Source organism: Solanum verrucosum, unplaced genomic scaffold (assembly GCF_900185275.1).
Source record: "Solanum verrucosum unplaced genomic scaffold, falcon-dt-bn FXZP01000238.1, whole genome shotgun sequence".
In the NCBI taxonomy this organism is placed as follows: Eukaryota; Viridiplantae; Streptophyta; class Magnoliopsida; order Solanales; family Solanaceae; genus Solanum; species Solanum verrucosum.
This window is the reverse complement of record NW_026020630.1, coordinates 493806-564938: the sequence shown is the minus strand read 5'-3', so window position 1 is coordinate 564938 and position 71133 is coordinate 493806. Positions and strand designations below refer to the sequence as shown.

General features: G+C 33.0%; 8 protein-coding genes and 1 pseudogene across 14 annotated transcripts; 2 read left to right on the top strand and 7 right to left on the bottom strand.

Annotated features, from left to right (window-relative positions):
- The first annotated feature begins 3448 nt into the window (after nt 1-3448).
- On the top strand, nt 3449-6502 carry LOC125811571 (uncharacterized). The gene is made up of 2 exons (XM_049491083.1): nt 3449-4016; nt 6179-6502. The coding sequence occupies exons 1-2, from the start codon at nt 3483-3485 to the stop codon at nt 6335-6337; spliced, it is 693 nt and encodes a 230-aa protein (XP_049347040.1). The 5' UTR covers nt 3449-3482; the 3' UTR covers nt 6338-6502.
- Nucleotides 6503-13592: 7090 nt separating this feature from the next.
- LOC125811556 (zinc finger CCCH domain-containing protein 32-like) lies at nt 13593-17843 on the bottom strand. Its single transcript, XM_049491062.1, has 3 exons — nt 17547-17843; nt 16356-16466; nt 13593-15144 (listed from the first exon to the last, which is right to left on the bottom strand). Exons 1-3 carry the CDS (start codon nt 17616-17618, stop codon nt 13711-13713), a joined length of 1617 nt encoding a protein of 538 aa, XP_049347019.1. The 5' UTR covers nt 17619-17843; the 3' UTR covers nt 13593-13710.
- Nucleotides 17844-20855: 3012 nt separating this feature from the next.
- LOC125811578 (uncharacterized) lies at nt 20856-24784 on the bottom strand. 5 transcript variants are annotated; one of them, XM_049491096.1, is made up of 3 exons: nt 24419-24784; nt 24182-24277; nt 20856-20896 (listed from the first exon to the last, which is right to left on the bottom strand). In XM_049491096.1, the coding sequence occupies exons 1-2, from the start codon at nt 24751-24753 to the stop codon at nt 24187-24189; spliced, it is 426 nt and encodes a 141-aa protein (XP_049347053.1). In that variant the 5' UTR covers nt 24754-24784; the 3' UTR covers nt 20856-20896; nt 24182-24186. The 5 variants fall into 5 exon arrangements, with proteins under 5 accessions (XP_049347053.1, XP_049347051.1, XP_049347055.1 ...); XM_049491094.1 differs by having other exon boundaries at nt 24207-24277; XM_049491098.1 differs by lacking the exons at nt 24182-24277; nt 24419-24784 and adding exons at nt 20975-21045; nt 21454-21788 and having other exon boundaries at nt 20865-20896.
- Nucleotides 24785-28834: 4050 nt separating this feature from the next.
- On the bottom strand, nt 28835-29989 carry LOC125811576 (uncharacterized). 3 transcript variants are annotated; one of them, XM_049491092.1, is made up of 4 exons: nt 29960-29989; nt 29332-29669; nt 29117-29212; nt 28835-29038 (listed from the first exon to the last, which is right to left on the bottom strand). In XM_049491092.1, exons 2-3 carry the CDS (start codon nt 29664-29666, stop codon nt 29122-29124), a joined length of 426 nt encoding a protein of 141 aa, XP_049347049.1. In that variant the 5' UTR covers nt 29667-29669; nt 29960-29989; the 3' UTR covers nt 28835-29038; nt 29117-29121. The 3 variants fall into 3 exon arrangements, with proteins under 3 accessions (XP_049347049.1, XP_049347047.1, XP_049347048.1); XM_049491090.1 differs by having other exon boundaries at nt 29142-29212; XM_049491091.1 differs by lacking the exon at nt 29960-29989 and having other exon boundaries at nt 29332-29694.
- A 12143-nt stretch (nt 29990-42132) lies between these two features.
- Nucleotides 42133-44353, top strand: LOC125811549 (pentatricopeptide repeat-containing protein At1g08070, chloroplastic). The gene has a single exon (XM_049491054.1). The coding sequence runs from the start codon at nt 42136-42138 to the stop codon at nt 44329-44331; it is 2196 nt and encodes a 731-aa protein (XP_049347011.1). The 5' UTR covers nt 42133-42135; the 3' UTR covers nt 44332-44353.
- Nucleotides 44354-44504: 151 nt separating this feature from the next.
- Nucleotides 44505-48959, bottom strand: LOC125811557 (terpene synthase 17-like; annotated as a pseudogene).
- A 3309-nt stretch (nt 48960-52268) lies between these two features.
- Nucleotides 52269-53420, bottom strand: LOC125811581 (early nodulin-93-like). The gene is made up of 3 exons (XM_049491101.1): nt 53338-53420; nt 53174-53235; nt 52269-52424 (listed from the first exon to the last, which is right to left on the bottom strand). Exons 1-3 carry the CDS (start codon nt 53402-53404, stop codon nt 52269-52271), a joined length of 285 nt encoding a protein of 94 aa, XP_049347058.1. The 5' UTR covers nt 53405-53420.
- Nucleotides 53421-54471: 1051 nt separating this feature from the next.
- On the bottom strand, nt 54472-58912 carry LOC125811567 (ribosome biogenesis regulatory protein homolog). The gene is made up of 8 exons (XM_049491078.1): nt 58739-58912; nt 57721-57871; nt 56775-56826; nt 56556-56684; nt 56122-56239; nt 55088-55271; nt 54884-54997; nt 54472-54790 (listed from the first exon to the last, which is right to left on the bottom strand). Exons 1-8 carry the CDS (start codon nt 58828-58830, stop codon nt 54641-54643), a joined length of 990 nt encoding a protein of 329 aa, XP_049347035.1. The 5' UTR covers nt 58831-58912; the 3' UTR covers nt 54472-54640.
- A 4757-nt stretch (nt 58913-63669) lies between these two features.
- On the bottom strand, nt 63670-69821 carry LOC125811574 (uncharacterized). Its single transcript, XM_049491088.1, has 8 exons — nt 69633-69821; nt 67531-67643; nt 66868-66939; nt 65815-65850; nt 65101-65146; nt 64681-64768; nt 63960-64017; nt 63670-63832 (listed from the first exon to the last, which is right to left on the bottom strand). Exons 1-8 carry the CDS (start codon nt 69709-69711, stop codon nt 63782-63784), a joined length of 543 nt encoding a protein of 180 aa, XP_049347045.1. The 5' UTR covers nt 69712-69821; the 3' UTR covers nt 63670-63781.
- Nucleotides 69822-71133: the final 1312 nt, after the last annotated feature.

The window sequence follows — 71133 nt, the reverse complement described above, 5'->3', positions numbered from 1 at the left end:
TGATCCGACACTTAAGTCTCACATAAATATCCTTCCTAAATCCAAAAAATTCATTGTTGACTTTAATATGCAAAATTCAAATCCGAGACCCCTGGTTAAGAATGAAGGAGTACTTACCATTCTACCACAACCTTGTTGGTATCAATTCATGATTATATATAGAAAGATACATATGCTTACCTTATAAGTGAATATATATATATATTCACTTATAAGATAAAACTAGAATTAACATATTGAAACTTTAGTTTAAAAGTGGTCCTTAACTTGAGTGAAAAAAAAAATTGATTCAAGGAAAAAACAAGAGAGGATAAGTTTCAAACAGTGTGAATTTTGTCTAACCTAACATGTGAGGACTAACAACATTAATGTCTTTCTCAAAGGAGTTGACATCAAAGGGTATAATTCATGTAAAAAAAACCAATTTATCTTAAATTCACTTGTCTTCTCAACTATCCATTCTTCAATAAATGTCTTTGAAAGAGATGGAAAATAATAGAGATGATAAATTGTGGGAATAAAGTTAGTTCTACATCTTGATGACTATTTAATGTTTTTGTTTTTATTTGTTTTGCTTTCTTGAGTGCTTTGAGGAATGAGGATGAGGAGGAGGAAAGAAGTTGATATCAATGATATTTATTGAAGTTGATAGCTTTTATTCACTCCATCAACCTATTGTATTAAAAAAGTGTGGTGAGATGAATTGGATTTCTTCGATTCTAATTAGAGGTTTTAATTTTGGATTCAAATTCTAATAAAGAATATTTCTTGTTTAATGATTTTTATGTGAGTTGAATAAAGAATATTAAGAATGAAATTACCTAAAGAAAAAAGTTGATAAAGATCTTATATATAATTGTGATAGTGTAAAATCCTTTTTCGCGATAGGTAAATAAATTAAACTTAACTTGAAATGATTTAACTTAAAATAAGTAAACAATATAAAGAATTTTATTATATGAGAATATTTTAGCCTATTATAACAGACGATATGTCTTATTTATTATATGACTAATCTTAGTTTTTTTTTTTTTAAATTCTACATAAAAATGTAAATACTTTTTCACATGGTCGGTATATAAAAATTAATCTTTAATAAGAAAATTCTAAGTTTTTAGATTTCTAATTTTTTTTTAAAAAGAGATGAAAACATCACATGTTCTATTAATAGTTTTCCTCTTTGTTTGCTAATAACTCAACATGGAGCTTGGATTTTTTCCACCTATTTGCCATTCCTGCCATAGAATGCTGTCCTCTCCATTTGGTTATTAACTATATAGAGCTACATACCTATTTGTTAATTTGAAAAGAAAACAAAGATATTATTTTTTAAGTTTCTCATTCGATGTTTCAGTAGCTAGTTACGTAAGATTTTTAATTAATTTAAATTTGTGTTACGTAAAACCATTAAAAAGAGAGAGCGTTAATTTATACCAATTTTTTCAAGAAAATAATTACATTCAATAACCTTGAAAATGACTGATCTTGAACTTTTGATTCCCACTTGCTCCATAAGCAATACTTCAAGGATAAAAGGCAAAACTTGTTGATCTTAAATTTATGCTCACGAGGCAAGCAGAGTCAAAAGTTCAAGATCACCCATCTCTAAAATCTATTATTTTGTAAACTACCCAATCTTTTTATAAATTCAAAGCTAAAACTCAAATCTCTAATTAAAAATATATTTTTAAAATTCATTCCACCATGACTATCAATGGACAAACAATAAAATATAAAGAAATAGATTCAATCTTCCATTCAATCAATACAAATAAGTAAATAAAGAAAACAAAAATGAAGTACTAACATGATTTGTGATAGATGATTGAGATTCTCTTTATTCTTAATTTGAACTTTTGGATTTAAGCTGTGGAATAATAAAAATTACGTTAAAAGCGTCATCCTTATAAATAAATTTTATAATACATAAATTTAAATTTAATTAATTATAATGTGTATATCAGATCGAACCGAAAAAATAATATGGGCCATGAGTAGTACTTAAGAGTGGCGGTGGGAAGGTAGGGGTCTGTATGTGGTTAGGAGAAAAAACAAACAAATATGCCCCCTAAAGACTAATTTTATAATAGAGTCAAAAATACATCAAATCTTGTTTAAACAATACCACAATTTTATTATCCAAAATTATAGGCAATAACACATGGTTTGCTACTTTTGATTAACCCTTTACCTACTATCTAATCAAACCATATTTGACCTTAATATTTATTCTTTTTATGAGCTAGCATTCCAGATTCTAATTAGAGGCGTATTTAGAACGAATTTCATAAATAATTTGATTGTTTTGTTGTAATTATGTAAATGTATCGAAAATGGTTTTATTTAAATATTTAATAAAATTATAATTTTTTTGAATTTATTGATTCTAGAAAGAATAGATAAGCTTATAAGCATTTTCCAATTTATTTACGTGTTTGATAAACTTAATTTTTTATAAGTTAGAATCAATCATAATTCCATAAATTTATCATCCAAATTTAAAAAGCTTTTAACTTTATAAGCATTTTTAATTTGACATATTATTTTTTATTCTTGTATCTCTATTTTTAAAAAATTTTCTTTTGTAATCCTTGAAACACCCTTTCCAAGACGGAATTATTAATTCCCTCAATCATTCCATTTTGGCAATTCGCCTTATTTATTTATTTATATATCTTTATTAAATATTACTTTCTTTGTTTCATATGAGATGAACACTTTTTATTTTACACGATAATTAAGAAATTATATTATTTTGTAAGCATTTTTTATTTTACACGATAATTAAGAAATCATTAATAGATTGATTAACTTTACTATTTTGTCCTTTGTTCATAGTATTAATTAGCTTCTTGATTTATTTTTTTAGATCTTTAAAATTTGTTTAAATTTCCAAAGCCCATATTAATTGTAGGGGTGAGATGTGAAAAAATTAATTAGTTCTATCACGATTGAGTAAATGATCAAATAATATGAAATAAATATTTTTAGTAAGAGGCATATCTAATATGATACCGAGGGAGTAATAATAAGGACATTTAAGTCATTTTAACATAATAATTTTATCTTTCGATATTTGATGTTTATTGTACTATGTTTTAATCAGCTTAACGAGACGGATCCTTGAAGGAGAGCTTTAGAGCAACGGTAAATTTGTCTTCGCATGACTTATAGGTTACAAGTTCAAATTATAGAAGCAACCGCTAGTACTTGTATTAGGATAGACTGTCTATAACTCTACATTACATGCTTCGAAATACAATCCTTTCCTAAAGCTTATTAATGTGTAATACTTTGTGCACCAAACCGACCTAAGCAAAATGGTCTTCAAATCATGTATTTCCCTTTGACCCTAACCAACAAATACCCCCCCCCCCCACACACACACCTACCCCCAAACCCCCTCATTCAAGATTTATATACATGAGTTTTCTCATCCCACCAAAATACCATCCAACAAAACTCAACACACTTAAAAAAAAATGGCAACAAGAATAGTGGGAGAGAAGCAAAACAAAGGATCCATGTATGTATACAACTTAGACACCGGAAATCCAAAGCCAAAGCCGAAGCCAGAACCAGACTTATCAACCATGTTAAAGAAAGGGATATCAAAAGGATGGCCCCTTAGAAGATCGAAAACGTATCGCGAAAATCATCATCAAGGTGAGTTAAAAACAAATAACAATGTTGTCATCACAACAACAAAAGGAGAAACAACAAGAAAATCGGTTTCATCAATTGAAGGACAAGTTATTGTTAATAAGGAAATTCATGAATTATCAAGAAATCCAATTATTGAATCAAGAAAATCAGCTTCTTGTGTTATTGGAACAAGAAAATCATTGACACATGTTGAATTAAATGTGGCATCAATGGCTGTAATTCTTCAAGCTAAAGTATTGGTCACAGACATGCCAGGATTTATGCAAGTTCATGCTTTTAAATGTGCAAGAACTACTTATGATAGCTTGGAGAAATTTAGTTCCAAACATATGGCCTATAACATGAAAAAGGTACTCTCATGCTCTCCGTCTCAAATTATCTGTCGTACGTATTTATCTTTTACATACTCTTTAAGAAAAAAACTTTGACTATTCTATCATTATTTATGTATTAAGATATAGTTTGATCTCTTCATTAAATATCTACTCTATTGAGGTTTTTGTAGTGTTCAAGAACTATTACCTCTAATAAGGATCGATAAAATGGAAAAATATAATTAATTTTGTCTTGAATCTGTAAAATGACAGATAATTTAAGATAACTATTTGTAGAACCTACGACAAATAGTTTGAGATGGAATGAGTATGTGCTTGTCCCATCTTTTTTACCTTTGAATTTTGTGTATGATAGTCATTCGAAGTCAGAGTTTTCAAAAAAAAAAAGTCAAGAAATTAAAATAAATACATAAAAAAATGAAGAGAATTCAATATACAATATATATACATATATACCTCAAAAAGTTTTTTTTTATTTTATTTTACCTATTTGCATGATATAATTTTTCGATAATAAAGTATTAATCGAGACCCATGAACAATAGTAACTCCACCGCTATACATATCACCTCATTATTTTCTCCCAATTCTGAAGTGGATTTTCCTTGTGAGTTTTTACACGAATTCTTATTATAAAATTTTATGCAATTTAAGAAAGTTTAACTTGTATACGCGAATAGGTTATAATTTTTTTTTGCCCTTAGGTAATTAATACAACTTACAAAAACAATATAATTATTTATCGTAATTCTAATTTGGTAACCTATACCATGTAGTAAATTATATGTTATAATCGATTAAAAATATATATATATAATATAATTTTTTTAATATTATCAGTATATATTTCCAATACCCTAAATATGAAATTATATGAAGTCAAATGTACCTAGAAAAAACCTCAACCACATGTGATATAGCTGAAAGAAGTTTCTCATTCTGTCTGTCTCCATTTATTCATTTTACTTTATATATCCTTTTTGCATTTATTATTATTTTATCCAAATATCTATGGTATAAAAAATAGTTTTGTTTTACTATAAGAAATTATCTATACAATCTCCTAAAATATTTTCCTATAGTTATTGCCCATTTTGAGGGGAAAAGATAAAAGATAATTTTAATAAAATAACCTTTACTCATCTTTATGGCACATGTAACTGTTAGACAAATTAACACATCTTTTGCAAACCTGTCAATCAGATCTGAGACAACTGATTGAGGGCTAGCTAAACCATATTATAAAAAATAATAATTGTAAAATTACATGTTAATAATAGCAAAATGTATCTCTAATCATGTGGCTAATTGTCAATTATTATTCACTACTTAGTCATCCCATGTGAATAACAAAAGCATAATAGTTGCTACTTGTAATTATTAATTGTATATTGATCATTAACTAGCTGTCAATTACGGAGTAACAATACATGCTTAACATATATTAATATATGGAATATTAAGTAATGGAGTGCAAGGTAGGAGTAAGATCTGTGTACATACTACTCTTTCTAAACCTTATTTTTGGGATTGTACTGAATATATATTATTGTTGTTCTTAAGTGATGGAGCCGTAAATATTATGGTAAATTTATAAATATTCAAAAGCAAAGGAATTAAAAGCCTATATTTTAGTTAATTAAGATTAAATTTACTTAGTCAAATATCATAACGACTATAATAAGAATTTATCAATGACTGAGGGACGAAAAGTGCTATTACCAACTAATTTTTATATAAGAATTTTTATAACACTATCATATCGCTCAAAAATAAATACAAGTAACTATTCATATTAATAACTTGGAAAATAAGACAGGTAATTTATTGCAACAAAACAAAGTACACCGATAAAGTTAATAGATAAAAATATATTTGAACTATCACTTTTTTCACAAGTTTCATACGGTAACTATCAGTTGTTCCTTCTTCCTATCTCAAAGCTAATTAGGCCAACAATTAGTTGTTCATTCTTTCTACCTGAACTATCATCATCTACTCACGATACATTAAGAAGATAGATGGTGATAGTTCAAGTAAAAGAAGAGAACAACTAATAGTTAGAGTATGAAACTTACGAAAAAGTGATAATTCTAATGTAATATATCATGTTATATATCAATATATATAAGTTAAATCGTATTCTAATGAGATTTTTGTTTGACAAATTTCAACAGGAATTTGATAAAATATATGGGCCGGCCTGGCATTGCATAGTGGGCTCAAGTTTTGGGTCATATGTTACCCACTCCACAGGTGGATTCCTCTATTTTTCAATGGAAAAACTTTATATTTTAATCTTCAAGACAAAAGTCCAAAAGACCATTGAGTCCTAAATAAATAATTTACTTTGGTAGTAATACTTTTACTTTTTTGATTTTTATCACTTTTTTAAATTTAGAATTATCTTTATTTATTTTTAGATTTGTAAATGGAAATTCATTGAAATGAAGTGTGTATATGCCTTAATTTTTTTAAGAAAAAAATGTGCAATCATCCTATAGTATACTTCTTCTTGATCTCTCTTCTTTTTTCAGGCTATATGATTATAACGATTTAAGAGAAGTTTCTCGTAAATTCATTCTTTACGATCAATTCATTAGTGTCTTTCCAATCTCGTAACTCAATAGCTTTTGTAAAATTTCATTTTGCGAAGGAGTGATTAATTTTTGTAGAAACAAACCAAAAAAAGGCTTAGACATAACAATGACACAATACTTTCTCTAAATAATAATTGTGTAATATAATTTGTATAATAATCAAAACTATGACTCCTGTGATTATCTGATTTAATGTAAATATTGAGTACAAATAAATATTTCCGACCAACAACCTCTTAGAATTTCGTTTTCATGGAAAATGATTTTAATTTTCCCATTTTCTACTTTAAAAAGAGTCTCTTTTATTTTATTTTTATAGAAAATACATTTTGTATTTATGCTAATAATAATAATAGTTTCAATAATGTGCTCAATTATGTGAAATTGATGCGAAGAGTCATATAGTAGTTAAGCTTTGTATTTTAGGGATATATCTGCATTGGCACTTAATGGGAGAATTACTTTTTGGCTAAAGTACAAACCACTAGTGGCTAGATTTTAAACATCAGTTCATTTTCCAAATTGATATATTGTCTTTATTGTATACACTTTCTATCACTATCTATTTAATGCCAACATTCAAGTAATTCCATATCATTTTTGGCTTGTAGATCTTACTCCCCTACCCATCTAATCCTCATAAAAAGTGATATATATATATATATATATATATATATAAAGGTGTGTAAAAGGAATTTCATACAAGTTAGAGGGGTAAACTATATACTAAGCCCATAGGAAAACTATGTTGTAATAGGTAGGTTTTGTGACATGCCCAAGACAAAAGGCAGGTTGATGAGGGTGGATTACAAAAAGATTGCCAGGCTTGTACGTTGGGAGGTTTCTGAAGAAGGGATGCATATAATATCTTAGGCGAAACCTATATCTGAATGAGAGAGGAAACTAAAGATCTTTATAAGACATAAAACAGGTTTAAATGGTACATACACTTTTTGGTTTTGATGGTGTTGTAGTCCAAGGAACAAATTTGTGAGGCATATTGGACCAAAAGAAATTATGTATTTGGGTTGTGAAAAGTATATATAATATCAGAGCCAGACCTTTCTTCAGTATGATAGTGGGGTATAATATTATAAGAGAAGATGCTAAGTCTCTAAGGGGAAGGGGATGAGTATATGTGATGACTCTAACAAAGGGTCAGCCGACGAGGGTAGGTCACTAAAGTACTAGTAGGCGTCTAGGTTGGGAAACTGTTGAATTTGGGTGCACATGATATCTTAGAAAAATCCTACATAAGAATAACGAAGGAAAATGAAGAGCTTAACAAGTTAGCACAAGTTCATAGGGTACACATGTTTTTGAGTTCGATGATGATGTAATACAAGGAAATATTTGTGAGGCCTCATAGGGTAATTTGCATGAATAGTACGTGCCATGAATATAGATCATGATAATTTTATATGTCTACCCCGTGCAATTAGGTAAATTTATTCACACAATCAAGTTATTACGTATAAAGATATTTATAAATAGAGGTATATCTAAAATCTAAACTTAATGAGTTTGGATGCCATAATATCTACTAAATATTCGAGTTACTAGGTCTCAAATTTAATATCTATATACATTTGGTAGATATTTATCACATACACAAATTTGGTCTAACTCAAAATTATTAGGTTCAGTTGAATTCATAGGCATCTGCGCCACACATATGATCTCCATAATAAACAATTATTAGGAATCTTGAAAATTAATTTGAATCTCTTTTACAGTTAAATTACATCGACAATATACAAATCCTTTAATTTATGTAATCTATAATCAGTGGCGGATCTATGCAGAGGTTTGGGGGTGCCACGCCACCCCCGAATTTCGACGGAAACTCTATATATACATAGGTATATATATATAATATTTATATAAATATAAAGCGTGCCACCCACAGAACAAAACTGCCTTGTGGTGCCATGGTAGGAGGGCAACTTTAGAAGGCTGATGTTGCGGGTTTGAATCCCATTTGTACCTATTTTTTTGAGAAATTTGATGCAGACGTTTTTTAAGGAAAAAAAAAAGGCTCCAAGCATGTTTTTTTTAAGGAAAAACAGCTGGCACAATTTTTTTTTTTTTTTTATAATTGTTATTGACTTAAATTAAATTAATTACATTATTACTCCTTTGACTTTTCTTTTATTTGATTAAATACTCAATAAAAGTGTAATATCTTATTATTTGCATTTTATTGATTGATTTATGATATATATCGAAAAGACAAATAATTTAATCAAATATAAAATTAATTTAATCGATAAGTCTATTTGGCACCCACGGACTCTAAATCCTGGATCCGCCACTGTCTATAATAACAATAATAACTAACAATAATATATTTAGAATAATTTTATAAGTAGAGTAAAAAACAAACAGTGATATAAAAACCTTACCCTTAACCTTATATAGGTAAAAATATTATTTTTGATAAATCCTCGATTCAACCTTAATTAATTTTTGGTTATTAGTACACTACTAGGTGGGGTTGTTCAAACCTAGACCTCCCCCACTTCAAGATGTTTTTTACTTAAAGTGGGACAATTCTACCTAAAATAAAGACCCATACAGGTTGTAATATAGTAATATGTGGATTATAGTAGCCAACACAAGACAACAAATTAATGGATTTTAATTGGGAATTGGGTGGTTTGTATATCTATCAAGAAAATGACCTGTTTTTATATAAAATATATTAAATTTCAATAACCACTTCATCCTTTGGTTTCTCCTTTGCCTTTTAAAAATATAACATAATTTCCAATGTCAATTATATTGTAAGTACTCTCTTCGTTTTAATTTAATTATTTTACTGTATTTTTAGTCTGTTTAAAAAAAATAAATATTCTTTTTCATTTTTTGACAACTCTTTAATTTTTCAATGACATATTTAAGTTTACAAAATTAAACGTCATTTAATTTCAAAGTCAAAATAAGACAATTAAATTAAAACGGAGATAGTAGATGTTTGTTTACACCAAATAAGAACAAAGGTCTACAACAAATAATAATGCTTGTAATTGTTTTAGGTGAACAAACTTGGAATTTTTCAATTATTATCAACTTGTTAGCAAAAAGTAAAAAAAACATGAAAAGCACAACTTTCTTGAACCTTCAAGTTGTCTTTAATATTCAAGAATGGCTATCTTTGCTATCTTTGCTATATGCATAAAATAAAATAAAATAAAAACATCTTCACACAAGAAGAGAAAATAGGTTAAAGAAATTATTGCAGAAAATTAAAATGAAGGAAGTAATGAAGTAATGATCAACAAAAAATATGGCTAAGAGAGACAAAACAATTACATTTTTTTATTCCATTGTTTATATTATTACAAAAGGAAAAATAATAATTAGATTTTATGCAATTTTTTGTGTCTATAACAACTAAATAAGATTTAAATATCAAATGTAATTAGACGTGTATAACAATTAATCACTAAAAAATCTCATAACAAACGAAACTGTTATAGAAAGATTTTAACTAAATCAAAACAAGACAAAACAAAAACTAAAGGTAACAAAACTCCCATCTTAAAAAAAAAAAAAACCACGATTCATTCATATGGCTGAAAATAAAACATAGTACATATATTACCACAACAAAACACATAAATATATAACAAACATAGAGGTGATTAATTAATAATTTCACCAAAATATACACATATATTAATTAAGACTTACGTTTGACATTTTTTCTTTTTTTTTGAGATTTATCAATAGGCTTCCCAAAAATACCACAAACACCACAACCAGATACCTTAGGAGATGGAGGATCTATGGACGGTTGCATGTAGTTATCTGTAGTTCGAGACTTAATAGGTCTCGGCTCTGGCGATTTTTTTTCTTTTTTCTTCTCTTGTACACCTTCTTGATGATCAATTTTCTTGAGTTCTCCAGATAATAATTTATCATCCCATATTAAACCTGATGAACCTTGTCTTCTAAATGAAATTTCTGATCTTGGTAACATTTCTCCAATAGATGGTTGATCAGCCATATAAAAACTATAGTCTAAATATTTTTTTCTTCTTCTTCTTGATCTATATGAAATTGAGTCAAAATAGTTGTTCAATATCTTGATATATACAAAACAAGAAATAATATATATATGAAAAGATTAGTTGGACAATGATGTGATCATATATATATAAATAAATAAATTTAATCATATCTTATTTTGTATAGTGTGTTTTTTTATATTACTATTTTGCCCTTTGAAATTTGTGATATGGTTTTGAAGATTTGACACTATATATATACCATCATTAGTTACACTATAAGTATAGTTTAGTTTATTATTAGTTTGAGTTTAAGTCATATTCAATATTTAATGTAAATAATATTTTTTACATCGGCGATAATAATATCGAAATTAATTTTTTTATTAAGAAATTTTATAATATAAAAAGAAGACTTTTGTAGTAAAATACGATTAATAATCTACTATAACTAGCTACATCTAAGGATAAACAGATAATATAATTAATTTTTTTAATACTGATCATGTTATATATAACTTAAATATTTTTGGTAAAAAATAATAATTAAATTTTAGGATTTAACTTGTATGCCCTAATATTATAATAGGTAATGAATTTATTTTTATGTTATAAATTCATGTTTTATGAACAATTATCTGTAGTTATTTTTTTGGGGTGAATTTTTTGTTGAATTTGGTTCAATCATTGATATATATTAACAAGAAATAAGATATGAAAGGTTAAGTTGGACAATGACGTGATCATAATATAAATGAATTTCACATGTTTTAGTATTTGAAATTATTTGTTTGCGATTTGAAATTAGTGAAACTAATTGAATATTTGACACAAAACTATTGCGTACACTCAAAAAATTGTTCTATATATTGATAATATTGTAATTAATATTTTAGGGAAAATATAGAAAGAGAAATTATTAATGAAGGTTATAAATTTGACCAAGAGGAAAGGATTTATACGATCAGCATACCTTCTTCTATTATTTATAAGTTTCAAAGATTTAACTTATATATACACACTAAAATGGATATAATTTTTAAGTAGTATATTATTATTGAGAATTTTTAATGGTTTAATTAGTTATCTAAACTTTTACTTTATTGATAGAAGTCTGATTCTTCGTCTTTGTAATTTTCCTATTTACCTCCATATCCCTCCATATATTAAAAAAAATTGTATTTTACCATATTGTACGTAGTAGGTATGTTATTAATTCATTTTTATGGACAATTATTTGTAATTAAGAATAATATGATAGTGTAAAATTTATTCATGCATAACATCTCCAAATCAATTATCAAACGATCATTTGAAGGTGAGTTATGTATGTATTAAATCATGCATAACTAATATTATAAGTGTTTGTTTTGCAATTTAAAAATCTACATAACTAATACATGTGTAGGTTACGAGGGAATCTATGTATTATTTTATGCAGGATTAGAAGGTGAAATACATGAATAGCTAAAATCTGCACAAAATAATACATAAATTTTTCGTCATAACATTATCCCTACATTACTAATATCTACATAACTCTAATCGGTTATACGTACCAAAAATATAGTTGGTAACCAAAACTAATTCCTGCATCATTTTCTATAATACTACCTTCTACCAAATGATGCCTAAATTGTTAAAACATACACTTGCAGAGTCAAAGTTTGGATTTGGTAATACATCATTATAATTGGATAATTTGATTTTGACTTGTGATTAAATTCAAATATCTCGAATTTAAGCCTCTAAAAATAATAAAATAGGTAATGCAATGCATAAATTCAAATTTAATCATGTTCAATCCGCATACCGAATACACAAATGAAAACCCCCAACCCCAAAAAGGACAATATGTTGGATATGAAGGTAGTAAACCAATTTTGAAGAAATAAAAGTTAATTGAGGATAGTCTAAAATTAGAGTATAAAAGTAGCAGCCATCTTTGAATACAAAATTAGCATTCATGAAAACAATTATTAAGTAATAAATACAATGATTATTTATCCTGAATTTTTCAGATTGATTGATTTTATTATTTTGATTGATTTTATTATTTTGGGAAGTTTTTAATATTACGTAACTATGCCAATTCTTCAAAATAATATAATGTATATTAACCTATAAATCTTAAATACTATCTTCTTAACATATTATTTGTTGAAGTATATATTTTTTAAATTTAACTATTAATGAGTTTGACTTATTCAACCAAATTAATAGGAATAGACCTAACAGATTCTGAGATTCATGATGGATAAACATTTATTATTATTATTTGATTGAAAGAAGAAAAAAGAGAGGTAACACTATGTCTATGTCTAAATATTAATTCGAATTGACATGAATCTCAATGATGACGATGATCAAGAATTGACAATTGATAACACAAGTAAATATAGAAACACACAAAATATATGTAGTTGGGGTCTAAAAAGGGTAGTGTGTAACAAAACATTATATCCGTCTAATCCCGCAAGTGGGGACGAGGGTAGTGTGTAAGCAAACCTTACACCCCTACCTTGATAATACAAGTAAATATAGAAACACACATAATACATGCAATGGGGGTCTAGAGAGGGTAGTGTGTACACACAACAACATATCCGTCTAATCCCACAAGTGGAGTCTGAAGAGGTAGTGTGTACACAGACCTTATGCCCCTACCTTGATAACGCGAGTAAATATAGAAACACACATAATATATGCAATGGGCTCTGAGGAGAGTAGTGTATACACACAACAACATAACAATCCGATCCCACAAGTGAGGTCTAGATAGTGTAGTGTGCATGCAGACCTTATGCCCCTATCTTGGGAGGTAGAGAGGTTGTTTCCGATAGACCCTCGGCTCAAGGAGCAGTGTCTATCTGCTGAAAGAGATTAATCAGAGCATTTTCATAGCAAGAAGGCTATTTTCCAATGTACCTGTAATATTCAATTGCACAATTTCTTCTACAACTAATCCATGACTTAAGCTGTTTTAAAAAGTTGTAAAGTTTCAAAAGCTAAACCAGAAAATTGTACAAAACTTTGCACCAAGCTACAGTAAAAGTTTTTCCAAAACTAAGTTTTTATCAAAACCTTTAAAGTCTACTAATTGCTCACTACTGAGCTCAGCCTTCTTTTGTCTTTGAGGATTTCACTGAGAGGTTTTGGACCTGAAAAGTCTTCTTTCTCACTTCCTCCAGATGGACCAGTTCCCTCAAGAGAATTTGCATCTTCGCTTCCTCTCCTCTTTTCTTCTCTAATCTGAGCTAGAGTCTTGGGTGCACTAAACGTCTCTGGAACGTCAGTCAGTCTCTTCCTAGAATCCATCCTCCTCCTAGGGGGTTCATTTGCAAAAGGTCGCGACTGGCCCCGTCTCCTGTCCTTGAAATGCTGCTGTCTGTAACTGCTTCCTTGAGACTGTCTCAACCTTTTCAGCCGATTGGCACCCTCCAGAAGAGTGCGGTTCAAAAACGCGGGGGAGAAAGAAACATTGCTTTCCACTTTTGAAGCCCTTCTTTGAGGCATCCACCGGGAACCCTGTGGACGATGCCTATCCCTGCTGCCTTGCTCATGGACATTCGACCTAGACAGGTCAAACCTTCTAGACAAGTGATCTGGAGAATCATTTTCACTGGCTCGTCGCTTCTTCAGAAGGTCCCGGAGGTCAACATTGTCTCTGCCGCGAAAAGCCAGTTCTCTAGGCAACTCTCTTTTACGAGATACCCTCTCTCTTCCATGAGCAGGGATAAGAAATTCTCCGACGCGTTCATTCATTTCATGATTCTCAAAGTTATAATAAGAAGCGTTTTGTTCTACGTCAGAAACAATTCCTATATCTGGATATGCAGGATCATACTCGAGGTGGTTCTCAAAATCATACCCAGCGAACCGTTCATCAAGCTCCCTGTCTTCCATATCATGGTGCATCAGATAATTATGTTCATCTTCGTGACCCAAACCTACTAATCTATCATCAACAAGAACATCAAAACCGGGAGATGATTCCAACCACTCCTCTCTCTCCACGCTGTCCTCCACTTCTTCATCTGAGCTCTGGTTGGGGGACAAATAGGATCCTCCTTGGTTAAGGCCTTCAGCATGAACTAACGAAACTAACCCGACTGCAGCAGCTTCTACAGAAGGAGATCCTGACGTCTCATGAGAAGCACTCTGCTCACCAACATTATTAATCATCAAATGAACATCCACTTCTGAGTTGATATATTCATGTGCTGCTTCCTTGGGCCCCATTTCTGAAGAATTGGGATGTTTTTCGACTGCTGAAAGATCAGTTTCACTTCCTGCAAATGTCTTCTTCATCTCAGCTGTTGGTTCATCAGGGACTTCAGAAGCTACTTTTGAGGATGTCCATGCAGTTGCACCATCATCAGGTCCATGCAGATATGCGCATCTTTCACCTTTATTGCAATAGCCGCTGAAATAGAAGTAACAAGGCATATTTGTCTTGTTAACAGGCACAGCAGATTTGTTGGGTTGAGGAGCCAATTCAGATGACGTCTCAGCATGGCTCTCTAATGGCTGAGAAAATGGACAGAGAAAAATTAGCACGTCCAAAGAATTTAAAATAACAAGTTCAAGAAGCAATTTAAGTCAAATCAGAAAAAAGGAAATGAAAGGTCAGACGAATATTTGCTTTAAACCATGTAATTTCTTGTTTGCTAGGTCCTTAAGTAACCCATTACATCGTCACAAAAACCTTCAGACCGTGGAAGATCTAACAACCAGTTTCCAAGTACTTTTCATTGTTTTCTTGGAGTATTGTAAATCCACCTCCCAAACCACCCGGCCCAACACTGACCTTTATCCATTTTGATCCCTTGGTGACTTGAATCCCTAACCTCATGGTTGGAGGTGGGTGGTCATTCAACTAAGCTATCCCTCCTCATTAACCAGTCACAAGGTACTTAACACATTTATACCCCCCCAAAAGCCTCTTTTCTGTTTGACGAGAAGAATTAATATGAGCATTTATTAGAGAATAATACAAGAGATGTTGAACACATACACCTTCAGAAATTGCACAGATTGTTAGTCAAATCAGTGATTTGCGCATTTCGAGGAGTCTGAGGTTTCAGATATCCGCACTGCTCCTAAAGAATGTTGCACTGTACAGTTTTCAGGAAAAGAATTTGGAACTTGTGATCTAGGCTTGTTAAAACTTAAAACTTCCCTGAGAAATGGTTACCATGGATTTGGCTGACACAAACAAGTCTTGAGTAGCCAGTGAATTTTAGTGGAGATCTATATTTTTGGACTCCTACTGATAAGAAAAGTGTTTAACAAGAAGATATCTCGCTTTCTTGGCAGACAAAGGCCTTGAGGAGCCAGTAATTATTAGTGGAGATCTATATTTCTTGACTCACGAAGTAGGAAAAGTGCTTCTTTGATAGGATGATATCTCGTTTTCTTGGAAAGAGGAGATAGAGACTAACACAATATCTACCCGTTGAAGAAGCACTTTCTACTTTTTAGGTCGTGGTGGTTCTACTAATCTAGAGCTTAGGCAGACTGTAGCCAAGTTGTAATCATCCTACCTTATAGACTAACACCAATATTCTAAATTCCGATATATGAAACAGTTTAAACATGTCTGAACTCGAACTATTTTAAGTTGAGAGAAATATTCAAGCCAAAACAAAAGCATATTTCATTTTGTTGCATTTTTGCAGTAATAATATGTCAAAATCAGCACAACTATCGTTTTCAAACAATGAAAGGTTTGTACTTACCGGATGTCGAAAAGCACATGTTGGGTTAAGACAGCTTCCAGCCACCCAGTACCAGCAATCCCTGGGATTGAGCCTTGCCATCTCACTATGTCGATATTCACATTCCATTCCCTGGAACAAAAATCCATATCACAAAACCAGATTCTTAGATACAATACTTGAAATAATGAGACAAGACACACACAAACACAATTATACATGTCAGGAAAACCCGGAGTCAGGCACAATGACAATCACAAATGCACAGCTAACAAAAACACCTAAGATAACCAAAACAGGTATGGCATAATTAAAACAATAATATAAATGTTCATTGCATTGAGACCTACTACTCCGATTGTTGTTATTCCATCACCTCTAAACCATAATTGATTAGACTTGAACTGAAAAACTAAAACTATAATTATAGAAACAATTAAACACAATAATAACTTAAAACAAAGAAACAGCACCAACACAGCAAACTAAATGAAGACGATTAACTGAATTCACAACTTCAGCAAACCACAACAGGATCATCGACTCACTTTATTAAAAAACTTAACATAACAACCCAAATCCTCAAATCCGTTGAATTCCCTTGCATAATCTCACCATTTAACCATTCCATCATAAAACAAAATCGAACAAATCAATGCACCCTAATCCTGAAAAAAAACACATCTAACACGATACACACACATTCTAATTCAATTTCATACGACTTGTTTACTTGACACAAAGTTTAACATACTAATTTAACATATACATTACATCAGCATTAACATATATTTAGTAGAATGACACAAAAAACATATTTTTTCTTTAAAAAAAAGTTTGGGGGTAGGGTAAGGGGAAAACGGGAAAGAGATTACCAGGTGAGGAATCAAACCCTCACCAACAAACTAATAATTCAGGTAGCCAATCAACTGAACTACTAACATTCCCGATGTAACACATAATCAACAAGCTAAAAAAACACCCATATAAAAATTAGCACAAAATGCATTCATCCACCATTTTTTTTCCACCAATTCTTCAACAGTTACATAAACCAAAAACAAATTGAAACCCAATTAGAAATGCAGCTAATCAATGAGTTAACCAAACGCCCATGTAGAAATTCACACAAAAAATGCATTTCATCCACCATTTTTCACCAAAAAAATCGAAAATTCCGACGAAATGCAGATGAAAAAAGGATAGCTATACCTTCTTACAAGTGAGGGGAGATGCTAAAAAATACACACAATCAGTAAACCGCTTCTGAAATTCTTCCTCCATTGTTTTCTCCCACAAAAAAAAAACAGACGAACAAAAAAAGAAAATTTTCAAAATTCTGAATGCATTGAGGTTCTATAACTCGATCAAATTCCAAACCCTCAACAATGAATGTGTACCTATATATATATATACATATACCTATAGATACACATATACATACAACAACTGTATAGGGTGGGGTGGGGTGGGGGTGGTAGGGTATGAAGGTGATGATGATGCTCAAAATTTTTATAGAAGCTAACGCTTTCTGGGTTTTTTTGTTTTTTTGTTTTATAAGTTGCATTGTTTGCAATATAGGTCCTTGTATTTTTGGACATGTTGCATTACTCTCCCTTAGTTTTTATTTGTATTTTAACCTATTTTGAAAAACTACTGATTACTACTGGTTCGATTAGTTCTAGTTTGTATAGAAGTAAATATTAGGTTAGAAATAAAAAAAAATTATGTTAAAGGACTTGTAAGTAAATAAGCTTAATTAAGTTTGACGGTATATTTTAGATTAGATTTTTAAATTTTTTCTTTAAATGTATGTTTGACTATAAAATTTTAGATTAGATTGTAAAATTTTATTCTTAAATGCATTATTGACTAAATTTTTTGAATTTAATTTATTTTTTACTAAAATTTTAAATAATTATCTTTAAATGTATGTTTGACTATAGATTTTGGATCAATTTTTTTAATTTTGTCTTTTAAAAAGATATTCAAGTTACTCGTTTTTAGGTTTTTGAACTTTAGTAAATCTTAGTAGGTCAGTTGGTTGGCTACTAGAATTTTTATTTTGTTGGTGAGGGTTCGATTCCCCGACTTGTAATCTTTTACCCCATTTTTTTGAAAAAAAAGTTGCACAATTTTAAGTTTCAAAAATCACAATTTCAAAAACTCAAGTTTTCTACTTCTAAATTCAACTTCAAACTCTATGACAAATGAAAGATTATTCGACAACCAATCAACTGATTAATTATATATACTATAATTGCAAATTATGTGCGATAAATTTTGTGATTTTTTGGTTATGATTTGTGCTTTTTTGTCATGTTTCCGTTTTTCCCCTTTTAAAAAATTTAATTATTGATAAATTAATTGATACAATTAATCCATATTCATATTAACTTGATTCAGTGCACGATCATTTAAACTAGGAATTTTTCTAAAAGTTTGAATCACTTATTATTTTTTGGGGTGGGTGGTTATGATCAAAAGCTACATATATAGAAGTGATTACCTTCAATTTATTCAATTTTTTTTTACTAAATATAAGATTTTGTTATATATCATAATCAAAAAATTTAGAATCGATATAATAAACACATAGTCAATATTCATTTTGATTTAATTTAAAAAGATAGTAAGATGTTCTCATACGTGAATGTGGGTGTAACACCATTATATTTAGCCTAATGTAAATTTTCATACATATTTTTGTACAAATTTGGTACAAAAAAAACTGATCCAAAAAAGCTAATGAGCTTAAAAAGGTAAAATAATTATAATAATATATTATTATTTAAAAGTTTCACATGAACAAAAATATTCATGTGACAATAGGTAAACACCAATTAAACACATTAATTGAGAGGATCTCGAGATATTATGTCAAGAAAAACATTATTCGACACTTTAACAATATAAAAGCTATATTATTCGAATTCTTAAAAATTAAATACCTATACAGGCATATTAAATCTTTCAGCATATAGGTGTAACAATATTTTCAAAACGTCCATGCAACATATATCATAAAAGAACAAAAAAAGATGCCCCCAAAAATTGTTTACTCAAATAATTCTATTTAATACAAATTAAATATTCTTTTATGCTTGTGACTTATGAAGGATACCTTTTGTTATAGTATCATGAATATTATTTAATAATCTTATTCTATTCTACAACTTTTTAGATAAGAATAATATATAAAACCATTCAATAAATCCATTATACTCTTGAAGTGCTTCTTTAATTTTATTAAGTTTTTTACTACATTTTTTCTTACCATTTAATTTTTTTTCTTGATTGGAGAAAAAATAAACCAAATTTAAGGAATAGAATCCTTATAATTAGACAGGTTTACTAATAAGAACTTTTCCAAACAATTGATTATTGCTACATGGAAATGTATTAGTAGACTATGTTGGGGTACTATCGAGGGTTGTGGTGGTATGGATATGTTCTCTTCAACCTTAATGATCTCGGATTTGAGGTAATTTGGGTATGGAAAACATCTTAGGGAGCATTTTCACCTTTAATGAGTCTTACGTGACTCACGCCGTCACGCGAATCTGGATTTGTCAAGATTGGAATGGAGATATCAGACATCGGTTGGAACAAAAAAAAAACTATTATATTGAAGCCAAACATGAATCTAGGATTTGAATTTGATGAATTAGATAATATTGAAACTATTGTATATATTGATCAAATTTGAATATTTGTTGATATTTTCATGTGTGTATTTATGGTTGGTCTAAAAACATTCGTGCATAACGTCGTTTTTTTTCTTATAATTTTAAGGGGAAACGGGGAGGTGATTACAATGTGGGAAATCGAACCCTCACCAATAAGACGTGAGTTCAGGTAACCAACCAACTGAGCTACTAAGATCCCTCCTAACGTGGTTATATGTGCTCATAAAAGCAAAGCATCAAGTTCTTATCTATGTTATAATTGAGAGTTGATGCTTAAAAGGAGCTAATTTTGTTCCCTTAGAATGAAACTATTCATAAAGATTCTATGAATCTAATATCTAATCCTTAGTGTTGTTTCTCCTATTTTTTACTTCTTGTTATGTAGCCGCGCTTGTATCGTCGGATCCTATAAAAATATACTCCCTTGATATCAGTTTGTTTGTCTTGTTTTGACTTGACACGAAGTTTAAGAAAGTTAACAAGACAGAGAATCTTGTTGTCTTAAACTAAAAATATATCAAATGTATCAAAACCAGACTTTTTTTTTAAACGGACTACAAAGGACAAACAGATTGAAACTGAGGGAGTACTGCTTTTGGAGGATCCCATCGATACTTTTGAAGAGTCCGTGAGCAACATAGCTTTTGCTTTCTTTATAGGCCTAAACAACATTGATTGATTGTCAAGATTACATAATAATGGACAGTCAGAAAGAAAACAAAATCTGAAGGAATTTCATTCATTAGAACACATTATGTAACAGTGCCACAGTTACAATGTAGTTAGGAATTAAGGTCTCTGAAGGTAAATCTTCAATAAAAACTTAATGTCGCCGCGTCCCTCAATATAACTCACTTTCTCTCAAGTCACCTCCTGAAAAAACAGAACAGGATGTTAGTAAATGAAAAATGGTGTTGGAAAGTGAAACGTCGATTAAGGCAGATGTCTCACCAGAATCCTTAGGTGTCTTGCACTTATAACATTCAGCTCTACTGGCATAGTTGTGCATACCACAGCCTATTCTGTAGATCAAGAAGGAAGTTTTGTCAGTTAAATATGCTCGTAGTAAATATCGAGGACTTCTAGTACTTTTTATTTTTGGTATTCACTTTTGGTTTATATAACATAGGACTGCGATGTGAAGGGGAGCCTTGGTGCAACAGTAACATTATCCGTAATGTGACTAGGACGTCTCGAGTTCAATCTGAGGAAGGTGAGGCTGCATACATAAGACTCTATAGACTATATGGCTTGGCCATTTTCTGGATCCTGCGGATCGTGGGAGCTTAATGCAGGGGTCTATACCTTATAATATTGGATTAAGATGAACTTAAGTGGAGCGATATGGAAAATGAGGATTCATATAGCCGATCAAATTTGTTGTCGTAGAGTAAGTCACTTGCATGGAAAATGAAAAGTGTGAAACTAACTTGGTGCAAATCCAATCACCACTCTTCCAACCAGGAAGAACACTTGAATCATATCCATAACCTGCTGGTGCCATCATTCCTGTGCCAATACCATAATAATCACTTTTTACGGAACCACATCGATAGCAACTTGTTCTGCTTGCATAGTTGTGAGAACTACAGTTCATACCACTACAATACCAATCTCCAGCAAGAACATCTGTTTTGTTTAGTCCATACATTGCAACGTCAGCTGACGTTGCATATTTAGGACAGCTACATCGTTGGCATCCATCCCGTTTCTTGAAATTTACGTGCTGGCATGCAGCACACATCCAATCTCCTTCCCTGTTCATCTTCTGTCCTTGAAACCTGAATTCAGCAAACATGAAAACATCAAATCTTAAAGGCTTAAGTTTTTTGAAAAACTTTCATGAAAGACAGAAGCTTTTTTATGTAGAAGCCGGAAGAATATGAAATTTGATTCTTACCAAAGATAATGAAATGAACTACACAAGGAAAAACACATTATGAATGCCTCACCTTAAGAAAAGTTACAGATTAGACAAACTGAGCTTCTCGACTAGACGTAAAAACTTGAAGATCAAGAAATGGTTTGCTGAAGCTGATAAATTTTGATGAATGATTTGGAGAGGTTTATATAGTAACAGGATCTCATTATTGGGGCCAAAAAAAGATCCTTTTTTTTTATCTGTTTTGAATTATAGACAGTTTCCTTAAATGGGATCCACAACCACATGATGATGTTTATAAATATTGAAGAATTTTTTTGGATAAAACCTTGAAGAGTTTGACAAATGCATATGATGCTAACATCTCTTTTTTCCTAAATATTCTTCAATAATTTGAAAAAAATAGGGAATAGAATCCTAAAACAGACTTAAAAATTTGATTTTTTAACAGAAAAATTGACTTTTTATTGACAAAGATATTGGTTAAGAATAGGTTCTGGTTGTTTGGACACTAGGAGATATGCCATGGAATTGAAACAACTTCACATGAACTAAGACACTTGTCTACCATTAAAAATGGAATATAATTAATTTTGCATGGAATGTGAACCTTTTCCAAAATAATGGATTATTCCTACATGGAAATGTAAGAGTAGACTTTTTTGGAGCCACGGGCGGATTCAAGATTTAGACTTGATAAGTTTTATCTTTAAGGTACTTATCGCTGAACACATTGCATTTTTGTAGTTATTGGTTTGAAATATAATGTTTGTTGGCGTTCTTCGTGGTTTTTCACATGTATATTTTTGTTAGTGTGGTGGTGGTGGATCTGAAATTTAGATGTTGTAGGTTCTAAATTTAGATAGTGAGTTCTGAAATGTATATCTAACTCTAGACGTACTTGTCTTACGTGTCCACAAATGCACACATATATATAGACTTGATACGAAAGCACCAGCAGGTTCTATTGCAAATGCTAATCTGTGGTTGAATTTGTACTCATTGCTCCACTCACCCCAAACCCCTCATCTCTTGTTTGTGGTTGAATTTGTACTCATTGCTCCACTCACCCCAAACCCCTCATCTCTTGTTTGTGGTTGAATTCGCGACTGTTCTTTTCACGGCCCTTCCCCCACAATCCCTAAGATGGATAATGTTATAGAAATAATGTAACAAGAATCAATTCCATATTCTTATTCAGTAACTCAATAACTCTAATAGAAACAACCTCTCGAATTTTTCCTTATCTGAATGAGTCTTGCATTAAAATACGATTTTATATTGAGCTCTAAATATAAGTATGTAGATGGTCCTGCTGGTTAATGTACATGATCCTGTTCATGTTCTCTCCAATGAAGCCAAGCTTACTGCTAACTTATCGGTCAAAATCCAAGCTTTATTAGTGTGATTTAGAATAGTTCTTGGCTCATTCTTGTCTCTTCAGTTGCAAGGAGCTTACGAACACTCAACTGGGGTTCCCACTAGTTAGTTGCATTCAAATTATTGTTATTATCTGTTGTTTCTTGTACTTCCGTTACTTTTTCTAGACTACTTTGGCTTGTTTTTCCTTGAGCCGAGGGTCTATCAGAAACAACGTAACTTCTGTAAGAGGGTCTATCTAGATACATGCTACCCTTCCAAGAACCCGACTTTGTAGTTGCATTGAAATTATATGCACTTAGCTCAACAATGATGAAATGACTAACTCGAAAATGTTTCCGATTAGTTTGGTAATGGAAATGAGTTTGAGACTTGAAGGAAAGAATGAAAAGAGAAAAAGTGCAATTGGCTCACTAATAAAAGTAAAGCATCTGGTTCTTATCTGTGTGTAATAATTGAGAGTTGATGCTTAAAGGAACTAATTTTGTTCCTTTAGAGAGAAACCACTCAAATATTCTATGAATCTAATATCTGATCCTTATATAATTTCAACTTCCTTTTTTCTTGCTGTAAATTAAATGATACATAATGTTTGGTGGACTGTTAAGTTTCGATAATATGATTCGTTGGAGCACCCGACTAAAAGAAGACGTTGAAAGACAGAAAGAATGGAAAATCTGAAGGGATTTCATTCATTAGAACACTTGCACAGTTACAATGCAGTTAGAAATTAAACCCTTCTTTGAGAAACTAATCTAAAGAAACAAACTTCATATTGCCGCGGCCCTCAATATAACTCACTTTCTCTCAGATCACCTCCTGAGAAACAGAGAAATGAACAGGATGTTAGTGAATGAAAAATGATGTTGGAAAGTAAAACGTCGACTATGCAGTACCAGAATCATATGGCAGATGGCTCACCAAAATCTCTAGGTGTCTTGCATTTATAACATTCAGCTCTACTGGAATAGTTGTGCATACCACATCCTAATCTGTCGATCAAGAAGAAACAAGTAACGTAAAGATTGGACTTAAATGGAAGGACATGAATAATGAGGATTCATAAAGTCGATCCCTACTTGTTTGGAAATGAGGCGTAATATTTTTTTTTATTGAAGTTAAAGAGAACTAACCTGCTGCAAATCCAATCACCACTTTTCCAACCAGGAATAGAACTTGCATCATATCCATAACCTGCTGGTGCCATCATTCCTACCCCAATACCATAATAATCACTTTTTAAGGAAGCGCATCGATAACAGCTTGTTCTGCTTGCATAGTTGTGAGAACCACAATTCATGGCACTGCAATACCAATCTCCAGCAAGAACATCTGTTTTGCTTAGTCCATACATAGCAACATCAGCCGGTGTTGCGTATTTAGGACAGCTGCATCGTTTACATGCATCTCGTTTCTTGAAATTTAGGTGCTGGCATGCAGAACACATCCAATCTCCTTCCCTACTCATGATCTTTTTTCTTGAAATCTGAACTAGTAAACATGAAAAGATTATGAGAAAAAAATCTTCATACAAGAAGCAAAATAGGAGATAGTAAGAGTTTTGTTCCAATCTGAGATAAAGAAATGAACTTCACCTAAATCAAATGAAGAATAGAGCTTCTTGACTAAACGTAAACGTGTAGCTCAAGAAATGATTTGCTGGAGTTGATAGATTTTGATGAATGGTTTGGGAGGTTTATATAGTTGGAAGATCTCACTATTGGGGCCCCAAAGTTTCCTATTTGATCTTTAGACAGTTTCCTTAAATGGGATCCACAAGATAGAACAAAAAAATACTTGGATAAACCTTCCTTCTTGAGTGTACAGATATATGTTTTTCAAAAGTTGTCAACTGTTAAATTCATGCATTTGATGCTAACATCTCACTTTTCCTAAATATTCTTCAATAATTTGAACTTTCTTTCGCGATTGAAAAAAATATAGAAAATTTAGGGAATAGAATCTTAATTAGACAGACTAAAACAGTGATTTTTTAAACGGAAATTAACTTTTATTGACAGAGATATTTGAAAGAAAGACATGGTTAACATGAATTGGTTCTGGCTGTCTGGAGCACAGGAGATATGCCATGGAATTGAAACTGCTTCACATGAGCTGAGACACTTGTCTAAGATTTCCGAAATAATGGATTATTCCTGCATGGAGATCTAGCAGTAGCCACAGGCGGATTCAGGATTTAAACTTGATAAGTAATTTATCTTTAAGGTTCCTATCGCTGAATCCGATGCATTTTTGGAACTGTTGGTTTGAAGTATAATATTTGTTGACATGTTAGTGCTTTTTCACTTGTATATATATGGTTCGTCGTCTTGAAAATGATTAATGTATGATACATTTGCCTCTGGTTGGGGTTACTTAATTCAACCACCTTGGGATGGAAATCAAGTGTGCGTCTTTCTCCTCAAAATCAATATGGATTCAGAACGAGTATTGTTTAGTATATGCATACATTTATTTTCATTCTTTTTATATAATTCTAGCAAAACATAGTTACATAGATCTGCCTCGTCTTCTTGTAATGAGGTTTGTACTCCCAAATGTGAATGTATTTCCATGGATATACACATCCTCATAGAGGAACTTTAAAATGCATATTTTGGAGCAATATCTGGAGTTTTTCCTTATCTGAATGAGTCTTGCATTAAAATATGATTTCTTATTGAGCTTCAAATATAAGATTACTCGTGTTGAGTGTGACCGTCTTATCTAAAAGCTTAAACTATTAGAGAGAGCAAACTTTTAATTACTTAATTATGTCTTCAACACCCCCTCACATGCGAACTTGATTCCTTTTCATGGACTAAACACGTGAGAATTCTTTTTGATAATGGTCCTTTTGTTTGCACTTTGATGTTGCCAAGCATAATGCTAGATCGATTATCGGCCTAAAGCCAAGCCTTAGAAGTTCTTGGCTCATTTTTTCTCTCTAAAGTTGCGTTGAAAATGTTGCAGATTAGCATGGAAATGGAAATGAGTTCTGAGACTAGAAGAAAAGAAAAGAAGAGAAAAGGTGGAATTTGAGTTAACGTCATTGGCTCACTTATAAAAGTAAAGTATCAGGTTCTTATCTCTGTAATAATTGAGAGTTGATGCTTAAAGGAACTAATTTAGTTCTGTGAATCTAATAGCTGATCCTTCTGTACATAAGTGAAACATAACCCTTCACATTTATTAAAGCTACATAATACTCACTCCGTTTCAATTTGCTTGTATGGTTTTTGACTTGACACATAGATTAAGAAAGTACAGAAGACTTTTGAATCTTGTGGTGTTTAACTAAATTATGTAGAATGTATCGAAATGTACTTTAATCTTGCGGTATTAAACATTGTCATGCGGAAAGTAAGAATTAAAGAGTTGCCAAAAGAAGAAAGATATTATCATTGGAAACGGAGAGTGTATTATCATTGGACCATCCAACAAAAACAGTTTTTGAAACTTGAAAGAAAGGAAGAATGCAAAATTTCATGTGAACTAACATGCTGCAAATCTGAAAGTGAACATGAAAAGATTATGTGAACAAACTTTCTATATGCATTATATGAACAGTTATGTCATTCTAGAAAGAAATTCCGCGGCCATTAAACTTGCATCAAAGACAGCAGCTTTTTTTGTGTAGAAGCTGGAAAAAGAGGAAGTTTAGTTCCAATCTAAGATAGGGAAATGAACTACACAAGGAAAGGACATGACCGACGCCTCACCTAAAAAAAATGAAGGAATTGAGGTACTGAGTTTCTCGGATAAACGTAAAATTTGAAGCTCAAGAAATGGTTTGCTGGTGCTGATAATTTTGATGAATGGTTTAGGGATGTTTATATAGTTGTTAGATCTCACTATTAAAGCCGAAAAGTTTCCTTTTTGATCTGTTGTGAGCTTTTGACAGGATCCACAAGATATATAGCACAGTTTCAAAAGTTGTCAACTGTTAGATTTATGGTTTGACAAATGCATATGATGCTAACATCTCTCTTTTCCTAAATATTCTTCAATAATTTGAACTTTCTTTCTCGATTGGAAAAAAATCGAGAAAACTTAAGAGGGAATAGAATCCTAAAACATTGATCTTTAAACAAGAAAATGACTTCTTCTTTTTTTATTGAGAGAGATATTTGAAATGAAGAGCCACTAGTTTATACAAGCAAAGATAAAAGACATGATTTAATATGAATTGGTTCTGGCTGTCTGGACCACAAGAGATATGTCAAGGAATTGAAATTACTTCACATGAACTAAGACACTTGTCTCGATAAAAAAAAGGTATATAAAATCTAGACGTTGGTGGATGAAGAATGTGTAGTCTTTCTACCCCTGCGGCCTGCAATGCAATGAACTTCAGCTCTCAGCAGTGGTGGATCCAAATTTTTTTTAGTTATGAGTGCTCAACTATTTCTAGTTTGAGTGGTCGATCTAAAATTTAGATGTTGTAGGTTCTAAACTGAGATAGAGAGTTTTGAGATGTATATGTAACTCTAGATGTACTTGTTTTATGCGCGAGCTCTCTCTCTCTCTCTCACACACACACACACATTCACACTTGTTCGTGGTTGAATGCGCCATTTCTCTTTTTGGATTTCACCACCACCCTTCACCAAATTCCTAAGATAGTGTTTTAGAAATTGAAGTGTAACAAGAATCTATTCCATACTCCTAATTTACTATTAAGTCTACTCAATAACTCATATATGAGCAATCTTTGAAGCTTTTTCTTTCGAAATGAGCCTTGCATCTTAGTACAATTTCTTATTGAGCTTCAAATATACGGATACGATTACTCCCATGCGTGACCATTTCATCAAAAAACTTAAACTACAGGAGAAACACACTTCTTATTACTTACTTATGTCTTCAACACACCTTCTCATGTGCAAGTTCGATTGTTTTTCATGGTATCACATGGAATTTTTCCTTAATGATGGGTGACGGTGAGACTGGAACTCACAATCAATGTATGCTCTGATACCATATTGATGAAATGTGTGACCATCTTATCTAAAAACTTAAACTGTTAAGAATTTAATAACTTAATTATATCTTCAACAACTCCACCCTAAAAGAATGTACATAGGCTCTTTTATTCGAACTTTGATGTAGCCAATCGTACTGCTAGCTTATCGCCAAAAGCCAAGCTTTGACCACAAACTGCTCTTCACTTCTAGATGCCTTGTTATTGTGATTTAGAAGTTCTTGGCTCATTGTTGTCACTTAAGTTGCATTGAACTTAAGAACCCTCAAATGTGGTTTCGACTAATTAGTTGCGTTGAAATTATATGTACTTAGCTCAACAATGATAGAATGTCTATCTTGAAAATGCTTCACATTAGCATCGAAATGGAAACTTGAGGGAGGAAAGGAAAGAGAAAAGGTGAAATTGGCTCAATTATAAAAGCAAAGCATCTGGTTCTTATCTGTGATAATTGAGAGTTGATGCTTAACAAAGATTCTTTGAATCTAATATCTGATCCTTATGTATTTCTCTTATTTTTTCTTGCTGTGATCCTTAAAATGAAAGACGGAAAGAACGCAAAATCTGAAGGAACGTCTTCATTATAACACTTGCACAGTTACAATGCAGCTAGAAATTAAACCCTTCTTCAAGAAACTAATCTAAAGAAAGAAGAAAAGAAAAAAACTAAAAGCAAGAGTGAAGAAGGGTTGTTTGAAGGCTAAATCTTCAATAGTAACTTAGTGTCGCCACGTCCCTCAATATAATTCACTTTCTCTCATGTCACCTCCTGAGAAAACAGAGAAATGAACAAAATGTTAGTAAATGATAAATGGTGTCGGAATGCAAAATGTCGATGATGCAGTACCAGAATCAGAAGGAAGATGGCTCACCGAAATCCCTAGGTGTCTTGCACTTATAACATTCTGCTCTACTGGCGTAATTGTGCGTACCACATCCTAATCTGTTGATCAAGAATGAAGTTGTGTCAGTTATAGACTTGATATTGGACCGGGACATAAACAGTAAGGATTCATATAGCCCCGACCCTACTTGTTTAAAGTAAAAATGAACGTAACTAACCTGCTGCAAATCCAATCACCACTCTTCCAACCAGGAAGAGCACTTGAATCATATCCATAACCTGTCGTTGCCATCATTCCTGCTCCGATGCCATAATAATCACTTTTTAAGGCACCACATCGATAGCAACTTGTTCTGCTTGCGTAGTTATGAGAACTACAGTTCATACCACTGCAAAACCAGTCTCCAGCCAAGACTTCAGTTTTGTTTAGTCCATACATGGCAACATCAGCCGGTGTTGCGTATTTTGGACAGCTGCATCGTTGACATGCATCCCGTTTCTTGAAATTTAGGTGTTGGCATGCAGCACACATCCAATCTCCATCTCTGCTCATTTTCTCTCTTGAAATCTGAATTCGTAAACATGAAAACAAAATTTTACATATGGGAAGTAAAATACGTACGCCATCTATTTCATTCTAGGAAGAAATTCCAAGCCAAGAACTGCATTACTTACACTAGGACATTTATTTCATTCTAGGAAGAAATTACGCAAAACGTTAATTTTGTATTGAAGGCGTAAAGTTTCAAGATCTTGCATTCAAAGTTGAATTATATTTTTTGCATTTACTTTCAGAGATGATAAAATGAACTACACAAGTGAAAATAAACATAATGAATGCCTCACCTAAAAGAAGTGAAGGAATTGAAGAAATGACTTACTGGAGTTGGTAAGTTTGATGAATGGTTTGAGAAGGTTTATATAGTTGGAAAAACTCACTATTGGGGCCCCAAAGGTTTTCTTTTTTGATCTGTTGTAAGCGTAAGACAGTTTCCTTAAATGGGATCCACAAGATATCGCACATTTTCCAAAAAGGAATTGGATAACCTCTTACTTTTCTTACTTCTCGAGTTCGAGTATAGAGGTATGGCTCAAAATACATATTTTTAGTTATTGTTTGTTTTATATTTATTATTTATATTTATTTATTTTTAGTATGAATTTTATGAATTGTGCTTAATAGTGTATTTTATTTGTAGGATTATATTGATGAAATAATAAAAAAGTTTGAAGCTAAAAAAGAATTATAGATGAAAGATTAAAGAAAGAAATGAAGCAGACAACTTAATGTATTAAATTGAATATGATAATATTTAATATATATGAATTGTAGTTGAGGAAAGAATTGAAGCTGAAGGAACCAAGTTACCACGTGGCAGCCAGCTAAAGGAAAATTAATTCGCTCTAAACTGAAGGCGGCGGACATTGTTGGCGCAATATGATTGTTTAGTGATTTTATTCTAACATGATTTGTTTATTATATTACTATTTTGATGCTTGATCACTATTGAAATAAATATATTATCCGAATTGAATTCAGGAGAGGAATAAGAGGATAGAACGTGGAATATAAGGAGCATGATTTTCTCTTAATAATTAAGGTTAGTTTGTATCTAGGATAGGGATATACCTAGAAACTATGCTTGGTCACTATACAGGAAGAAATCGTAATGCTCGATATTTGATCCAACGTATTCCCGCTCAACGATGTAGTTAGGTTGTCATTTATTGTAGGCGATTAGAGGTCGGGAGACCATGATCATACATTTAACCCTGTGAATCAATAACTAGATAATCAAATAAGTTGATGAAATTGATGCTAAACATGATTGTTAATTACTTTTTAGTTATTTTATCTTTATTTTTAGTTTAGTTAATATATTCATCTTTTGAAATCCTTCCCTTAAATAAATAATTAGAATTAATATAATTTAGTAATAATAATTAATTGACTAGTCCTTTGAGTTTGATAATCTGGTTCTTTTAAGAGCCACTATATTACTTGTGCGATAAGTTCTCAACTGTCAAATTCATGCATGTGAAGCATTATTTTGTTGAAAAAACATAATAGATTCCCCTCCTTACCCGTCCCCGGTCCATTATTCTTCTAGTAAAGTGTTTCTGAAAATATTATTCTTTGTTCTGTATCCATTTCTAGTAGGTGTTATGAGGGGAAGATGTTATATGAAAAGTGGGGTTATTTCAACGCATGCTCTTGCTAAGATCGATGGGCCCTCAAAATGATATGGATTAAACACACTTACACAATACATAAACATGTGTAATTAATCCACATTACAGATGGAAGCAATTGTCTGAAATGAAGGCTTATGTCGTTCAGGTGGAAAATGGTCCAGGTTCCAAAGGGTAAACACTGTAACAATTACTACCAGGGAATCAATTCCCTCATAATGCATATGTTGAGTTCTATTCTTCTTTTGTGTTATATTCTTCTTAATAATTCAAAAGTGAACTTCTTTTCATCTCCTGTTCATGTCATGTCCGCGTCTACGTGTCTAGTTTGTGACATAATTAGAACTCATAATCACATTTAGCCCTTTATTTCTACTTGTAAAGCATAATATGCTTGCCATCAGTAGATTGCTAAGAATATAAAAAGCATTTTTATCGGCGTACACAGATGATACATGAATTCAGAACAAAACATGAGAGTTAAATTATTCCTATGATACAATTTATCGGCCCAAACAGGTGAAACATGAATTAGGAACAAAACATAAGAGTTACATTATTCCTGACAGTATTGAATGTATCAACTTGGAAGAGAAATACCACCTTCATGACAGGTACCTGAGGCAATGTATTAAAGTGATCATCATATGGCGTTTATCTTCGTTTTTCAGTAGTAAACAAATCATCAATATTCTCTGAAGATTCTGAAAGTGATGCATTGTACGAGACTCAAATTATATGAATTTGATGCCCTGTAGTTGCAGATGAGAATTGAAAAGGTTAACCATCTTTGACCATAAACAATATAGTGTAAGGTTATTTTATAACTTTTGACTTGGTTCTGATGCCTTAACAATATAGCGTACGTAGTCTTACCATGCATTTCTGCAAGAGGTTGTTTTCATAGCTCGAACCCGTAACACTTTCAGCTAAGATTCTAACATGGCGACCGTTCCAATAAGTTGTTAATTGGTAATAATTTTCAAGCAATGAAAAGAAGTGAGCAAAAATAGACAATCTGCTGTCCTTGATGACTGATCATGAGTGTCACCGAAAAAAAATACTCCCTCCATTTCAATTAGTTAATTTGTCTTACTTTCCTTTTTAATCAGTTTAAAAAAGAATGACTATTTCCTTTTTTGGAAACTCTTTAATTCTAGCGTTCCATGTGACATGCTTAAGACCACAAGATTAAAGAATATATTGGTACATTATGAATATCTTTAATTTAACTTTCTTAAACTTCGTGTCAAGTCAAAACCAGACAAACAAGTTGAAACACAGGAAGTAACAACAAAAAAAGGCCTTTTATGCAAACACAATGAATTAAGATCTTTTGACAAATTATCCAGGCCACAAACGCTGACATGACATCCACAATTGATTCCACCTAACCAGAGATGCTCGCGTGTAGACATAGGATTTGATAAGGAGGAATCCTAATCACTATTTTTAACCAGACAACATGAATATTCTGGATAAGAAAACCTCAGACAAAGCTTCATCCTTTATTCTTTATATGTGACCATTCTGTAAAGGGGACCAATCCTCCTCAATAATACTTACCAGATGTTGGGTATATAGCAAGAGTTAATGGGAAATAAAGGGAAGATGAAAAGAGCCGAACTTGAAAAGTCCTCTTATGCTTTAGTAAAAAGTCATTTTTCCCTCATCGGTGGAAAAATAGAAGAATTTAAATAGAGAAATACTTCTATTAATTGTTAAAAGGGTTGGAAAGAGGGACCCCCCTCGCGCCGCCCTCGTCACTTGGCTCGGCTTTGGCTTCAGCTTTGGAAATGATCGAGAGATTATTTTTGGACAAAGTTTTGTTTTAATTATTTATTTAATTGATTAAATAAAATTACGCGTGACCCGTTTTATTTAAATTACTTTCCCATTTTTCCGCCGTTGGAAATGACTGTTCTGAAAGGTTGCAACTTTCAGGAACAACCATGACCGTTTGAAAGGTTGCAAATTTTCTGAAATGGTCGTGTGGTTTCTGAAAGGTTGCAACCTTTCGGAACCAGTTACTCTTGGCTATAAATACCAATTATTCTTCAGACTTTTTACTTACGAAAATTTCTGATTTCTTCTTCTTCTTCTACACAAATATTTTTCATGTACTTTACTACCGTTGAGTGACTCGCTGACACCAGTGTTTTGGGTATCAATACACTGGTGATTGAGATCATTCTATCCTAGGAGGACATATTCCAAATCAAACCTCGGATACTAGAGGGGAATAATTTCCTTAAGGGGACACTGTGCATTCAGTGGGCTTGATTTTTTTTCGTTCTGTTTTTTCCAAATTCTGGTATATTTTACATATTTTAGTTTTTTGTGAATTAATTAATGTTCTTCTGTTTTTTCATTGGTTCATTAAACTTTGATAACTTCGTATTTCTGCAAAGTTTGGTTTAACCAGTGGTACTGTTTTAGACACAGATTTGGTAACAATCTTAAGGAAATTATATATTTATTTTTAATATATGTTTCTGGTGAAGACAAAAATCTTTGTGGTTTTAGACTACTATTAAGTTTGCAATTTAAGTTATTGCTTACTAAGTCTGTAACGATTTTTGTTTATCAGAAATGGCAAACAACAATGCTACAGTGGCTGTTGCTGCACCAACCCGAACTGTTGTACCACCAGCAGAGAAACCGGGAAAATTCTCTGGTGTGAATATCAAAGGATGGCAGCAACGGGGTATTTTCCTGGCTTACCACTCTTGGTCTGCAGAAATTTAGTGAAGAAACTCCGGTGCCTGCTGCTGAAATGCAGACAGAGAAAAAATCATGATTATTGAAGCATGGAAACAGGCAGACTTCCCATGTAAGGGCTACATTCTGAGTGCTTTAGAGGATGACTTATATAATGTCTATAGTGCAATGACAACTTCGAAAGAATTGTGGGATGCACTTGAGAAGAAATATAAGACAGAAGATGCATACTTGAAAAAGTTTATGGTCACAAAGTTTTTAGACTAAAAATGTCAGATAGTAAAACTGTTGGATCACAAGTGCAGGAACTTCAACTTATTTTCCATGATATGATTGCTGATGATATGGTAGTAAATGAAGCTTTTCAAGTGGCTGCAATGATCAAAAAGTTACCTCCTTCGTGGAACGACTTCAAGAATTATTTAAAGCACAAACGTAAGAAAATGAAGCTTGAAGATCTTGTGATTCGGCACAAGATTGAGAAAGATAACAAAATCGCCGAAAAGAAGTCTCGTAAGAGTTCGACAATAATTGGAGTTAATATTGTTGAAGAAGCTCCTACAAAAGACAAGAAGAGAAGGAAGTTCAACGGACATAAGTCAGAACAGGCCAAGAAGAAATTCAAGAACAACTGTTACAACAGTGGTAAGGCTGGTCATAAGTCTTCTGACTGTCGTGCTCCAAGAAAGGACAAAGACAAAGACAAAAGCAAAAGTCAAGCAAACATCGTGGAAGAGATGGAAGATATGTGCAATGATCTCGGAGTGCAACTTAGTTGGAAATCCCAAGGAGTGGTTTCTCGACTCAGGTGCCACTAGACATATTTGCTCTGCGAACGAAGCCTTTGCAATGTACACTCCTGTTGAGTTCGATGAAGATTTGTTCATAGGGAACACAACAACAAAAAAGATTGCAGGAACTGGGAAAGTATTGTTGAAAATGACATCCGGTTAGGTGTTGACTTTGAACAACATTCTGCACGTTCCTACTATTAGGAAGAATTTAGTTTCTGTTGCACTGCACGTTAAGAATGGGTTTAAGTGTGTCCTAGTTAGTGACAAAACTGTAATAAGTAAGAATGAGATGTTCTTAGGAAAGGGCTACCTCACTGAGGGCCTCTTCAAACTGAATGTATTGGTTATTGACAATATTAATAAGAATTATGTTTCTGTTTACTTATTGGAGTCAAATGATTTATGGCATTCCCGTTTGGAACATGTAAATTACAAAGCCTTGCGAAAATTGATTACGTTAGAAGTATTGCCTGATTTCAAATGAGTAAATCGGAATGCGAAATTTGTGTGGAAAGTAAGTTTGTTAAACATTCTTACAAGTTTGTTGACAGGAATTCAAATCCTTTAGGCTTAGTTCACACAAATATATGCGATATGAAGTCGACACCATCTCGTTGTGGGAAAAGTATTTTATAACTTTTATTGACGATTGCACTGAATTTTGTTATGTATATTTGCTTAATAGTAAAGATGAAACAATTGATGCATTTAAGCAATACAAAAATGAAGTGGAGAATCAATTGAATCTAAAGATAAAAATGATTCGGAGTGATAAGGGTGGAGAATACGAATCTCTTTTTGCAGAGATATGTTTGGAATATGGTATTATTCATCAAACTATTGCACCCTATACACCACAGCCAAATGATTTGGCGGAACGAAAGAATAGAACATTAAAGGAAATGGTGAATGCCTTGATAATCAGTTCTGGTTCACCGCAAAACCTGTGGGGGGAAGCCATCCTTAAGGCTAACAAGATACTCAATAGGGTACCCCGAAGCAAAACACAATCGATTCCATATGAGTTATGGAAAGGAAGGAAACCCAACTTGAAATATTTCAAAGTGTAGGGGTGTCTAGCCAAGGTAGAGGTTCCTTTACCCAAGAGGGTGAAAATTGGACCCAAAACAGTGGATTGTGTATTTATTGGATATGTTGTGAACAGTAATGACTGTCAGTTTTTGGTTCACAAATATGATAATTCTAAAATTTATGTGAATACGGTAATTGAGTCAGATAATGCTGAGTTCTTTGAACACATTTATCCGTATAAATTTGAATGTGAGTCGACAAGGGAAAGACCGAAACGACCACGGGAAGAATCAACGGAAAATACACAACCTAATGAGGAGGCTAGGCGTAGTGATCGCCAACGGAAATCCACTTCTTTCGGACCAGAATTTGTGGCATTTTTACTTGAAAATGAGCCTCAAACATTTAAAGCAGCTATGTCTTCGTCTGTGTCAATTTATTGGAAAGAAGCAGTCAATAGTGAGATCGAATTAATTTTAAGTAACCATACTTGGGAATTGGCTGATCTTCCTCCAGAAAATAAACCTTTAGGATCAAAGTGGATCTTTAAAAGGAAAATAAAAGTTGATAAGACTATTGACAAATATAAGGCTAGACTTGTAGTCAAAGGATACATACAAAAAAAGGTCTGGACTACTTTGATACATACTCTCCAGTAACAAGGATAACATCAATTAGGATGTTAATAGCACTAGAGGCAGTGCATGATCTTAAATCCACCATATGGATGTAAAGACAACCTTCTTAAATGGAGAGTTGGAGGAAGAAATTTACATGGAATAACCTGAAGGGTTTGTGGTTCCTGGTAAATAAGAGAAAGTGTGCAGACTTGTGAAGTCGCTTTATGGGCTCAAGCAAGTGCCCAAACAATGGCATGCTAAATTTGACCAAACAATATTGGCAAATGGATTCAAGATTAACGAATGTGATATGTGTGTTTACATTAAAAACGTTTCGAATCATGAAGTCATTGTTTGTCTGTATGTTGATGACATGTTAATAATAAGTAAAAATATTGACAATATAAATGCTACTAAGCGTATGTTGACCAACAAGTTCGATATGAAGGACTTAGGAGTTGCTGATTTGATCTTAGGGATCAGTATTCTCAAAACTCCTCAAGGACTAGCATTATCTCAATCTCATTATATTGAAAGCGTATTGGATAAATTCAAGTACTTGAATTTGAATGTTGTCAAAACTCTAATTGATTTAAGCTTTATATTTCAAAAGAATGTAGGTGAAAGTGACTCTCAATTGGAATATGCTAGAGTGTTGGAAAGTTTGATGTATATTATGAATTGTACACGACCAGATATAACATGTGCTATTAGTAAACTGAGTCTATTCACTAGTAATTCGAATCAAACTCACTGGATGACAATGAAACATGTGTTGGGGTATCTGAAACATACACAACACTATGCTTTGCATTATAATAAATATCATATCGTGATTGAATGATATAGTGATGCAAATTGGATCACCGGGTCAAATGAAGTAAAATCCACAAGTGGTTATGTGTTTATACTTGGTGGAGGAGCAGTCTCTTGGAAATCGTCCAAATAAACATGTATCGCTCGCTCCACAATGGAATCTGAATTTATTGTTTTAGATAAGGTTGGTGACGAAGCTGAATGGCTCTAGAATTTCTTAGAGGATATTCTATTCTGGCCCAAACCTATGGGACCTATTTGCATATTGTGATAGTCAAGCAGCAATAGGTAGGGCAGTGAGCGTTATGTACAACGGGAAGTCCCGTCATATACGACGGAGACATAACACCGTAAGACAACTGCTCTCTAGTGGAATTATCATAATTGACTATGTGAAGTCAAGCAATAATGTGTCAGATCCATTAACGAAAGGCCTAGTGAGAGAGGCAGTTGAAATATCATCTAAGGGAATGGGTTTATAGCTTAGGACAAGTCAGCATGGCGGTAACTCTATCGAGCAGACTGGAGATCACAAGAGCTAGATTCAAGGAGAAAAACAAAGTTGTGGCTGACGGTTCGACATTGTCAATCAACTCAATCCATTCTCATGATGAAGACAATGTTCAGGAACAAGGTTAAGACTTTAAGTCTTGTTAATGAGTTAATAAAGCTTAAAGTTTTTAATGATTTGCTAAGTTTGGCAGATTTGACCAAATAGTGTATCTACGAGATGACACGGTTAGAAATCACCTATGTGAGTGTGAAGTGTAAGCCGCTTCAAAGAGAATTTTATGTCAAAACCTATTCTCTATACACTCATGAAACCAGGAGGTGTTTCTGTCTGAAACGAACACAACCGTAAGAACCATAAATGGTAAAGGGTTAATTGTGTGACATATTGTTGTCTAGGTATACACCAAAGCTCGATGGTTCAAAGATATCGCATCTACCGATTGACCGAGTATATTCCGACATATGTTCACTACGGAAAGTCCAAGGGGAAACCTACTTATCCAGATGCAATTGATCCTTGCTTGTAAAGTACACACTCGTCCGTGCATTCCTTATGTTATAACCTTTCCCCATTCATGTGGAGGATTGTTGGGTATATAGCAAGAGTTAATGGGAAATGGAGGGAAGATGAAAAGAGAGGAACTTGAAAAGTCCTCTTATGCTTTAGTAAAAAGGCATTTCTTCCTCATCGGTAGTGGAAAGAAAAATAGAAGAGTTTAAATAGAGAAACACTTCTATTAATTGTTAAAAGAGTTGGAAAGAGGAACCCCCTCACGCCGTCGTCGTCGCTCGGCTTCGGCTTTGAAAAATGATCGAGAGATTATTTTTTGACAAAGTTTTGTTTTAATTATTTATTTAATTAATTAAAATTAAATGACCAAAACGTTTCAATTAATTAGTTTTTTGTGAATTAATTTACGTTTTTCTGTTTTTTCATTGGTTCATTAAACTTTGATAACTTTGTGTTTCTGCAAAGTTTGGTTTAACCAGTGGTACTGTTTTAGACACGGATTGGGTAACACCAGAATCTACATCCTTAACGGCAAATGATAAGAATAGCCGTTGTTTTTGAATGCTGCATATTCCTATTGTGCTGTCAGAAGGTAAGTTTAAGCTAATAGTGATTAATTAAACATATATTCTTCCTATCGAGTAATAATGATAGTGACGATAAAATCAAGAAGAATGATTATAGATGCCCTGTCCCTCTCTGGATGCTTTCATTATAGCCAAAAGTATGCATAGAATGGTTTTAGCTGAGGTTCTCCACTACTTTTAGCATGATCTCTATATGAGTTGACACTCTTAAATCTCATCAGAATAAAGATCCCAAAGATCGATTAGTAGTGCTAAAAAAAGAATCACACAAAGCCAAAAAATATCATTTTTGATATTTTTGATAATCATATAGGAATGAGTTCACTTGGATATTTTTGTGTCGAGTCGCTGGACCAAAACAGCATTTCGAAAAAGTTAACTCACTGAGCAACTTTAAAGCAATGCAGCATCAAGTAGCCACATCTGCAAGAAAATTAAAGTTAAGTCAGGTAGAGACGGATACAAGATTTAGCTAGGACGGTTTAAACCTTTAGATGCTTACTGCTGAACCCATTACACTTTTGAAATTACGAGTTCAGAATTTAATATTTGTTGAAATAATAGTGATACTTGATATATATTACATATATAAAAGCTTTGTGTCGGAAACTAAAGACTTGACACATAAACATAACACTCAAACTTGGCCTCAACTAACAAGTAAACGCTCAGAAACTTTGAGACTGCACATCTTAACACCTCAATTTGATCTCAACTGGTGACAAAACACTCCAACTCGTCCCCACTGTGTATCGTGGACACCCGATGTTGACATGGCACGTAAAATTTGGTGGTGTCTAGATGATCATTTTGTAAGTTAGTGTTTTCAACTGACGCGGTTGAGATGAGTTAAGGTGTCTAAATGTGCATACTCGAAGTTTGAGTGTTTACTTGCCAGATAAGGTCACGTTTGAGTATCTGTTTATGTATTAGTACTTCATCCGCCTCTGGTGCCACGGGCATTTGTCTTTTGACTTCTCACATATGCTCCACAATTATGGTTATAAGTGGCAAGCAACTCCCATCATCTAAAGAGGCAGATGCAACCTTTGGACAAAGGGCTTATCTGAACCTTATATTTTCAACAAAGAGCCCAAATATATATGTGAAAATCACTACAACCAATAACTTTGAAACTATAATGAGTTTGGTGCTAAGAACCTTAAAGGTTAAATCCGTTACGTTTAAATTTTGAATCCGCCTCTAATCTTCTATGTTCGTTCAGCTTATGTTTCTACCACAACACGATAAGAGTAATCCTTTTGCAAAGGCTTTTATGGACTATGGATCCTTTGGCTCAACAAATTAGGACCGGAAAACTTCATTTGATGATTCATAAGCAAGGATCTATAGAATACATAAACAAAAGAATAGTCAAAAACAACCTGAACTATCATTTTTTTCACGAGTTTCACACCCTTACTATCATTCATTCCCTTACCCTATCTGAACTATCATCATCTATGTATTAAAACATACCTCAACTATCGGTTGTTCCCTTAAACTACCTAAACTATCACCTCGTTCAGGTAGGAAAAGGGAACAACTAATTGTTGAGGTGTGAAACTCACGAAAAAACGATAGTTTATTTTGCAACACCTCTGTGACTGACAAATACTTTATTTTGGCCCAAATAATTCTTGTAGCAAAAGCCAAACCATATTGTCCCACAAGAAAAAAAGTTACCTCACCCTGTTGGATATATAGTTCCAATGCTAGTTATACCTCCACTTCCCATACAGAACCTGGAAAAATATAACAAATGTTTAGTCAAATACTTTGTAATAGAACAAACATTGTGTAGCAGGACTACTTTTGAGCCAAATTGCAAAAGGCTGCAGCTTGACAAAACAAGAATATATTCTTAAAGTCACCTACATCTATATTCTTTCTGAGCTTACTGAATAAACTCCCATAATGTTCATGCATAGGTTATATACTTAAGAAAAAAAATCCATTTTTTCATCCGATTCGTCTTTACACCTGAGCACTTTTTATGCTTATCTCAATTTCGATTGTTCTTTCGTGAGCATTAAGATACCTTCGTGACAAAAAAGGATTGTTGATTTCCTTAAGATATATCTCCTCATCATCCCTTGGTTAGATCTTAGTTACCAAAGGACGTATAACAGCTGAAATGAATGCCAAACTGACTCCCTAAGCTGTCAAGCTGACGATTCATTGATTTTGAAACACCTCCACTTAGTGGGGCAGGACAGTGAAGGGAGAAAATCATTATCCGCACCCTATATTTACACCAAACTAATGAAAACATTGACATGTATTTGCACCAAAGGACGTATATATATCAGCTGAAATGGAAGCTAAACTGACTCCCTACGCTGTCAAGCTGACGATTCATTGATCTTGAAACACCTCCACTTAGTGGGGCAGGACAGTGAAAGGAATTTGCACCGGGAAAGATACAACCCAGAAGAACCACACCCCAAAATCTATCATTGAAGTGGTAGAGCCCAAGACTTTATAAGCCCCACATCAACTCGCCAATTTAACCAATGTGAGACTCAAGTCTCAAACCTTATAGTAGGCTATGCGACATCCAAGGCACGACCCCACATCAACACCCCAATTTAACCAATGTGAGACTCAAGTCTCATACCCTGTAGTAGGATATGCGTCATCCAAGGCACGACCCCACATCAGCTTCCCAATCTAACCAATGTGAGACTCAAGTCTCAAACCTTATAGTAGCTATGCGCCATCAAAGGCACGACCTCACATCAGCTCCCCAATCTAACCAATGTGAGACTCAAGTCTCAAACCTTGTAATAGGATATCCGCCATCCAAGGCCGACCCCACATCAACTCCCCAATTTAACCAATGTGAGACTCAAGTCTCATACCTTACAGTAGGATGTGTACCATCCAAGACACAAACCCCACATCAGCTCCCACAATTTAACCAATATGAAACTCAAGTCTCATACCTTGTAGTAGGATGTGCGCCATCCAAGGCACGAACCCCACATCAGCTCCCCAATTTAACCAATATGAAACTCAAGTCTCATACCTTACACTAGGATGTGTGCCATCCCAGGCACGACCCCACATCAACTCCTCAATTTAACGGATGTGGGGACTCAAGTCCCATTTGCAAATAGCATCACAACATTTATGATTTTTTGGGGCCAAATTTCAAGATTGGACCTTTATCCCCATATTCCAAAATGATATCAAGTTATCTTGTACACTATCAAATTACAACACAAAAACAATGACACTCTCTTTACCTATCACTATCCTCCACTTTCTCCCAAGCTCAGATCCCCCTTACAAACTCCTCCAAACTCATCCATCTTTTTCCTTCTTATCCAAATGCAAAAACATGGAAGATCTCAAGAAAGTTCATTCCCATTTCATTAAATTTGGTTTACACAATACCCAATTTGCACTAAGCAAATTACTTGAATTTTGTGCCACTAATCTATATGGTGATTTCTCATATGCTTTATCAATCTTTAATACTACTGATGAACCTAATCACGTTATGTATAACATGATAATTAGAGGATATTCATTGAGTTCATCTCCAAGTTTCGCCATTGATTTCTATGAAAAAATGCTTTTTTCGGGTAATCGACCGAATTCGTATACATTTCCGTTTCTTTTAAAATCTTGTGCGAAAATAATGGATACCCAGATGGGGAAAATGATTCATGGACATGTTTTTAAGCTTGGGTTGATGACTGATGTTTATGTACATGCTTCACTTATCAATATGTATGCTCAAAATGGTGAAATGGATGATGCAAGATTGGTGTTTGATAAAAGTTCTAAGAGAGATGCTGTGTCGTTCACCGCGTTGATTAATGGGTATGCGTTGAAGGGACGTGTCGGTGATGCTCGGGAACTGTTTGATGAAATGCCTGTGAGAGATGTTGTTTCGTGGAATGCGATGATTTCGGGGTATGCTCAGGTGGGTCGGTTTGAGGAGGCGTTAGTGTTGTTTGAGGAGATGAGAAATGTGAATGTGGAACCTTCAGTGAGCACGTTGTTGAGTGTTCTATCTGCGTGTGCTCGTGTAGGTGAACTTAAATTGGGGAATTGGGTGAGATCATGGATTGAAGATCATGGACTTGGTTTGAATATTCGTCTTGTTAATGCACTTATTGATATGTACGCAAAATGTGGCGATGTGAAGACGGCAAGGATGTTATTCGAGGGTCTAGAGGAGAAAGATCTCGTGTCGTGGAATGTTATGATTGGGGGTTATACACATTCTGGCTATTATAAAGATGCATTGGCTGTTTTTCATCGAATGCAGCAAGAAGTTATAGATCCTAATGATGTTACGTTGTTGAGCATCCTTCCAGCTTGTGCACATTTAGGTGCTCTAGATCTTGGCAAGTGGATACATGTCTATATTGACAAGCATTATCAACACTTACAAAACACTTCTCTATGGACTAGTCTGATAAATATGTATGCAAAATGTGGAGCCATCGCAGCAGCAAAACAAGTCTTTCAGGGAATGAGAACGAAAACTTTAGCTTCGTATAATGTGATGATCTCAGGGCTAGCAATGCATGGTGATGCATATGAAGCTCTGGAGCTGTTCCGTAAAATGACAGAGGAAAGTATGAAGCCAGATGATATAACATTTGTTAGTGTTTTATCAGCGTGTAATCACGCTGGTTTAGTGGATCTTGGTCGAGAATATTTTAATACCATGATCCAAACCTACAAGTACACACCAAAGTTGCAGCATTATGGATGTATGATTGACCTTCTAGGACGAGCAGGAAAATTCGATGAATCAATGACCATGATCGAGAGCATGGAGATTAAACCCGATGGTGCAATATGGGGTTCCTTGCTAGGTTCTTGTAGAATCCACAAGAATCTTGAGTTGGGTGAATATGCTGCCAAGAACTTATTTGAACTAGAGCCCGAGAATCCTGGTGCTTATGTACTCTTATCCAACATCTATGCCGGTGCTGGAAATTGGGACAAAGTAGCATCGATAAGAACTTTTTTAAATGATCAAGGAATGAAGAAAGTTCCTGGTTGTACCTCCATTGAGATTGATAGAGTAGTCCATGAGTTTCTTGTTAGTGATAGAACACATCCGCAAAGCAACGAGATTTATAAAATGTTGGATGAAGTCGATAGGCTATTGGAAATGGCTGGCCATGTTCCAGATACATCAGAGGTACATTATGAAATGGATGAGGAGTGGAAGGAAGAAAAACTAAATCAACATAGCGAGAAGTTGGCGATTGCCTTTGGATTGATCAGCACAAAGCCAGGGACAACTCTCAGGATTGTTAAGAACCTTAGAGTGTGTGGGAATTGTCATGAAGCCACGAAGATGATATCGAAGATATTTAACAGGGAGATCATTGCAAGAGATAGGAATCGATTTCACCATTTCAAAAACGGTTCTTGCTCGTGCTTGGACTATTGGTGAACTGATAAAGATCAAGCAGAGTGGATGGCTCCAGAATGCTCCCATGGTACTATCAGTAGTTATAGACATAAATTTTGCAAATACTTCTTCTGTAAAGATATTGCACTGTTTGAGAAAAGCGAGTTAATCTCTGACACGCTCACTCAACTAACAACTATTATCTCAGAAAGTCGTCACTCAACTTTGAGTATTGTTTTATTTTATTAATAATATACAAGGTAATTACAATCCCATAGTTTTATTGAACAAAAACACCAGCCCCGAACAAACGATTCTTCTTTTTCTTGTTGTCATCGGTCTATATAATAGGATCAATTACCATGGCAAAGATGACATCTTTCAAGTTATTTTTGGAAAAAGTATAAGCATCTTCATCTTTATACATGAACTCAACAACTCTTGTAAGATTAATTATAGGCATGAGCAAAACTCTTGGTACAATAGCCACATCCACTTTGAAATATTCTTCATTCAAATCATTCCAATAATTTTGTATTATGTTTCTTATTTGTGTGTGTGCTTCTTCCTTCGTAACACCATATTCTTTCATATAACATTCAATACTTGAAGCTGCATCTCCTCTTTTTTGTTCTTCCTAACATGAATTTTTTTTTAAAAATTAATCAAATGATTGCACACAATCAGTCAAACTATGTGTCAAGTCAAACAACATCATATAAATTGAGACATAAGGAGTGTATATATATATATATATATATATATATATATATATATATTATACCTCATGTGATGAAAGATCATTGAGTAATCTCATAATGAGAGAAGAAGCAACAAGTATTGGAGGTTGAGTTGCTATCCAATCAAATGCATCTTTAATTAGTTGCCACCTTTCCCATTGCTAACCAAGAAGTAGTTGCTAGTAATAGGTGGAATTCCATTCTTCATATATTGCTCCATTTTTGGTATTTTCTTCTCATGATACCATTTTGCCTCTTGAAAGTAAGCCCTCAACACCTTTTTCATCTAAAAATAAATAATAGCAAAAAATTAAAAATCGACGAACAAATTATTTTTTTTAGAAATATTAAAAAATGTAATTACTTAGAATTGAACTCAAGTATTTTTTGAGACTTGAAATAATTCTATCACTCGACCACACATTTGTCAACTCTTTCTCAATTTCATCATAAGTATCTAGAAGATCACGGTAAAGAATCTTCATATATGATGGTAATTGTTCTGAAGCATCAATATTCCACCTACATATATATAAAATAGCAATTATAATTAAAAATGTTGTAAGCTATATATATATATATATATATATATATAAACAAACATAATTATTACCTTTCAATTGCCCTTGTGAATAGTGTAAGTTCATTTAGTGTCCCATATATATCATATGTGTCATCAATAATACAAATGATGTATAAAATTTGTGTTAATACTTTCCTTGCAACGCTATACTGAGGCTCAAAATAGACACCTAAACTCCAGAAGTAAGTCTCTACCAATCTGTCTCTTATATAAGGTAATGCATTCACAAGTTCCAATTCTTTCCACCACCTACAATTGGACAATATTTGCTTTAAATTGATATATCATATTTTATATTATAAGTGCGAAGCTCCAAGATGTAAAGTTGAATTACCATTTTATCCCTATACTAAATAAAAATGTTATATTCATATTCTTTGATTATTTTATTTTAAAAAAATATTGAGCAGTAAACTTTTTTTACTATTAATGACTTGAGAATATTTGAACAGTTATGAAAATTAAATAATCTAAACGTTAAAGAAAATGGAGAGACAAACATTAGTTAATGAGAGCAATTAGGTAGAGATTTCAGTTGCACATTAACCAAAATATAGTAGCATTACCTCTACATTGCTAGAATCTTAAAAGTTGTAGATTTCAATACATTGAATCCCATAGTTAATATATGTTATTTTCAATGATAAATACGTGAAAAGAAGCTAAAGAGACTAATTAATCATTTGAAGTGAAAGTATAATATAAAGCCAAGAATAATTTTCATTTCCCTCAAGTCCCCCTCTCCATTTTTATGGGCTCTAAAGAAGAGTATATCATTTCTCTGAGCAGTTTTTTCTCAATCAATGTCAAAGTTAAAGGCTATTAAAATACGCTATGAACGTTGTTGGATTCGTCAAAGAAATTTCTTAGTGCAGAGGAGCATTAGTTTTTTTCAGTTGAAGAATATACTCATGGCACTTATTATTTTATTTACTTGCTAGAGCTTAATATGTGCAGCACAACATTGATTTTGCGGTAAAAGATCTCTATATATTCCTGGTTTTACACATATTTCATTAACGTAGCACATAATGTTTCACTTTCTCATTTAAACATTGTAATTGTACTTTAGTTAGTTATTTTACTTTATAAGATTATGTGGGTAGATTGATATACCTTTCATTTACTTTTTATCGGAAAGGAGATATCTCGTAGAAGTTTGATTAATTAGTAATGTTGGTAATTGTTGATATTCCTATCAAATGAATGATGATTGGCGGAGCCTCTTTATAAAAAAAATTTCAAGTAAACACCATAAATTAAAGGAAAACTAGAGTATTAAATGATCTACCTTCAAGATATATATTTTATAAAGATAAATCATCTTCCTAATTAGAGTTGACTGAATTTAAAAATTAAGTTACAAAGAATGATAGGCTTTGTACATCAAGATTTCTATTTTAATTTTTTGTTAAAGTAGATATCTATAATTTTATGATTGCTAAATGCTTATTTGTTTACCACATAAATTGCTCTATGCAGTACAAAACATCTTCAAAGAAGAGCAAGAAAATAAATAAATAATGGTATTTGCAAATAGTTTTTTAGATTTTGGATCTTAGAATCAAAACACCATATAGGATACTTATCAATTTTAAGAACATGTAATTTGTATTTTCTATTTTATAACACATAATATAACTTTAAAATATTGTTTATATATTGTCTTCACAAAAATATTTTTATTTATATGGCCATACGCGCGTCGCGCGTACCTAGAAACTAGTAAAATAATAAACAACAATAATATACCTAGCTTAGTTCACACAATGAGGTCTAGAGAGGGTAGAGTGTACATAGACACCTTACCTCTACCTTAGAAGGTGAGATAGAGAGGTTGTGATCACAAAAACAGTCTAGAATGGAAGTATAAGATACAATAGATAGTAACAGAAATAGTAGTACTACAACAAAATAATATTACAAACGGACTACACGAAATAATAGATAGTAACAGAAAAAATTAATGATAATTGCGCGTAACCAACTACATGCCTAGTGATATCAGATAGCTCCTTTTTATGCAATATTTGCAAGATGTTGAAGTCTAATTTGGCAACGTTTAGTAAGACTTGATTGTGATTTTGATTTTGTTGGTAAAATGATATGTATTTCTTTGTTTCTACCCTCACAATGCCATCTTTAATTGGAAACTTGAGTGCATTAGTGATTTGTTGTGCAAGTTGGGAGTTGCTCAATTTAGGCAAACTTAGTTTCAATTGAGTAATGGTAAAATTTAGTGCTTCATCAAGAATTTATTCTCCATGTACCCTGAATTGTGCTACCTCATATAAGCTCAACATTCCTTGCACATCCTTAACCAATTCTTCCTTGAAATTTCCTTGGTCATTAGTGAACTTCTTAAATGCATCTGCTTCAAATTATATTATATATATATATATATTATGAGCAAGGAAAAAAGGTACTAATTATAAGTGGATTTTTTTTCCTGGTGTTTGGTTAGTAAGAAGAAAATATCTATTATCCTACAAGCATTTAGGTATAATATGAGAACATACTATGATACCGGACGTGAATCCGATCCTCACCTTTTAGCAAGGATGCATACTTTGAGTGTGGGTCAAGATTAGGTCTTAGGTCGAGGTAGGAATCAGGTTCTGGGTTTGATCATGGGTCAAGATAAGGGGTTAGGAGTTAGGTCCTGGGTTGGGGTCGTGGGTCAGGAGTCATGCATGGACCCAAATCCTGACTCCTGACTCCTGACCCCGACCTTAACCCAAGAGTCAGAGTCCAATCTTGAGTTGAGATAGGGTGGCATGTCACGAGTCCAAGTTGAATCTTGGGCCTCAAGGGGGGGTCGGATGGTGAGGTTGAAAGAAAAAAAATGATTTTTTTTCTAAATTTGAATGATACTTACCACATGAGACACAATAACCTTGTTGCCTAAGTAATCGAAAGCATAGAGCAATAGCATGAAGATCACCAATCCAATATTCTTCATAATGAGTGTACATGTAACTCAATGATTCATCAATCTCACTTTCAAAATGATAAGCTAAGCCAAGACATTGAATTGTGTTGATGGGTTCAAGTTTTTCCAAAGAATTTGAAGGAGTCATCACTAGCATATTTCTCACTTCTTTTAGGACTTCATGTTTCTTCTCTTCCTCATTGGCTCCCTATTTGAGAATTAATATATATGTTAATCATGATCATATGAATTTATTTAGTATATTGATGGTATACAAAATATTTATTTATTTACTTACGGGGAGATCAACATAGGCAAGAAAATGGTCTCCCCAAACATTAGGATGATGATTGCCAGAGCGACGTGTAGTTATAACCTCATGATCCACCGCAACGGTTTGTGTGCACAACAACATTTTTCACAAAGAGTTATAAAAGTTGTTTGGTAAAGGAAATATATGAACCAAAATTTGAACAAACATGAGTTGGGTCAAAAACTTTGTATAGAGAAAAGTATAATGCATATTAAATTGACAATATTGTGGAGAAAAGTATAACCAAACAGTAGTATAATGCATATTAAAAATTAAAATAATAAAATAGGGCAGACCTCATAATGATGTCAAATTAAAGTTTTTTCCAACTTACAAATTAATACACTGAAAACATGATGACTCCATTCCTATTTATAATTTTAAAAAAAGATTTAGAACATGTGGAGATATTGATGATGATTTAGAGGTTTTACAAATTGATAATATTGTGGGCTCAAGCCTTTGTGAAATACTTTCTCCGTCTATTTTTAATTTTTTATTATATATTAAGAATAATGTCTATTTTTACTTGTTCGGTTAGGAAAATTAAGACATAATTCATCAGTTAATTTCTAACTTATCTTTATTATTAACTATAGTCATTTTTTAAAGCGTTAAATTTATTACATTTTAAGAAATTATCATTTTATTTATTGCTCCTTAAAAAATATGCCAAGTCAACTTTTACTACACACTACTCTTTTAATTATTTTTATTTGTCTAGATTATATTATATATATCCTTGAAAAATAATGATTTATATGAAATTTTATCATAATATTCATGTTAATTAAAATTTAGTTTTAAGTCTGAAAAAATAATATAAAAGATAAGTAATGAATAAAAGGGGATAACATATTTTTCTAAAATCTTGATATGTGCGCTAAAAGTGAAAATACTAAAAAGATATTTGTTAATAAATTTATTTTAAGAAAATCGATGAAAATGCTTTAATTAGTAGTTCGATTAACCTTTTTTTTTTTACTAATTTTAAATCGAATCATTTTGAAATTCTCATCTTTTGTATTCTTGACGTGTTGCATCGGATGATTATAGCAATTTAATAAATATATGACACATATTTTTATTAATATGGTTATTATTAAATCATAATTAATTAATATATATTATCACCTTAATTATCATTAAACTGTGATAAGTTAGTAGGGTTTGATGTAAACACCTCATATGAATAATTGAAAACTATAATACAACTAACGTAAATAAGTTAAATTAATTTTACTAATAACATAAAAATAGAGGAAATAATATTTATGCTCCGAAGGAGCGTCAAATTCTGACAACCCAAGTCCATGACACATATTGCTTGTTTTGGTCCAACAAGGCTCATCGATTTGTCCAATAGGGCCAATTATTATTAAGTTTAAAAGTACGTGTACGGTGTGAACTTATGTTATGTTTCATAAAGCTCATAATTTCTCTCTCTATTCGATGAGGAATTCATTAAATTTGTGTTATGTTTTATACAACTCTTCAATTTCTCTCTTTATTCGATGAGGAATTCATTGTACCGCTTTTTAATTAGAAGTTTGTCAACCTAAAAATTTGTCAGTTTTCTTCGTGACCCGCCCTCCGTCATAAACATCACATTTAAACTTTATTTTGTTTAGCCATTAGTCCATTCCTAATTGCGACTTTAGCTACTTGTCGTGCCAACAAGTAAAAGCTTTTGGACCGTCAGTTCTAATTTTAATTTTTATGGTGTCTGATTAAGCACTTTTAGCCTATAATTGCTTCAAAAATACATGTTTGATCCTTTTACTTATGAATAATCACATATTTTAGAATGATTATTTGTTAAAGTTACCATTTTTTTTTAATATTAAGCTGGTACTATTACTTCATATTTAAGGTTAGTTAATATACACAATTCTAAATAAAATATATTTCCTACATAATGGGACTATAAGCATACATTTTAATTAATTAAAAATTAAATGTATTAAGCATATATTATAAAAACTAAAATTAATAATTATCTATAACTAACGGAGCTTGTATGGTCCACCGGTATATTATTCAACCAATTTAATTTAATAAAAAGGTCCCCTAATACAATATATTCAACCCATTTAATTTAATAAAAGGTCCCCTTACACAATATAACTCATTTAATTTACGTAGTTCAGATCTCTTATTCAATTTATTTGATTAGGGAAAACTACATAATTACACGACTTAACATAACATATCTCTAAATTACGAAAACCATCTTTTTCTTTCTCTCTCTTAGCATCCCGATACATCTCTCACCTCTATCATATACATTGCAACTTTGTTTGTGTACAAGGTATCTGATACAAATGTTATTATTGATACATAACCCTGATTATTTCAAACCTAAATTAGTGTGAATCTGGTTTATAGTTATGTATCATTTATTATGTATCGAGCGAAGGACCAATGTATCCGCGAGTTCTAAAATATTTGGGATTATTATAATTTGGAAAAGTTTTGAAATAGCTGTAATTATCACTCAAATTGTTGGGGTTTCTATACTTTATACTTCTGGTTATGAACAAGGATAGTTCAGACAGTGATTTGGACAGAGGCTGGCCAAGTTGTTGGGCCTGAGGCTAAATCACAAAGAGGCCCAAGAAGCAGATAGTCTAACAATAGATTTGCTTGAGATTCAGATTAAGCGAGAAGCCACGTGACAATGGGATAAAAGGATTGTAGTTTGCATCTTTACACTTTGTTTGGATGGTTGTTACCTGTTGTATCATATTATTAGTTTAAATACAATGTTTTAATTGTTACTTAGATTTTATTGTTTAAATCTATCATTAGGTAATAACCAAACGACTCATTTTGTGCAACAATCGAATTTGTGTGATCGCGTCGTTATCTTAATATGTTCTTCTCATTGTCTTTACTTATTATTTAATATAATTCTATTTTATCCTTTACCCTACTTTTTCACAGTAGCTCCACCTCATACCCTAATTTTCTTGCAGGTTTATCATCAAATTATGTATGTGTGATATTATGTAACAACAAAGAACGATACAATCTATATTCAAATATTGTATTCACTAAGACAATACAGTATGATACAATACAACACAATAGTTGATACAATTATGAAACAATACGTAACAACCATCCAAACAAATTAAAGTGTTAGGAATCATGCATATTGTGGAGTAAAGAATCTGATTTTTCTCATTTTCATTCTCCAAGTGAGTGTTTGGCCATCTGAAAAAAAAAATGTTTTTAAAGTGAAAAATGATAAATGTTAATAATAAATAGATAGAGTTACCTTCTTTTTTTTTATTATTTGGTACACTATTCTCTCTGATAATACTTAAATAGGAATTACAGTAATGTTGATATTAGATATATTCTAAAATACTTAAAAGAGTTTATTAATTTAATTGTGAGCCTTAATTAGGCCTGTTTGAAGGAGTTTTGCCTTGCTGTTTTGAGAATAGTTTTGTCAGCTACAACAAAATATGCCATTCCAGCAGCTGTTGAGACAATAAGAGCTTTAGCAGTTGGATTCAGATAGGTTCTTGCCCATGGTAACATCTTCCCAATAGCAAACTGTATATTTCATAAACATTTGAGACATTATATGTTCGGTACGACGAAAAATATTCGCAAAATAATAACTCATTTTCTAGTGTTTGGTAAACATTTTCCAACCACAATAACAACATATATATCCTAATATATTGATGGGGTTTCGGGAGGGTATTAGTGCATACGCAATCTTCTTTCTATCTTGTGAAACTGTTTTCGAAAGACAGATTTTTATCTCAACTGAAGCATACCAAAAACAAAATTGAGAGGAAATATAGTAGTAAAAATGTAATATTAAAATAAAGGAGATTAGAGGGAACAGTAGCAACAACAGATAATATCACTAGTAAAAAAATTACTATTTTCCCATTGATATATTGGTTGAATTAGTGAGAAAAAAAAATTTAATTGTTATTCTCAATATTTCAACAAGAATCTATTTTCCTAGTGAACTAGTTCAACGGAAATAGAATTAAAAAATAATCATATTCTATAACACAAAAAATTCAATGATGCACGGTGGAAAAAATCTTTATTTCTAGTAGTCTATGTCATGGTAACCAAATAAAAGAAACATATAATAATAAAATTGAAAAATAAGATAACAAAATAGTAATAACAATAATACTAACAAGAGAAATTGAACAATACTCGACTATCTACTACCCTAATCCTCGACCAATATTAAAGTACCATTTTCTACTAAAAGTAAAAACACCAACGCTCGATTACCTACTACACTTAAAATGTATATATAGTGTAAATCTTACTGTTGGAATGGCAGTAGCAACAGATGCAACAACTGCTGCTTTTGCTCCTGCAACTACTCCTTCTGCATTTACAATCATTTTTTAAAAAAATAATAAATAAATCATCAAATAATAAAAAAATCAATTTTTTTTTGTTGAGGTACAAGCAATAAAGGGGAAAGTACCATGAGAGCAACGCTTAGCCATAGCTAGTTTTTGATCCATTGAAGCCAAACTCACATTCTTGGCCATTTTAATTTTGTATAAAAAAAATTATACGAATAATAATAATAATGCTTCTTAATTAATCAAGAAATTGATGATTTTGTGAGTGAAGTAAGAATGAATGTTTATTTATAGGCATTTTGGACAAAAATGTTTGATGGTTTTGTCTAATTTCCAATGTCCCAAGTCACATGTTTTTAGAATAAAGTTATTTTATATTATTATATTGTGACTTTTAGAATAAAGTTCTTTATATTATTATATTTTAAGTTTTGGTAGTATTATAAATTAGTGTAATTGTAGATTATCTAAGTTCTTGCTGTGGTCGGTTCATTAGATTTTTATTTGTCGGTACATGAATCTATGGTTTTAAAAAAAGCTCAATACGTTACCGATTCTTAAATTTGTTAGAATATTTTATTTAAATGCTCAAACTTTTAATAAAGCTAAGTATTCCCAACTAAACACTTACGATTCAAAATTTGAATTTTTTCATATATGTTCTCATTCTACTGTAAAGTAGTTAAATTAATCGCGTAAAATAAGTTATTTTCTTTAGTTATATGTATTTGCCTCAATAGTCGTAAAGTAAAAGCTCAAATGCTTTTTTACTTGATATTGATATGTATAATTAAATGATTGGACATATATTATGTGATTAATCTAACTATATAATAGATAAATGAAAACGCACATAGTGATTAACATAAAGAATTAAATAGTTTAAATCCTCATAATATAAATGACTTTCATCGTATCAAATTCACGAATAGGTGAAAGTTTGGACTTTGGAGAGTGCAGTATGTGCAAGTGGTTAAGGGAGTCTAGGATAAAAAGCACTTCCAAAAGCCGAAAGCCAAAAGCCCAAAACAATGGGTAAGGACAGTCTTTTTAAGCACTGTGGGATCAGATAATGTTTGGTAAAAAAGAAAATACTTCTTCCGTCTTAATTTATATGACATTATTTGATTTGATATAATTTAATAATATTAAGGAGTAAGTAATTTCTGTTCACAGTGTAGCAAACTAAGATTTAATTTAGAAACTATATGAAAGCCTTGCTAGTTATCCTTTCATTAAATCTTTCTGGGACAAAATCAATTAAAGGGTATTTTACTTTACTCCATACATGAAAAATACTATTTTGTCTCCTTTTTCAAGAATCTCTTTCACAGTTCCATTGCAACACAAAATTAAACAAACAAAACATAAATGAAGAGGGGTTGACTACCATGTATACTACTACAATTTGGAATATGAAATTCACTTAGATTTTCCTTTATTTGAAGGCCCTTTTGTTGATGTTTTCTTGTAAGGTGACTTCCTTGCCTTCAATTTGTTATCGGTTGACGATGACTTCCCTCCTTGGCTTCTTCCTTTCTTATCTTTTTTCACATTGTACATGTTTACAGCCTACAGTATAAGGTGAAAAATTTGCACTAATTAGCACGTAGAAATCTCGGAGGATGAAATGATAAGAGATGTGTACATATGCATATGTTATACCTTTTGCACATTGAGTATCTCATGGGAGTTCTTGGCCATGAATTTGTTTAGGACCTTTTCGGTTTGTTGTCTCTCTAAGGATCCCATTCCTGATCCTTCTGCAACTGGTAGGAACTGGTTGTAGATAGGAGTGAAGTGGACTTAGACATGTACAATCAGGTCAGAACTAAGCAAAGTTATGTATGTAGTTTTTGTAGTACATACCTTTCGATACTTCTTGTCATGTTTTGGGGGCTTTTCACCAGGCAACTTCTTGTCAAATTTTCCGCCACTAGCTGTTGCATTTGCTGCCATTCCAGCGACATTTCCGAGTTCATCCTTGCTAATTTTCCTTGATGCAGCTTGTGATCCTGTTATAGGCAGTGCTGTGGCAGCAAGCTGAATGTGACTGCAAAGCAAGAAATGGAGTGTGAGGCACATGTTTTTCACTGACATGGCCAACTAATGTATGCTAATACACCATAGTGAGGAATTTTAAGAAGTCGAGGGCAAGAAGCAGAAAGAGGGCATTGCCAAATCAGCCACAAAGAGAACTCACAAACAAAAAAACTTGCCTTGTTTTGATTCGTTCACTAATGTTGTGAATTCTCTTTGGATCAACTCACAAAACAAACACTAAGATTTGCTGGAATCGATTGGAAAAGATTAGGTGACTAGACATACTTTTGGGGTAAATTAAAGAAGCTTTCAACAGGATCTACGTTTTTCTCCACCATTGACTACGCATTCTTGTTTAAGAGATAATAATTTCATGCAGAGGCTTAAAGCTCTGTAACTTATAACTTATAAGTCATGAAAAATCCTCTCCTTCTAGAGTGATGATAAACTTAGTCACTGTTGCATCCAATATAATTTGAGAAAACATTAAACAAATAGCAAAACGACAAATATGTTAAGGATTTGTAAGCACTTGGAATAAGTACAAGGAGGTTCTCTCTTTGGGGGAGTAAAAATTTTAACCACCGCGCTTATCAAGACAAATGACATCGGACATAACAGAATAAGAAAAAGGTAGATGCGAACTTCAAGCGGAATTTAGCAACTGATACAAACAAGGCATGATGGTTTTCCTGAATGAAATCTGCTAACCAATTCAACAGCTAGTCTAAACTGGATTTTTTTTAAAATGGATTTGATACATGAGCAAAAAAACTAATAAATCCCTCATAGATGGCAGGAATTATTAAAGAATAAAAACGTTTTGGCAGAAAAACATGAGAAGTTTAGAAGAACAAGACCTTGGCAAGGCACCAGCTTTTGCTGCTTCCTTCAAGTTACTATATCGGTTTTTCTCTTGTTTTTCTACTCTTTTCTTCTTTTCTTCTTGTCTCTTAGCAAAAGGATCTTGGCCAGGCTCTGAAAAAACAAACAGGGAGAAGACATTCAGAACAATAACAAAATGCTAATGCAGATATGTTCTTCCCTTCATTGACAAAGTTAAGTTGCTTTCCTATAGTTATCATCATGAGGACTTGATTGATATAAGAGAGTATAATCAAAATCACTATCCATTGAGAACTAAAATACTGAACTTCGACTTCAAGACATACATTTATTTTAGGATCTTATGACCCTTTGAATCCTATCATTCAAAATCCTTTCAGTTCAGAGCTTGAGACATATAAGAAAAATTGAGTATTGCAGAAATCGAGAATGAAAATTCTCTATTTACCATCAGTTGCCTTGGCATCAATGATTGGCACATCTTTGTCATCATTTACACGATCGTAGCCATGTCTGCGCTTCCATGAACCAGTTTGGTCATCAAACACCACCTTGTCTTTCTTACGTTTTTGTATACCTGAAAGACAATTTTTCCAAAAATTAAGAACACAATGAAGGTCATTTGAATCAAGAATTATCTATTCTAAAACCCACAAACTAATGGTACCTTTCTTCTTGGCAAACACTTCCCATTTTGTTGGAGGTTTAGGCCTTGGAAGCTGAAACAATCAAATCATAATTAGCACTAAAAGGAGCTGACAGATTTAACAGACAAGGCCACTGTAAAGATCTCTTTTACACTATGCATATCTAGAAGATAGGGGGCGGGAGGCATCATAAGCATCCTATATAACAAAACTTCAATAACAGGATCGGTGAAAGAAATTCCTTAAAGTATGAAATCAACAAACTTAGGATCAGAAAATATAATAAATGTTACTACATCGACCATAGTACTATAACTTCAGGAAGAAACAAATAAACTAGTTAAGTCATCAGGAGAATCGGCAAACTAATTTCTTGCCACATAATTTCTCACATCTATTTCAATCACAACCACATAACTTCTCAAATTATGAAGGTAAAAATCTTCGTAAGCACTTTGCCCCTGTGCTCACATTAGTAAATTGCATTATCATAGATTATGCTGCATATCAGATTCAATTCACATTTGAAGCTAGAGTCACATAAATTCCCAAAAGATATAATGAGATTCTACTATTCTTTATCAGAAACAGAAAACCTATTCAGGCAAAGGAGTTAACAAACAAAGATCTCATTGGAAAATCTGATCCTTTCGATGTATTATATGTACGCCCTCTATGAGACAGAATGAAGAAGAGCAAAACAATTGTAAGTTATTCATCTGTTTCCATGGAGAAGTTTCTTTAATTCATTTGATCAAGTTAAGATTAAAGTAACTTTCTTTCTTTCAGAACAACAACATGAACCCAATTTGGAATGCGCCACAATAGAAAACAAATCAGTTGTTTCAAATACCATGAATGTAGGAAAAATGAGTTTGTTGTTGCAAATACATGTTCTACCACTACTCTTGGAATTGATAAGAAAAACACACAATTCTTGCGCAAAAAATAGAAATGAGGTCTTACAGGCTTCTCTCTAGGCAATCTCGTAGTTGGTTGAGGCAACTGGACTAGAGGACCATCAGGGCTTTCTGTTGAAGGTAAGTTGAAGAGAGCATCTGCAATAGCTTGCACTAACTTGGTCCCCTCCTGTAGACACTCCTTCACCAACGCCTCCCTACATATTTAGAACAAGAATATATGCTGAATAAAGGAAATCCGTTGAGTGTTCTTATCATTGTAACTTAGTCAAAACATCAAATTGAGCTAACATTGTTAATTGTGAGCTAGTTCCCTATCCCCATGAGTTAAACTATAAAGACAACTTTTTCTTGAATCAAGTAACATAACTAAAAATAGCAACAGAACTTACGCAAAAGTTGTCCAAATACCGGAAGAGAATACTGCAAATACTTCCCAAGTTTCCACCTTTTTTCCAGTAACAAAAAAATCATAGACAACACAATACATGTTAAAGAAGGGTACTTTTCAAGAATGTAGCTAACCAGTTCAATCCAACTAGCTAGGTATCACTTAAACAGACACTTTACTTCCATCTACCATATCCTCAGCCCAGGGATATTTTATTCTTTTGACAATTTCCTACAATTTCAGGTCTACCCCTTCACCCCAAGATAACTCTGTTACCTCATAAATCAAAAACAACAACATAATTAGAGCAAAAATCACCCAAATAGTTGAAGACAATACTCTAAAATCCTTCCAAGGTTCCATCTTTTCGAGTTAGCAAAAAACAAGCACAGTAATTTCCAAGAACACAGCTAGGTATCACTTAACACATACACTTCACTTTAATCTATTATATTCTTAGCTAAATCTGCACTAATTCCCATAAGACTTTTCAATCTTTTTGACAATTCCCTGCGGTTTTAAGCTACCCCTTTACCCCAATAGACATTAACAACACAGTCTGATAAAAAATCATCCAAAATAGGAAGAGAATACACTAAAGATTCCACCTTTTTGAGCAGAAATCAACACAACAGTACATGTTAAAGAAGGGTACTTTTCAAGAAACTCAAACCTGGAAGAAGGTGTAGATGCAAAGCTGTGATGTGGGTATGAAGCCATAAGATTACCCACATCCAATTCATATGATTCTTGAGCCATCTCCATTTTTTTCGTCTGGTTTGTTTACTGCAGAAAACCTTACGGAGAGTGGCGAGAAGGGTTTAAGGATTTGGGGGCTGGGTTTTTATGTATAAAATGCAAATAGGTCAAACCTAATAGCCCCTTTGTACTACTCCCTCCGTTCAATTTACGTGACACTATTTTAATTTTAAAAATTTCAGTTTTGGTAAGAATTGATGTCTTAGATTGGAGCTCTAGTTATGGATAGTAAACGTATGAATCCGGAACAGCTAGGGTCTACGAAAAAAAATTCGATGAAATAAATTAGTATGATTTAAATACATAGTTATAGTATTATATAAAAGAAATTTACATTCTCTAATTAAAGAATTGTTATATAAAACTTAAATAAATTCAATAGAAGTATGTATAATTTTTATATATCGAATTAGTTAAACAAAATAATTTTCTATTGTTGGTATTTCAGAATTTGGATTATAAAATATAATACTAAAATTACATACTTATGTACACAATTTGCATATAAGAAAAATATCACTCTATTTGTCTCGGATAATGTGACATTGTTTGAATTTCGGTACCCTTTATTTAGAGTCCAATAGATCAATTAAGTTGTCTAAATCTGTTCCTTATCTGTTGCTCTGTAGCTACCTTCCTCGCTTCGTCTTTGGCTTTAAGAGTTGTGAATCAAATAATATAATTTTAAAAGTGAATTCAGATAGAAAAACATTATTTTATTTTATTTTAAATGTATTTGAAACTATTGAAAGATCGTACAAGTCAATAATAATAGGCAATTCAAAATATTTATAAAAAAGTTACGATAAAAAAATAAATTATATTGATTATTAGTTTAATTAATATTTTATTTGTAATTCGACTAAATATAATTAGATTAGGGGTCCAAACAAGTCCATCTAACATTAATGCATATGAATGAATGTATTATTAGAATAAAACATGTTCTCCTTTTAGTTTTAAGAAAACAAAGTAGAGTAGCAATTATATATCTTGAAACTACTAGTTAATACTTATTGAAATTTACTACACGGTCTAAATGTCTTTAATAAGTATTTTTTGTTGATCACGTCTTATAAAGATCATTTAATCAAATAGCAAATAAGACTAATTCGAAGAGGCTCATATACAGAACAACACGAAATAATACTCGAGACGGCATGCCCTTCCTTCGACCTATGATAACATATGAAACAAAAAAGAATCCACATGAATTCAAACTAAGTGAATTGGAGTGGTCAATACGACAGCTCCTCCCTAAATCAAAGGTCTCAGTTTCGGGCCTTAGATATGGAAAAATCTTTGATAGAAAGCGCTTACCATTAACGGGCCTTATGTGACGCAAATCTAAATTAGTCATGCACCAATACAGATATCGAACACCCGGGAAACCAAAAAATAGAAATGTTAATATGAAAGTTATATAAACCTCAATAAAAAGCCAAAGCTCAAAATACTAGCATTCTTTACACAAAAACAAAGCATCTTTCCACTAAGAACAAGCAACAAACTTTAACTACAAACATAGAACTGTTCAAAATTAACAAAACTGAGAAAGGTTATACTTCCAGGAAGTCATCAATCTGAACTGGAACCCGAGCTTGAACATCGATGAGGTCATCACCAACGTGTTTTTGGAGAACGGAGACAAGAAAAACTGGATGAATCTTGCTTTCAGTTGGTAGTTCAAGCTTATACGCCACTGACTCGATTTTTTCAAGAACTCTGAAGGGTCCATAGTACCTGGATGAGAGTTTATACACGCTCCGCGTAGCTACTGAAGTCTTGCAATAAGCTTGTAACTTGAGGTATACCAAATCACCAGTAACAAATTCCCTTTCTCTATGCTTAGAATCATAAATAGTCTTCATCCGATTCAGTGCTGCTGCAATATTCTCCCTTGCATCCTTAACAACATGATCTCGAGCTAGCAACAGTTGTTCCACTGACTCTAGTTTCGCTGTGCCTGAGACGTATGGAGTTAAAAAAGGTGGTTTCTTTCCATAAACAGCTTCAAACGGAGTCATTTTGGTTGTGAAATGAAGACTCATATTATAGCAGAATTCTGCCCAAGACAACCAGTTTGACCAACCTTTCGGATGAGAACCAGAGAAGTATCTTAAATACATCTCTAATGTTTTATTCACCACCTCAGTTTGGCCATCAGTTTGAGTGTGGTATCTCGAACTAAAGTTAAACTCAGTTCCATTAAGACGAAAAAGCTCATTCTGGAATGCATTTGCAAAGATTGGATCACTGTCACATACAATGGACCTTGGCATCCCGTGTAGGCGACAAATTTGATCAAACAGAACCTGTGCAATATCTTCAGCAGAACAAGGATGTGACAGAGCAACAAAGTGAGCATACTTAGATAAGCAATCCACAACAACCAGAATAGTTGTTTTTCCCTTCGAACTTGGAAGTTCATCAATGAAATACATCGATATGTCCTCCCAAATTCGATTAGGAATAGGAAGATGCTGAAGAACAACAGCTGGAGAAAGATTCTTGACTATATGTTTTTGACAAACATCACACTCACGAATAAATCGTTGAACCTCTTTCCTCAACCCCTTGAAATAAAAGTTTGCCTGAATACGATGAAGTGTCTTATGAAAACCTTCATGCTTGCACCCATGGAATTGTTCAATGATCACCTTCAACGAGGGAGATTCCTCGTCAAGATAAATTCTCCCTTTGAAATACAACAATCCATCTCGAAAACTCCAGGAACCAATAGTTTCACCATGTTGTACTACGCGAACCAAATTTTGGATTTTGGGGCTAGTCAAATGTTCTTCCTGGATTCTTTCTAGCCACCCTGGAACTAATAAAGAAAAGGCCTTCAAACTACTGTCAACATCAGAATTCCTTAGGGAAAGCGCGTCAGCCATATCCACTATACTTTCTTTCCCTTTCTTGCGTTCGATAACAAAGTCAAATCCCATGAGCATTCGCGTAAGAGAATCAGATATCTTTTCATAATGTTGAATGAATTTCCTGTAATAACCACAAACTCCCTCAAAGCTTTAGGAGCTGTTGGTTTTGGCCAATTCGCGATAGCTTTAATTTTTTCCGGATCCACTGTAACACCATTTTTGATACAACATGACCAAGGTAATTGGCCGCCCTCAGGGAAAAAAGACTGTTTTGGGGGGTTGACGAACAACTTATGAGTTCGTACAAGTGAAAAGACAGATTTCAAATGATTTAAATGATCCTCATGACACTTACTATAAACTAAAACTTCATCACAGAAACCAAAACGAATTTTCGGAGATGATCTTTGAGTACCTCATTGATAAGAGACTCAAAGGCAGATGAAGCATTTGTAACGTCACATAACATCACCAAGAACTCATAATGTCCATAACGTGTCCTAAAACCTGCTTCGTCAGCATCAGTAGGATGAACTCTCGTCTGGTGATCGGTTGGGAGTAGATACAACTTAGAGAAAACTTGTGCCCCATGCAACTCGTCTAGTAGTTCGTCAATAACAGAAACAGGGAATTTGTCCTTGATTGTCACTTGATTTAAGGCGCGATAATCAACACAGATCCTCATTTCCAAATGTGGCCCGTTCTTAGACCCTATGAAAACAGAAAATAACTACTAAAGCTACTTGAAACTTCAACAAGCCAAAAATCAAAATATATTTTTTGTTGAATTTGATATATCCATTAAAGAAGATAGCAGTCTTACCTATACAAAAATAGACGTAACTTCAAAATTTGAAGAAAAACGTTGCACACTAAAAGCAACAAACTCGATCTACGAACAAAAAAGGCAATCCAGTGCACTATGCGCGAATCAGGGTAGGAGCCGGACCACAAGGATCTCTGTTTCCACAGCTAAAACAAGAGATGAATCTAGGATTTCTAGAATATGGTGCAACACACAACCTTAGCCTGCATTTCTGCAAGCCGCTGTTTCCACAACTCGAACCAAAGGCAAATCTAGCATTTCTAGAACATGAGTGCACTACTAATAAAAAAAATTTAAAAAGAATTAAGCGAACCAAGTGTATCATTTAGTCTTCTTATAGTCAACAAATAATATTATACTAATTTTAGAAAATTTATGCATAAAATATTAGTTTTACGGAGAGATCATGGGTTCACGCTTCCGTTATTTTGGCTTGTTGGTCACATGAAGGTCTATCTATCCCTTTCAAACTTGCTCTGCAAACAACTATTCTGATTGAAAATGTAAATAGGTAAAACTTTAGAGCCCCTTGCGATATATTTTTCCATCTTTTTTTTTTGTTTTTTATTTTACCTTCATGGGATGGTTAGTTCATTTATTTTTACTTTTAATCTTTTGTCGATAATAGTTTTGGTAGCTCTTTTACGTTTATGATTGAAAAATATATTAACCAAATTATACAAACAAAAAGTTGCCCTTACAAATCCCATTTTGACTTTGCCATCTATGGTGTAACAATAATACGTTAATATTTCTAATGAGTTTTTGTCACAACAAATAATACGTGCAATATATATGATTTTTGAAATAAAAACCAAAGACGTTATGAAGTGTGTCATTTTATTTTTTAAATTCTACTATATTATTTAACAATCCCAGACGAGGAACTACATTTTCATTTTTTGTTCATTTCAATTTTCTGTCCGGTTGGTGCATAGGTTCAAAATTCCGGAGAGTATGAGTCCGTCCCCTCTACCCTCCTCCCAACCTAAGTAACAAGCTCTGCTCGGGGCAGAAACTTGCAGCAGGGTTCGAAACCCCAACTTGTACGGTATCCACACATCACATGCCACGTCGAAATCACACACACACAAAAGGAAAGGAGGGGGGGGGGGGGGGGGGAGGGGAGTCTGATCATGTCTAGAAAGAGGATTCTATTAGTCCAAAAATGAGTCAAGATTCTTGAAAATGGCAGATACATAGTTTCTCTCTAAATTTGTGCCAGTGATATGAAGGAAGCCATTGTCCACTAATCTTTTGATGTGATGACCAACAATCCCAATGCACCTATCAATATATACTGCAATAAGAAGAAAGGAAAAAAAGAGTCTTAACATTCGAATTTCATTGCACCTAGATAGTTAACCTTATAAAACACTTTACTGCATAATGTAAAAGCAGAATTAGAAGTTTGATAGACAACAAACCTTGATAATAGGTTTTTCAGTCATGATTATCGTTACCCAACCAACATAAGGCAAGAACCTGAAATTAACAAGCAAGTAGTTCAGCATACAAGGAACAAATAGGTTACACACAAAGGGGGGCTGAATACAACAACATATTCTGTATATTCTCACAAGTGGGGTCTGGGGAGGGTGGGGTGTACGTAGTCCTTACCCCTACCTTTGTGAGGTAGAGAGGTTGTTTCCGATAGACACTCGCCTCAAGACAACATTTTCCAGAACAGGTTTGAAAGTTATGATGGAAATATTGAAGAAAGAAAAGTACTGACAATAAAAGTAGTACTACAAAAAGAATGAAAAAAGGAGAGATAGAGGAGTGACAACTTCAATTCTTTCTCAAGTGTCAACAGGTTCATGGAACTCCCCTAGCATGGAAATAGTGGCATAAAAAATGATAACTTCTGTTACATGGAGAGTTTTCCAACAGAAAACGATTAACAATATGAATTCCGCAAATTTATAATGGATTAGTTGTTGGAGTTTGCAATATTGCATAGAGTAGAACCGAAAGGAAGTGGTGCATATTCAAATAAGATAAAGCATAGAAGGGAATGAGCACCAAGTCCGCCAACAAACGCAACACCACTGGAAGACCTAACAATTGCTGATAGGTCTCTTCACCAGAGGACCTCAAGAAATGAGAAACCAAATATCTAAAGAGCAGATCTAACTGTCAACTCACCCAACAGCTCTCCCCATGATGTGATGACGTTGCAGCCAGAGTTGACCTTGAGCATATAGAAGTCTGTCATCACCAAAGTTGTTGTCTCCTAAAGATATGAATCATAAACAAGAAAGAAAATTAATAGTCATCATTGAGGACTAAGAACCATAAACCTTGCTTAACAATAATTAGGGGACAAGCAAGTAACAGAAGGCTTTTTCAGTTGATAAGTACCAACAAACAGAGCAGAGAGATTATTGTCTGAAGTAAACTTTTTCATTAGATGGAAAACTATGAAATGATTGATGTTCACCTTATGAATTGTAATATATTTATGATAAGCCGATTTTCAATGCAGAGAGAGAGAGAGAGAGAGAGAGAGGAAGGGATCTATACAACACATCCTTGACTTCTACCTAATATGCATCATAAAATTACCTTTTGTAAGGACGTTAACTTCTCCAGTGTCTTTGCGCTCGTGAACCTACAAGGGTAAACATAAAGAAATAATGGTGGTTTAGTTTACCCAAGAAGAAGAAAAAGTGGGCAGACAGCAAATGTAGGATGCAACCAAAATTAGTTAAGTACAGGAAACACGTGCCTTCTTATCATATCATTATTCAACAATATTTTAATTCATGTTCTCTTTTCATTCAGAGGGTTGGTAGTTGGGTTGGGTTTGGAAGTAAATACAACAAAGTTGTATTACAAATTGAATTATCACGTGCAGATAATGATACAGGAAGTTGCTGATAATATTAGTGAAATGTATTGTCTATTCTCGGTTAGACTCATCAGCAGTATATGACTCCAGAATTAACTTTTTACATATGTACTTCTCTCAATTATCAAGGAAGAGAGAAATGGCAAATCATCAGTCAGGCTCCAAACCGAGCCTACTCTGATTGGTTGCATACCCTAAATCTAGTTAAGGAAAGAGGGTCATTCTATCACCTTAGTCACTTCAGAATGTGCTTTCATTTATCAGTCCCTTAAATCCTTCTTTTCCTCGACAAATATTGATAATTAATTGCCCATTCCTTGTTTTACTACCAGTGCACAGAAACATTAGATGCAGGCAACCAAGTTATTATAATCAAGCACAACCAGATGAAAGCAAATTTGGTATAGAGAGAAAACTTCCCAGCATACCTTTATTACTCGATGAACAATTGGAATTTCACGTCCCTGTGCAACAAAAAAAATGCCATCAGCATTAGTAAATTTCGAAGTCAATATAAATGACAGTATAAATTTCAGCTAGATGATTTTGACAGATTGAAGTCCAATCAATAAAATAGATACTACTAGTATTTATGAGCAAAACTAAATGGGGTCTATTCAATGAAACATTTTATTTCCTTGTGTCAATCTTGGACTATTAGACCAAGTCCTTTTTTTTGGTTGGGGGTGGGGGGAGATTGAGGCCATTTGTTTCAAGAGCTTATATCACACTTAGGATTCTATAATCTTCTCAAATGATGGTTGCCAAATTTTTTTTATTATCTATTGATTTAGGTCTATAGACTATCACATCCTATTTGATGATTTCTTCCTAGCATCAGATGACTAATTTTCCATCCATCCCATTCCTCGACAAAGATTTCAATATTGATTTCATTAACTTATTCCATAGTGCATGCTAGCAAATCTAAAATGAAATAAGTAGAAGTCTCTCGTCACTCGTCAGTTAGGCTTTTAGATGAGGTGGTTCACTCAATATAACATGATATCATAGTAAAACTGAGCTCCTGCATTGAAGTCTCACCCCCAGAAAAAAACATGTTCACGCACTTAACTCAAGAGAAAAGATTCTACATGTAAAGGTGAAGCATACCTAAATGAATATATATATTTACCCACCTCTAATAAACCTTTATACAAGTTGGGTTACACAATTCAGCATACTGTACATCAAGACCAATTCTATCAATTGTATTCCTTCTAGAGCTCTGTACCCACCCCCCACCCCTGCCAAAACAAATTGATTATTAGCAAAATGATATGTGCCTAATCCTGTTGCTGTGGACGAAATAGAATTGTGGAAAGGTGCCAAGCTGTTTCTATGGAAACATAAATAACTTCCAAGTAACTCCCAAGTAATTGGCATTGGCAAAGCTGAGAATACAAAGAAATATTCTCAAAAGCTAAAGTAACTCGAGCAGAAAACAGGTAAAACAGAAGATGCTGGTAAAAACTACTTACGTCAACATTAAACACAACAATTTCTCCCGCACGAATAGGATCCTTACTCATATGCAAGAAAAGAATGTCACCCTGCAAGAAAGTAGACGATGCTTTCAGTAATACAAAGTCGAAAGAGCAACTAACACTCCACTTAAAGAAGTATTTCTACTTCTCACTATAGTGAAAACGAAAAGAAAAGGAATTCAGGAGAGTTCTCAGTTTTCTCCTTGATAGTAAGAAAGACACCAGGATCATACTGTCACTGACACATGAAAGGCGTCCTTTGCACAACATCAGATATAGCCATATAGGAAGGCTCATTATTTATTTCAAATAATAACAAGTTGCTACTGAAACCCTGAAGTCTATTCAGCAATAAGCCAAACACAAGAAGATATATCTAGCATAAATTATGCACATTTAGATGATATACAAGATAGTTAAACCACAAACTTTTTTAATCTTATTTTGACTCCCTTTCTTTAGTTTCATATCCTAATATCCTCTAATATTTAACCTCTGGTAAAGAATCTTTAGCAAAGGATAAAGAAACAGAGTAGCATGGAGCAAAAGAAGTAGAAACAAGTCCAGCTACAGCTTGCTGTTATCCGTTTGTTTAGATGCCCTCTCCCATCCCCAACTCCTCCTTTTTTTCCTTGTGAACAAGTTTCTTTAGCTCACCCTTTTAAAGCCAGGTTCCATACTTCCGGAAAGCACAACCACCACAGGTGACTCGCTGCCAGTTACACACATCAACGCTTTCCATATTATAAGTGCTGATGTAACAATCATCCCTGAAAGTGATTATGTGAAGAAGGGTCAGAATAAAGAATATTAACTTATACAAAGTAAAGAACAAAATCCATGAACTTTCAGTTTCATACTTCTTCACATAACAAAAGAATTGAATATAGATTTCACATTTCATAATGAACTTTTTTTTTGCGAGCGAGGGGTAGAGAAAGATTTCAGAAAAAATCTGCATGCAAGGCTGTTCAGTGTTTGTTTGAAAAAATTGTATAACTCAGTTCGAATATCAATTCTTTCAAGAAGTGTGGGGTTGAACTGATTTGCCAAAAAAAGAAGAAGCGCTCTAACGAATTTGAAACTATGGTTTTCAAATTGTTCAAGGACTCTGATACTCTATTCTTCAAACAAAAATTAAGAAGTCAATTCTGAGTTGAAAGATTTGAAAAATTGAGTCTGAAATTATTTCCCAAAGTAGTCAACTTTCATTTGGCAAAAAAGTAGCTAAAACTAACACTTCTTGAAAAGTTTGTAAACTAAATTTCAAGTTCAATTCTTCAAATCAATGCCAACTAGATATTCCCTCTATCCCAAACTAGAAGTCCAACTATTTTCTAGCTCGTATAATCCAGAACAAAGCCCAAGCTAGACACTAAATCATTGAGAAGAGGATAGGCATTCACTTCAGCTCGCATCTGCATTAGTTCCATACTTGCACTGTTGCACATTTAATTATTTGAGAAGATGATTTTCTAAGCTAATCACTTTTTTCTATGGGCAATGTTAAGTTTCATTGTATCCTTACACGGAGATATAATTCAACCATGTCATTCACAATTAAGTTATTTCTTGCTTTTTAATGCCAAAAAAACGACTAATATGCATAAAACAATTCTCTCTTTTTGCTAACATTGACTAGAACAGATATCTTGATTTGGGGATAAATCTTTCAGCTTTATAACATAAAATATGTGAACCTATAGGTAATAAGTTAATAAGACAACACAGCTATTTCATGCTCTATAATTCACCTCGAGGCAATGAGTACAAAGTTGGATACTTCATTTCATATTATTTCAATAATTATATAAGAAGAATAAGGTATAGGATTTATTGTACCCTAGTTCTGAGCAAACTTTACAACCCAAACAAGCAATAGTTCAAGACACACTTAGCAACCACATAAATGCCACCTAACAATGAGCCACTTCATCTTAACTTCCATGTGATGTCTCAGACAAGCTTAAAGACCAATTGGACTTGGTCATTGGCCTTGAACAGAGCTCAACAATCTTAAGAAAACATCTAAATTTTGTTTCTTTGGTACTAAAAGCAAACACTATAAATTTAAAATACACCATGAAACAATCCGCCTTTGATGTTTGCATCTAGGTAAGCTGCCTACAACACACCCTTTAGGGGTGCGACCCTTCCCCGAACCCTGCGTAAATGCAACACACTAGGCTGTGCCTTTTTACCAGGAAACAATCAAGACCAAAAAAAATACTTATCCTCACAAAAAACAACCTAGTTTAAACTCAACCAAACACCTAAAGAGAATTTTTTTTTGAAAAAACCTCAGCTTCCCTAGTCTAAAATCCCAACTAATTCATCAAAAAATCCAAATCCCGGGAAAATGAAGGCTTTCCAGAAGTTAACAATCAGCAAAAAAGCAGTCAATTCATTCTGAATACTGAATCCATCAAAACGGGTCAACCCAAATGGGTCCATCAATTGATAGGTCCAAAACCCGAAAAAATCATCAAAAACCCCAAATCCATGAAAAAATGAAGGTTTTCCAGAATCTATCACTTAACATCCAGCAAAAAGCCAGTCAATTCATTCTGTCTACTGAATCCATCAAAACGGGTCAACCCAAATGGGTCACAATAGATACAGCAGCACAAGTGATTGATCAATTGATAAGTCCAAAAACACACAGAACTGAATCAAAAAAATAATAATCAAACAATCCATATATATACACAAGCTCAATGAATTGAATTGAAACAAAAGGACAAAAGATGAACACGAACCAAGACTGATTGCTTGAGTTACGAGTTGTCTGAACTGAATTGACTTTATCGAATCGATTTGCTCTCCGATCCATCCCATTTTTGCGTCTCTCTGTTTTCTTCTCTGTTTCTCCTTTTGGTCTGAAATCAAGAAATCTTGGGGGCACAAAAGTGAAAGGGCTTTTCGACCTATATGGTGAAACTTTTGGGCCGAGTTTTGAATTTTAGTAAGTAATGGGGCTTTTTTGAAATCTTTATTTGGACGTGCATTTTATTTTATTTATTTAATTAAAAATATATATATTAAGTGGAAAACTTATTTTTTTTAAATAATCGAAAGATTATTCCAAGATACGATCGAATAAAAGGAAAAAAGAATGGTGTATTGGATTCGAAATAAATTTAGATTGAAATGATGAAACGTTATAGTAAGTGCTTTTTAATTTAATGAGTCTTATGTAATGCGAATCTAAATTACTCAAGTTAAGTGGAAAACGAAAATAAATACATTATTAGCCAAATGCATAAACGACCCATAAAATTTACTCCAATTTTCATTTCGACCCCTCAATTTTGGTTATTACCTAGTGACTAGTGTGACATCATTTGCTTCATATGTGTCAAATCAGACCAATAAAATAAAACCATGTTAGCAAAGAAGAAAATATGAAAAAGACACCTCACAAAATAATCCCTACCCCACACCCACTTTTCTCCTCCTCATAGAAACACCACTGTCAGTCGTAGAGACGGAATCAGAATTTTAATTCTTTTATTGGATTTGAATCTTATAAACTACGACTTTAAGTGGTAATAACTTTTTTCTTGTCCATGTCAATTTGTGCGCATCAAAATTAAAAGTATACCTTTAAGTGATAATATTTTTTTTGTCTAGGATAGCATGCGCACATCTTAGATTAAACTTACGATTTTAAGTGATAATACCTTTTTTTTATTCGGTCCAACTTGCGCTCACCTAAATTAAATACCATGCACCGAGCACTAACAACAGATATAAGGTAGCTTTGTCCGAGGAGACTAGAACATGAGAAGTCATAGTGTTCAACTCACTTTGTTGATCACTAGATTACATGTTTGGATGCTTTAAATGATAATAATTGAATTCTAAGTTTAATGTATATATAACGATTTATAAAACAAATACATTATTTAAACAAAAATTACTGAATTCGACCAAACATGTAACCAGACTTCTACCTCCCCATTGATTGCCTCGTTTCTTTCTAGTTTGAAACATATTAATGTAATGGATATAATTATCCAAACAGGCTCTTAAATTTCTGTTTCTGGTGAGGCCTATTTTTTCGATTCGAAATGTTATGATCCATCGTAAGGTATGAGACATGAGTTGATGGGGTTTAATGAAAAAAAATTTGTATGTTGTTCCATAAGAGTTCCAATATCCGACCCCAACTTGTTTGGAATTGAGCTATAGTAGCCGTTGTATATATCATCGTCAATGAAGTACCACGTTCCATTAAAGTCTTGGGACTCAATTATA

Coding starts and splice junctions, on each gene's coding strand:
- LOC125811571 (XM_049491083.1), top strand. CDS start 3,483: ATGGCAACAAGAATAGTGGGAGAGAAGCAAAACAAAGGATCCATGTAT. Junction 4,017..6,178: donor TGGCCTATAACATGAAAAAG/GTACTCTCATGC, acceptor AAATTTCAACAG/GAATTTGATAAAATATATGG.
- LOC125811556 (XM_049491062.1), bottom strand. CDS start 17,618: ATGGAGGAAGAATTTCAGAAGCGGTTTACTGATTGTGTGTATTTTTTA. Junction 16,467..17,546: donor CTCCCCTCACTTGTAAGAAG/GTATAGCTATCC, acceptor TTTTTGTTCCAG/GGAATGGAATGTGAATATCG. Junction 15,145..16,355: donor CATGTGCTTTTCGACATCCG/GTAAGTACAAAC, acceptor CCATTTTCTCAG/CCATTAGAGAGCCATGCTGA.
- LOC125811578 (XM_049491094.1), bottom strand. CDS start 24,753: ATGAGTAGGGAAGGAGATTGGATGTGTTCTGCATGCCAGCACCTAAAT. Junction 24,278..24,418: donor GGTGATTGGATTTGCAGCAG/GTTAGTTCTCTT, acceptor CTTGATCGACAG/ATTAGGATGTGGTATGCACA. Junction 20,897..24,206: donor CAAGACACCTAGAGATTTTG/GTGAGCCATCTG, acceptor CTGTTTTTTCAG/GAGGTGACTTGAGAGAAAGT.
- LOC125811576 (XM_049491090.1), bottom strand. CDS start 29,666: ATGAGCAGAGATGGAGATTGGATGTGTGCTGCATGCCAACACCTAAAT. Junction 29,213..29,331: donor GGTGATTGGATTTGCAGCAG/GTTAGTTACGTT, acceptor CTTGATCAACAG/ATTAGGATGTGGTACGCACA. Junction 29,039..29,141: donor CAAGACACCTAGGGATTTCG/GTGAGCCATCTT, acceptor CTGTTTTCTCAG/GAGGTGACATGAGAGAAAGT.
- LOC125811549 (XM_049491054.1), top strand. CDS start 42,136: ATGACACTCTCTTTACCTATCACTATCCTCCACTTTCTCCCAAGCTCA.
- LOC125811581 (XM_049491101.1), bottom strand. CDS start 53,404: ATGGCCAAGAATGTGAGTTTGGCTTCAATGGATCAAAAACTAGCTATG. Junction 53,236..53,337: donor GGCTAAGCGTTGCTCTCATG/GTACTTTCCCCT, acceptor TTGTAAATGCAG/AAGGAGTAGTTGCAGGAGCA. Junction 52,425..53,173: donor TTGCTACTGCCATTCCAACA/GTAAGATTTACA, acceptor TGAAATATACAG/TTTGCTATTGGGAAGATGTT.
- LOC125811567 (XM_049491078.1), bottom strand. CDS start 58,830: ATGGAGATGGCTCAAGAATCATATGAATTGGATGTGGGTAATCTTATG. Junction 56,240..56,555: donor TGATGCCAAGGCAACTGATG/GTAAATAGAGAA, acceptor TTGTTTTTTCAG/AGCCTGGCCAAGATCCTTTT. Junction 54,998..55,087: donor ATGACAAGAAGTATCGAAAG/GTATGTACTACA, acceptor ATCTACAACCAG/TTCCTACCAGTTGCAGAAGG.
- LOC125811574 (XM_049491088.1), bottom strand. CDS start 69,711: ATGGGATGGATCGGAGAGCAAATCGATTCGATAAAGTCAATTCAGTTC. Junction 67,644..69,632: donor AACTCAAGCAATCAGTCTTG/GTTCGTGTTCAT, acceptor AATCACTTTCAG/GGATGATTGTTACATCAGCA. Junction 63,833..63,959: donor CTGAAAAACCTATTATCAAG/GTTTGTTGTCTA, acceptor TTCTTATTGCAG/TATATATTGATAGGTGCATT.